The sequence below is a fragment of the Mustela nivalis genome, assembly GCF_964662115.1.
Source record: "Mustela nivalis genome assembly, chromosome: 2".
NCBI lineage: Eukaryota > Metazoa > Chordata > Mammalia > Carnivora > Mustelidae > Mustela > Mustela nivalis.
Window position 1 is genome coordinate 43,226,579 of NC_139021.1, and position 72,089 is coordinate 43,298,667.

Below are 72,089 nucleotides of genomic sequence, written 5' to 3' on the forward strand. Positions count from 1 at the left end.
GAACTGGGATGTGTCCTTGGCTGCCATGGAGAAAGGAAATGGCTTGGATATTTTAAAATGTATTCACTGGAACTCCTATTAAACTGATTAAACAGTTGCAGACATAGTAGGAAGCTAAACTTTTTTCAAAGTATCTCAGATTATCACCATACAACCTTAGCAGACCTATCTGCAGTTTTACGAAGAGTTACAGCTGCAGCTACACTGAATTTAACAAGGTGTCTCTTTCTAGGAACATCAGTCCCAGTAACTCGTCCTAATTGAAACCAGAATAGAGGGAGTGCTATTAACAATATGACTGAATGCCTCAGAAGTCAGACTGAAAAAGATACCAGAGCTTTGTACAGTGTCCAGATTCTGAAATTCCATTACCTCTCAGTTTCAGGAATACAAGAATATGGTATTACCCCTGCTCTGAAAAACCATCTAAAAATAATCTCCTTACATTCCAAACACAATGAGCTCTAACTATGGTATTGCCTCAAGGCATCTGAAGGTGTAGAGGGATTGAATCTTGTTGGTTGTTATAAATTCTTCCAGGCTGTTAGAGCAGATGTTTTTGTCTTACCACCTTTCACCTTCTCCACTCTTGCCTGGGTTTTAAACTTATGCAAACATAGTTTAAACTACTAGCTGTGTTTGCAGGATGGCAGTTCCGGTCATTTGCTGCATAAAGGGTGCCAAAGTGGGACTTAGGAAAAGCCTGTTATTTTGTGCAACACTTTCCCAGATGGATTCAATATGTAATAAATAAATGAGGACTACCTAGGCACAAAATTGGTATTTTGGCATAATCTTATCAAATTACTTGTTTTGTATGCCTTTTCTATACAGATCACGATTTCAGAATGGTTGGAGAAGAGAATGTGCAGCTTTATCACTCAGTAGGGTCTTGTAAATCTGTCACATATTATTGGACTAAAAACCTGTAATTCAATAGCTAAAGCAACCTAAGTAATATTTTTCCTATCCCCTTTCCTCCAGAAAAGTAAAAGGTGAAGAAATAAAGGGACACAGTGAAATGCATTTCTTTTTCCTCTCTTTTACCTGAATGTGGTAAGGTGCTCAAAACATTTCTATTTAGTAATATTTGAAATCTGTTTCTTTTAATCCAAACCAGCTGTTTTCTCTAAAGAGCAGCCTGGAAAAGAAATATTGTTTGGATAATCCTTTCCCAAGCCTGTACATTCTTGAGGTTAGAGCTGACTAAACCCATGAATGATTTACACTCCTGTTTATTCCAAGAGCTTTATAGTTTCCCATTAGTCTCCTCACCAGACCCCAAAGGGTTTCCTGAGCAGCAGCACACTCACTGAGCACACAGCTAATTTAATCACATTTGGAATAATGGACATTTTTTAGGACAGGAAAGTTTTCGATAGAACCTTCTTGGTTTTAGATAAAATTGGGGAGAGAAGCCCACAGTAGAACTTCCTATGCATTGCTTATTTCTCTATTACATTTAAATGCTCTGTACTTCAGAGGGGATCAAATCCCATAATTATAAATAATTAATGTTTCTTTAGAGCTAGAGCAATAGTAAATTGAGCCATCATTTGGGGATACAAACATACAGTAGCACCTAATAAAACATATGCATTAATATTATTACTAAATCAAAGCCAAAGTGAAATCTCCAGAGAATTCAGCCCTCAGCAAGATACATGATGTGAGTAGATGGATTAGAAGGGAGGGGAGATGGAATTTTTCTTGTATGGATGTCTCCATGAGACTCACTAATGCGAATCCCTCCAATTGCACAGCAAAATCAACATCTGTATGAGACTCCAAAATTTATTTAAATAAGTAGCATATTCCATATGAATTCTGTAGCCTATGATAATTTTGTATATGGAAAGTTGCAATATACTTCATATTCAACATGGATATGTTTCCCAGGGCAAGCTATTAAAATTAATCAAGCAGTCCATATTCTTGCTTGACAGAGGCCTTTTCTCAATATCTTGTGCCTGACCTGCACTTTTCATTCTGATGTACTGATTCATGTAAGGAAAGAAGAACAACAAAGCCATGACCATAACTTCTAGATCTCAAAAATATGTATGTACTGAAGAGCAAATGACTAGCATCTTTTCTGGTTAAATCAAATGCTGGACAGCTAGAGTTATAAAAAAGGTAATAAAGTTTTTATAACAAGCAATAAATACAGATCTCTGTTAGGACTGATTGAAGAAGACAATTCTTCCTCGTCTATATTTAGTTTATTTCTGGCTCCCCTGTCTCCTCCCTGCAATTACATGCAGGAGATGGTTTGTGTTATATTCAGTATTGTTGAGGGCAATTCTGTCAGAGGCTCACTGCTACGGGAGAAATCACTGGGTGAAGCTTTATATTGTAGAGGGGGTTGGAAGGAGATTTTAAAGCTTTTATGAGTAGTTGTTAAACCTTCCACTTATTTAATAAACTGCAGTAAGTATATAACTGTAGGTAAAGTGTCTAACAGATGCTTTTCCAGAGCCTAAGGGTTCATTCAGTCATCTATCTATCCTTTTATCCATCAACTATCCATCCACCCATCTATCCATCCATCCATTCATCCATCTTTCCATCCATGCATACAAAATTCTTAGTTTGTATGATGCATACTTAGGCCTAGGAAATTCCATTAAAGGCAATAGGAATTGAGGAAGATAGGATTTTTTTTTCTGGTTATCCCTGTACTTTAAGTGTATACTAACTTTATTTCTCACTATTGGCAGCAGCAAAATGGTCCATCTGCATGTCCACTTTCCATCTTTGTTCCCATCCTAAAAGATATTATCTCCTGAAAGTCTGGGCACAGATCTGCATAGATTCCACCCTGAAGCAAGGGAATCAGGGTAAACTACAGTCAGGTGTCCTTTCTGCTCTAGAAAAGCAAGCCCTGTTTAGATCCACACACTCAATGATTTTTCTCACTCAGAGCAGAGCATGTTTTGACACTAGGCTGAGGCTCTAGGAGATGCTTGCAGAAAACTCCTCTAGAGTTCTATTAAATAACATAAAAACATAAAATATCCTTTTGAAAAAATTGAGACGCTATTTCCTGTAATAAATAAATTGAGAAATTACTTTAAAATTCATAAATTTTAGTATAACACTAGAAGGATGAGGTCACGTATTTTTAATATGCTGATATGTTTAATCTTAAAAATAGTTTCTTGCCCAAAGAGACGCAATTTGTTTTCCAATTTTGTTGTTTTGATACAGAAATCACGTATGTCTTATTTGGGGATTTCTTGATTTCAAAGATAAATACACTGAAACAATGTTGTAAAAAAAATTGAAAGTATACTGTAAATAATACGATGGAATTATATAGACTCCAAAAGATGGATTTTTTTTCCAAGATTTTATTTACTTTTATTGGACAGAGAGAGAGACCACAAGTAGGCAGAGAGGTAGGCAGAGAGAGAGGGGGAAGCAGGCTCCTCCCCGCTGAACAGAGAGCCAGATGCGGGGCTCGATCCCAGGACCCTGAGATCATGACCTGGGCCGAAGGCAGAGGCTTAACCCACTGAGCCACCCAGGAGCCCCCAGAAGATGGATTTTGACTCAGTCTGTAGAAAGTAATCAGCAACTAGGCTAGTTCTCTTACTCCATTTTTTCCCTTCTAGTGTCCACAGTGTCTTATATCTTTTTGAATGTGTGCTTTTACTTTCTCTTTCTACCTAGACTGGATGTCTCTCCTTTGCCATGTGCTTAGAACACAAAGAACAATACGGTCCTGTTTCTTGTCCTCTTAGCTCTAACACATCTCATCAACTGACTAGTGTCTCCCTATGCCAGTTTCAAATTCCTAGTCAAGACATTCTGATTGACCTAGTTTAGCCTGTTGATACTCCTGAATCAGATACTACCCCCATCTCTCATATTTACAGACAGTATTTTTCCTAGGTCATTATTACACACAGATTCATTTCTCACTAAAACACTCTCCAAAAAATAACTTTACAATACTACTTCTTTCTTTGAACTTATTTTCTTTATACACAATAATTTTATTTGTATGCAAATATTTCTCCTATCTGAGTTTATGCTAAGTAGTATGTTCTGAATGAAAAAGAAAGATTAAGTTTTTAAAATAACTAAAGTCTGCTGGATCAATGATAATACATTACTTTGAGCAAGTTTTTTTTTTCATTGCTGAAATGAAGCATTTTGTTATTATCTACCACCTCATCATTTTTCCCGTGAATATCTTTGGTGATGAATTATAACTTAACACATTCAAGTAAATGTGTTTTTATGTGAAGATTTTCTCTTCTGTTTTTATTAGCTTTAATAATTGACTTATTAATTAATTTTAAACTTTAGATCAAATAATTTTAAGCTTTCATATCATATCTGGTTCATTGAAACCACTCAAGCGGTCAAGGAAGAGTTTGAAGAAATAATTATTCCACTGCATACAGATTAGGTTCATAAATTATCTGATATCTCTCCTTTTATCCTATTACTGGGTTTAATAATTTCCTCTTTCCTTTTTTTCTCTTTTTTAACTCCAATTCAGTCTCCACACTCCAGCCAGAGTCATTTAAAAAAAATATTTGCTTATGGCGTTCTCTCTCTCTCTCAAAAAAAAAAAAAAAATCACTAAAGGAAATTGAGTTCCTTTAGTCTAGCCATGTTCTAAAAGTAGTATTTGTATTAATAGTAGAGCCTTATTTTATAATTTCTTAAACATTTTTTGCTTATATGAGGAAACCCAATATCATTTTTAGCCCAGCACCAAGACTCATAAAGACTATTCCCAAACTAATCTTCTAAACTTCTCTTTCATTGTTTTTATTTCTCAGCTTTATAATACAGCCAGATTATTTTTTCTTGACATTTTATGTTGACTTTATATTTTGTCTGATGTGGCCTTTCTTCTAACCTGACCCACCCAGTGAACACTCTGCCTGCCCACTTCCTTTCTCTGTTGCCACCCCTTTATCTGTCAGAGCCTAGCTAAGACGTCAATTCTTTGAGAAGCTTTCTTGATTGCCTCAGGTAGAATTATTCATCTCCCAATTAAAGCAATAGTAAAATTGAGTATCATAATTACTTGGTTATATGCCATAATTATTTGGTAATAGACCCCCCAAAAATTGCAATCTACCTTGAGGGCAGTGACTTGGTTGGAAGCATTTAGTACAGGGTGCACATGTGCTCGTGTTAATACAAATGTGTGCATAAATGCATAAATGAAGAATGAATGAATGAATGACTCTATTACAAATCACTTAGTGTGTTTCATTGAATTACCTGGATTTTTTGAAGCATTCTGCTTTCTAATGGGTAAAACAGTTACTATTTTATTCTTACTGTTATTCCTATAATATGGCCCTTGATGTAATGATATTTTACTCATAAAATTATTAGACTAAGCTTTAGGATAAGCTTTCCAATTCCTTTGACAGCTTCTCATTTAATTGTTTGGTTTGTTGTTCTACTTCCTTTGCCATAATTGAAAGGAAATTGAGTTCCTTTAGTCTAGCCATGTTCTAAAAGTAGTATTTGTATTAATAGTAGAGCCTTATTTTATAATTTCTTAAACATTTCTGATTCTAAACAATTCAGAAGTAGTTTCCTTTTTTAAATGGGTATATGATTCCAAAAACTAAGAATCCTCAGATTTATTTTAATGTTTAATCCTTAGGTGATTTCTTAGTTGTTTAAATGATAGAATCCAATGTACCACATTATCAAAATTATCATAAAAAATTTGTCCACGAGAATTTGTTTCACGTGTCTTTATTTTAGTCCATTCTTAAATAACTTTGGGTGATGCAAACTGGTGGCCTTTGCAAAGCTTTGAGTCACAACATAGCTCAGTAATAGTGTCAGTCATGAAGTCAATTAGATAGCTATGCGATGTGTACAGGTCATCATGATGACCCAGTGACCTAATTAGTTCGTTTGTTTCAGCAAGTGACTATTGTTTCAGATGGTGTTATTTCAAAATATCATTGTTAACAGATCCACAATATTTCTGCTTAGAGTCAAAAATAATTATGGAACATTTCTAATTCTATATATATTTCACCAACTTTCAGCTCCTTTTTATTCAGCTTTAGTTTTTATAGGAATCTGCTAATCCTGACTAATTGAACTTTTAAAATATTCAAGGAATTGTTCACATCACCTCTTCCTGCCATTACTGAATTTCTGTGCCAGAATTTTAATGACAAAAATTATGCACCATTTCCCATTCTGGAGAGTGTAAGCAAAGATGGCTGGTTATAGGAGGTCAATCCTGATATCAGATACTTCACAAGTTACTTGAGAAAATGGAACAGCACCAAGTAACCATGATATCCTTATAAGGGAGAATTTTTAAATGGCCCATGAAGCCACAGAGAAAGAAAAAAGTTCTAGTTCTGAGAAATAAGGTAGTCTTCATGGTACCAAAAAGAACTATTTTTATTAAATATCTACCAAGTGGCTGTCATGAAGAGAACATTCTACATAAATCAGTGTATTTATTCCTCAAATCCTATGAAGTAAGAGTTAATCAGAAAAGTTATGCAATCCATTCCAGATCACAAAATGTATAAGACAGAACTGGATTTGAATTCATACCCATAGGATTTGCAAACCTCCAGTGTCACGGAGGACAGACCTCAGAGAAGGGGCACTATTTCATTTGGCAGAGGTAGCAGTTGGGGAGGTGTAATTCTGACACATTCATATGTATTCCTAATTATCTGGAGGCTTTACTCTTTGACTTCTTGGAGGCAGAATGGCATAGAAACTGGGAGCATGAAGTTTGGGGTTATATCGTGTGAGCTCAAACTGTGGTTTTAATATAATAAATATTCAAATATATTTGAATTCAAGGCACCTTACATGTTTGGAGTCTCAGGTTCTACTTAGATAAAATAGCAACAGAGTTGTGTTGAGGATTAAATGAAATGTTTGTAAAATGGTATTTGCTCAACAAGTAGTTATTATTAGTAGTATTGTTATTAATTTCAGGGAACAGGCTACATTTTAAATATAGTGATCAGAGCTGCATGGCCATGAAAACATGGTTAAACCTTGATTTCCTGGGACCTATTTTTCATCAATGACCTATGTATTCAAAATACACATAATTTATTGAAGTCTAGTATAATTTATATTTATAATTCACTTGCAAGAAACTGTTGTCTCATTGATTTCTCTTCTCTCCTAAATATACAAAACAGAAAAATAAAATGAGGGAAGCCTAGAAAACTGGCTTAGTTCCATGTCATTTGAGATGTCTGACTACACGTCAGCTGATCACAAGTTTACATGAAACCTTGGAGATGGCCACAGAGTATGGGTTTTTTCCCCCTCCAACTTTATCGACAAGAACTGACAAATATAATTGTATGTATTTAAAGTGCACAACTTGATGGTTTAATATACATATACGTATACATTGTGGAATGATTAGCAAAATCAAGTGAACACATTTATTACCTCACATTAATCAACTCTTTTTGCATGTGTGTGGGAAGAACTCTTAAGAGCTACTCTCACAGTTTTCAAGTATTATTAACTATGGTTCTGTATACTGAATCCCAAGAACTTATTTTTCTTATAATTGAAAGTTTGTACCCTTTGACCTACATTTCCCATTCTCCCCTCTTCCGAGCTCCTGGCAACCACCATTTTATTCTCTATATCTAGAAACTGGCTTTCTTAAAAGAGATTACACATATAAGTGATACCATGCAGTAAGTATTTGTCTTTCTTGTTATGGCTTTTTTCACTTAGCATAATGCCTTGCAGTTTCATACACACTGTTGCAAATGGCAGAATTTTCTTATTTTTTTTAAAGGCTGAATAGTATTCCAGTGTGTGTGTGTGTGTGTGTGTGTGTGTGTGTGTGTGTGTGGTATATTTTATTTATTTAGGTTGTTTCCACATCTGGCTACTGAGAATAATGTTGCACTGAACACAGATCATGTTTTCAAAGGGCTTAAGCAGATAGGCTCTCAGTGATAAAACAAGAAAAAAAGACAAAAATCTACATGTGACATATTTGCATCTATATGCCTACATTTTTTAAGTTTTTAAAAGATTTTATTTATTTTTTTGACAGAGAGAGAGAGAGAGTGATTACAAGTAGGCAGAGACGCAGGCAGAGGGAGAAGGAGAAACAGGTGCCCTGCTGAGCAGAAAGCTTGATGTGGCGTTTGATCCTAGGACCCTGAGATCATGACCTGAGCTGAAGGCAGAGGCTTAACCCTGAGCCACCCAGGCACCCCTATATGCCTGTATTTATATGCTGAGATGCATATGATTCAAAAGATCAAAATGTGGTAAAAGAGTTTTCCACAGAAAAGACACTTGAATTAAATCAAATGTATATATGTTTTGGTGCACTTTATTATTATTATTTTTGGTGCAGTTAAATTACCAAATTATTTTGTTACATCAACTGCAATTTTTCCTCTCCCCCCTTTTTTTGCCTGTGAAATTTCCATACAAAGCATTTGACCCAATGTCATAGTTTATATACTCATAATATTCTAAGGTAATGCCAAGGAACCTGAATAGTTCAATCCACTCAAGCATATACCTCTCTGTGGATGCATGGTACATGTGCGTGTGTGTGTGTGTGTGTGTGTGTGTGTGTGTGTGTACATATATACATGCTCAGAACCTTATCAAATGGACTCTTTGGACTTTGGGGGCTTCTAATCATGTTTCTGAGACAATTCGAACTGAGGCTGCCCTTCCAGGCATTTGCCTTAATTACCCCCTCCCTGTATAAATCACAGCTTTCTGCCTGTCATTGTTCAAGGCCCTGCTGTGAATCCAAACCAGGTGACTATGTGGATATGTTGGAAGGCAAAGTGACAGAACACACCTGAGCTTCCATTTTGCCCGGGGCAGTGATTATTAATGTGAGAAATCCGGAGTGATGTGAAGTGGCCAGAGTTTCAGCAGAATTTATTGCTTACAGCTTTGGAGTCCCCTGGCCTTTACCAGCTGTTCCACACCTGGATGTGGAGAACAGAAACATCCCTCTTCAATTTATCTTTCCTGGACTTGTTGCTTATGGGACTCAGATGCCAGGTGACAGGGCTGGGAAGCAGCAGTGAAAGTCTCCACCTGCCCAGTCCTGAATTCCCCAAAGAGCCCTTGTTCTGACTCTGGTACAGACACCAGCTTTTAACAGTGTGTAAGCTCTAAGTCTGGGGGGAGAGTGAACGTATATAAAAATTCTTCTTCTTCTTCTTCTTCTTTTTTTTTCCTTAGTGTATGATCTTTAGTCTAATCTGGGACAAATTGATTAAGTGACCTAGAGACTGAAGTCTCCTGAAGGGTTCAAGGACTCTGATTCCATGGACATGAGTACAGCAAGCAGTTCTTTTCTGAAGGCCTTTTGTTGGATTTCTTCAATTCTGGAGGAGTTTCCTAAGCCCTGAAATGCTGTGAGCTGCATGAAGGTAACGACTATTGTATTCTCTGAATTATTCTACTGGCTGGCACACATTAGGCACTAAGAAACAGTTGTTCACTGAATGAATGCATTAATGAATGAATGAACAGAATAACACGTTTTTGAGATCTAAGTGACACTATAGTTCAGGGGCTTTGTTCAAAGGCTTTGGAGGGAACACTCTTGGAGTCTTAGTTTCTTCATCCATAAATGAGGATGATAATAGTAACTGCACCATATGACTGTTTTGAGGATTAGATAACAATGCAGGTATAGTAGGGTAGATTTCATCCTCTCCATACCTGAGGCCTGACATTTACCTAGGCTAAAACAAATCAGGTAAGTGAGTGACTCCTTTTCCATAATAGGATGCAGGAGATACGCTGGTTGGAGGTTAACCTTGACCACATTAAAGATCACATTTTCTTTTCTGTAATAAACCAGTGACCAGCCTATATTGAGAGGTCTTCCCTCTCTTTTCTTCCACTCACAAGATCTGGAGTCTTATTCAGAGGGAAGTTCACAGAAATGAAGGACCACAGTGTTTTGAGTTCCCAAAACAATCCCTTTTAAAAGCACTTCAAGAAGTGAATACGTGGTTAAGATTCTTCCCTCATTTGGTTTTAAGACTGTGACCTAACTTTTTCTTTTGAAGAATTAAAATTTAAAGGACAATCATCCAGTTTCTTTATAATGTAAAACTAATGCAATGTTAGAAATAAGGAAGATTTGGCTTTTTGAGATGTAATTTTAAAGAATTGGAAGACTGCCCTGATGGCCGGCTGCTCTTGCAAAAATTTGGACTTTGCCCAGGTAGTCCTACAAAGGAAAGAGCCCGTGACAGCCAAGATAGGACACACACTCCAGTCACTGTTCTTGCTGTTATACTTGCTGGTACCTGCTGAAGAATTTTGTTTCTCCTTCCCCAGAGGAAATGGATGCAGCACTTCTCAGACTGGGATAATGTTCACTCACCTCCTCCTGTTATCACTGGTCTTTCTGAAAACCTGTCCTCTTCCTTCAATCCTCTTCTTTCCTACCTACTGAGACGAGAGAAAGTGGTAAATAGCATTTGGGCTACCATTTGTTTTATCCTTGTTTATGGGTTGTGTTCTCTGAGGAAAGAACCGTGTGCTTAGAATACAACGATTTCCCAATTCTACTACTAAGAACTAGGAAGGGAGTCTTCCACCAGAGTATTATAAAGAATGGTAACTTGTACAGGAGGCTGAATCTAAGAAAATTTGATACCCATTGGCATGCAGAGAGAGGAAGGAGAGGGAAATGTAGTCAAGTAGTCCAAGAAACCCTGAATAAGAAGAAAGAGATGGTCCAAGGCACAGATTCTGTATGGAGATAGAAAAAGTATAAGGACCCTTCTGGAATTTTTTTTTTTTTTTAAAGATTTTATTTGCCAGAGAGAGAGAGAAAGCGAGTATACACAAGTAGGCAGAGAGGCAGGCAAAGGCAGTGAGAGAAGCAGGTTCCCTGCCAAGCAAGGAGCCCAATGCGGGACTCGATCCCATGACCCCGGGACCATGACCCGAGCCGAAGACAGTGGCTTAACCCACTCAGCCACCCAGGCGTCCCCCCCTTCTGGAATTTTTATGCCACTATCTCCCCCATACCATTGAAATAGGCCACACAAATTCTTGCAAAATGTAACATTTCTTCCTTCTTTCTTCTCTGTCCATTCTCTTTGTTCTCTCTCTCAAAATTTGCACACACTAAGACACACACACTCAAAACACAACCATACACAAAATGTATATAATCAATAGTGATTTTTTCAACAGGCTTCGACTTTGAAGCCTCAGGCAGTGCACTTTGCTAGTGCTAACAGCCTCAACTTGCTTCCTGGCTAAACAAGGGGACGTTTGATACAAGCCAAGTTCACTATGGAGCAACTTTCTGGACATCTCAGCCAGCTGGAAAGCTTTTTGTCCTCATAATTGATTTTAAGCACCATTGCTTCTTACTGGCAACACAATTACTCCCTGCTGAAACATGTGAAAAGAAAATCATACACCTAATCAGTTGTATTCGGGGCACTGCTTCTCCTCACCTCAACTGTGACTTTGTAGCCTGGAGAGGGATCATGGAAGAGGTTGGGGGAGGTGACCTGGAGTCTTCCCCATATACTCAATTGTCCACATTGTTTTTTTAATCTAGCAAAATGATGACTTAGACATAGCATCAATAATATATTTCTAAAGATTTAGTTTCTGTGACATTAAAATGGCACATTTTGTTGCTGCTTTACCATGGAGATGTAGAGACTTGATTAAAATTAGCTTCTCTTATAGATAAGGTATAAAGTTATCTGTCTCCCTTCCACTACTGAAATCAGTATTTAAAACTCAGTATGTCTTTTCATTTTTAGCATTACCATTTTGCATTTAACAGCTCCTGGTGATACAATGATTTTTCCTGAAGCAAGATGGAAATCTGGAAGAATACAGACAGGTCTTTTGAATACCTCAAATTCCACAGAAAAAGCTGTAAGTTCTCCCACGGTGAATAGGTTTACCTTTATCATTCTGTTCTTTTCCTTCCCTTTAGATAATGATGAGATTAGAGACAGATAATTAATTAATCAACCACATCTGAAAACATTTTCTGATTCAAATTAAAACAAGGGTAAAATTATTCCTATATTTTATGAATTCACTGAATTAGTAATGAAATAGGCTTAATTTAGACTTATGCAAACTGCTTTCCCACAGAATGTCTATTTCAGCACTCCGCAAGCTTCTTGGTGATGAAAAGCATGATTTAAGAAAAGATCCATCTTCTGGGGGCAATGGGCGTGGTCTTTGAACTGAACTGGACCTTAAGTATGTCAAAACTTAATCTCAGTGTGCTTTAATAAGATCAATCAAAATGATAGAACTCACTATCCAAACAAAATTGATCTCTGATTAAAAGACATTTTCTCTTGTTCTCATCTTAAAAATAACTGAAATTTGGGGCACCTGGGTGGCTCAGTGGGTTAAACCGCTGCCTTCGGCTCAGGTCATGATCTCAGGGTCCTGGGATCAAGTCCCACGTCGGGCTCTCTGCTCAGTAGGGAGCCTGCTTCCCTCTCTCCCTCTCTATGCCTGCCTCTCTGTCTACTGTGATCTCTCTCTGTCAAATAAATAAACAAAATCTTTAAAAAAAAAACCTGAAATTTTACAGTCACTCAAAGTAAAACCAAATGTGCTATATTTTCCTTTCTGGAATCCAAAGGTCAAGATAGATCCATGGCAATGGACATCATCTCAAATGGCTTATAAGCAAAAAAGCTACCGAGTTTATTGAGAAAATATTAGACTATGAGCAAGAAGACCAGATTCTGCACTTCATGATTAGATTCCTTTCTGGTGTGATGATAGAAACCCCTCCTCCACCAACTGTATGGGGTAAGAAGTCCAACGAAGACTTTGTCCATGTCTATCTTTCCTCACCTTGGTATTCTATCCTTTAGACCTACCATTGTGCCTGTACAGAGTATATGCTCAATGAATGTTTACTAAGAGATGAAATAAATCAAAGTAGAGAGTCACACAAAGATCAAGTTTCCTTTCCCCCACCTTTACTTCTAAGATTTCAGGCTGAAATAATTTCTTCTTGTCTGAAGTCATACTCAGTTTCAGTTCCCTGTTGCTTTGCTCCAGCTCACTTTCTTGTAAAGATAACATTTCTCCTTTCTTCACTGTGAAGCAAAATGCTAGTTATCCCCCATGATTTGACTCAAGTTTCAATACTTCCATGAAGTCTCACCTCTCAACTCTATTAGTAAACTCTGCTTTCTTTCATTATAAATTTTGTTGCACTTTCAGTTAGGGGAACATGTGATTTAACTGTATTTTAATTTTTTCTTGCCCAACTAAATTGGAAGGTGCTACTTATCCTTATCACCATATACAGCACAGAGACGATGGTAGGACATATTTTAAGTGCTTGAATAACAAACACTTATAAAACTGCTGATTAGTCTTTGGTATATCTTACAAAACATTGTTCATTCATTAATTCTTACAATATACTTATTTAGTCTTTTAGAATACAAATATACTAAAGGCTTTGACTTGGTTCTTGTTGTATCTTCAGGATCTAGAAAAATCTTTGTCACATTAATAGGTGCTCACTAATTAAATATTGATCAAATTAACTATTAAGAGCTCCAATATGGGTCCAGTTCCTATAGAGTTTGCTGCTCAGTGGGGAATACAGACAAGTAAGTGTGTACTTAAAGTATGATATGTAGAGTATGACCATGAAGGAAGTAGAAGATCTATGGAAGCTTCAGAATGACCTCTGTAGAAAGGGAGAGAGGCATCAGGGAAGGCCGAAAGTAGGACCACTGTCCTGACATCTGAACTAACACAAAGAATTACACAAAGAGGAAAGATGATAGGAAAAATATTCTTATTTTTCTTATTTTAAAATATTTTCTTATATAAAATTTTCTTGTATAAAAATAGAGAGTAGCTCTAATTTTAATGTTGGGTAATCAAATTTTAATAAAAAATATTCTGGACAGAAAAGACAGAATGTGAACATGCAACAGATCGTGGTGCATTTGAGGAACTAAAAGTAGTTCGCCATGGCTGAAATACAGAATGAGTTGAAGGGGAGTTATAAAAAGAATGAGAAACAAGGGGACCAAGTTATGAAGGGGTTCATGACATTTATTAGTAAGTTCAGACTTTATCTTAAGGGCAATAGGAAAGATTGGATGATTTTGAACACTGGAAATAGTGGCTGTCATTCCCCTTTCCAGAAATAGAGATACAGTAATTCTCTTTAGTTTTCTATGGAAATGGATTATGATTCTGACATTTTGTATAACTGAATTTCCATATTAAAATTTAAATTTTTTCTATATACTGTGCTGATTTTTAAAAAAAATTACTTCTTTATATCAAATGCTACAACTTGTTTATTAAGGACTATTTTATTATTGAAGAGGTTTTTAAAAAAATATCTTAGTTTTTCTGTACAACATATCCTACTCTATTTTGGTCTCAGTTGGGACTAACCAAGGCATTCTACAAAAGGTATCCAACTTCCTTGTACCTATCTTACTTCTAGCCTCTCTTTCCAGTGGATCCTTCCCACTAAGATCTAAGTTTTCCATAAATTTTATTTTTGCTTTTAAATCTTTCCCATCTCTTTCTCTCATTACTTAGCTCTTGAATATCACCTTCTTATGAATTTTACATATTCTCAACAAGTTCCTCTCTGTGATAACAAAAATAAGGATGACATCCACCATGACCACCATGAGTGATTCTTTTATGGTCTTTACTAAATTAAAAAAAAAAAAAAAAGAGTTGGGTCAAACACATTTCTAAAATAACTCAAGAAGCTGAAAACAGAAGAAATATTCATCACAACTAACCTGGGGGGCAGGGTGGCTCAGTTGGTTAAGCATATGACTCTTGATTTTGGCTCAAGTTGTGATCTCTGGGTCATGAGATCAAGTGGCTCTCCCACCCTCAGCCCCATCAGGCTCTACACTGATCATGGAGCCTGCTTAAGATTCTCTTTCTCCCTTTGCCCCTCCCCCCATCTCCCTCTCTTAAAAAAAAAAAAAAGACTAACTTCTTACCAGGTTTATTTTACCTTTTAAAATATGTCTAGCTGCTTTGCAATAGAATGTGCAGTAATGAGGTTCTCTATTCTCATATGCCAACCTACCTGAATCTTCATACTTCTTTTCAGTACCATTGGTCAGTTCAGATAGCTCCATCTTTCTAACTATAAGTGAACATTGACTCCAACTTCAAAGAGCCAACCCAATAGTGTTTCAGAATTATCTCTAGGAATTCTTGGCCACACCATAGGACTTTGGACTCCCAGCTAATGGGTGAGTGCTCACACGTCAATAAATTCTTCCCTATCCAGCTTTATATTATACAACTCAGGCTAATGATCTCCAGATGCACTCCTGTGTGTATTCCCCAGGTTCCTACTAACACATATTAATAGGTCCTATCATTCCTTCAGTATATAAGCTATTTACTCCCATAATCTGAATTGTTTTTGTTTGCTTTTGTTTTGCTTTTGCCATTTGGTGGAAATTCTGATTATAAGTCTGGAGGTAATGATGGGTAGTGGAAGTGATTTGTAAGAAGGATAAACATCCTGATGTGAGGCATCTGTATATGGAGAGGTTTATCTGGCAGGATCTCCTCAAGGCAAGGGGGAAAAGACTTCCTTTTTTTCTAGGGAAATCTAGGGTTTTATGATTTTAAGGTTCATTGATTCAAATGCCTTTATCTTAGGTCTCAGGATTCCGTTCTTTTCCCATCATGGCACTGGTTAGCAGACATTTTGTGATTGTGCACTCATTCTCCTTTGTAGCTCACAATTAGATTCTGGGATGGCTTTTCAGCAAAATTATTTCTGCAGCTGCAGAAAGTAGGTGTCTTCTTAAATAATGGTGTAGAGTCCCTCTGGCTTCAGAGAGCTTTGAATTAATAGTTTGTTGACCTGAGTATGTCACGTTCTTTTTATTTGTTTTTTAGATTTGTTTATTTATTTTAGAAATTCGGAGGGGCAGAGGGAGAGAGAGAGTCTCAAGTAGGCTCTGCACTGAGCACAGAGCCCCATGCAGGTCTCCATCTCATGACCCTGAGATCATGACCTGAGCCAAAACCAAGAGTCAGACACTTAACTGACTGTGCCATGCAAGCACCCTGTGAGAATGTCATTTTCTTATTTAAGTTTTCAAAGCCAACTAACAAAAATCAGCCACTCCAAAATCTTTTTAGTTACCACAGTTCCCATATGATCAAGTGACCTAGCTATTGAATAACCTGACACTGACCCGCAACTGATCTCAATCCACCTTGGTGCGGGTCTTGGTACTTGAGACACTAAGTGTTCCATCCCATCCTGCCACTCACCACAGGGAAGATGTTCTTCATTTTTGCCTGATAGTGCATGACCCAGGCCCTAAATCTCATGCTGAGACTGCTTTTAAGGACCATTCCTGGTACCGATAATCTTAGTCTAAGTTCCCACTGAAAATACTTAAGTGAAGGGTTTTTATGCTATGAAACTTTGAGTATCTTATGAAGAGATACATGTGTAACTGTTGAGTTGGGGAAAGGAATAGGTAATAGCAGTACACAATTGTGCATGAAGTGTCTGCTAATAAAAGCAAAGCAACTGTCTACATATTGCCACTTAATCTGTCTCTGATAAAGAATCATGTGATGTGGCTCTTCCAAATAGATTTACAGAGCAAGAGTCAAACTGGCGAGTTTTCAGCCAGAATATGGTCAAGTGACCCAGATCTTACAAGGTGCTGTATGTATCCACATGGTAGGGTATAGATTTAACTGTTAGAATTGGGACTGGGTACTGAGCATTTATGATGTGGACATAGAAATGAAATGGCAGAATTCTTTCATTTTCATAACCTTACAGAAAAATCCTTAAGTTTTGGACCTTTCATTATTTTCTGATTTAATATTGGTAATGGTTTCTAATATGGTATGACCAAATTACAACAACAAATTAATAAAGCATGAAGTGAAGACTCTGTTACTAGAGGTGTTTAATGTTTGTCTTTATGCTGCCTGTAAGTATGTGTGTGTGTGTGTGTATATGTATGAATTAAATATATATAAAAGAATATATATTTATATATGGATGAATTAAAGGAAGATTTATATATATAAAGCTATATATATATTATATTTAGGGTTATTATGTATATTTATACATTTATATATATACATAAATTTAAGCTCACAGGTATTCACATATATGAATACATATATTCATATATATATATTTCAGATACACATATAGGCATATAAAGCTTCCTTTATTTTTTTAAAAGATTATTTATTTATTTGACAGAGAGTGATCACAAGTACGCAGAGAGGCAAGCAGAGAGGAGGGGAAGCAGGCTCCCTGCTGAGCAAAGAGCCTGAAGCTAGGCTCAATCCCAGGACTCTGGGATTATGAGGTGAGCTGAGGGCAGAGGGTTAACCCACTGAACCACCCAGGTGCCCCTATAAAACCTCTTTTAATTCGTTCAATGGATATGATACTAGTTACATGAGATGATACACATGCCTTTCTCATAGTTCATCCCATCAATTTCCTTTTCAAAAAGAGCAATACTCTTCCTCTTACAAAACATTAGAATCATTCATTTCATTTTCTGGACATTCCATTTATTGCTGTATTCTTTCTTGAAAAAATTAAAGTTGGTTTTAATAGTTCAATATTCTACATGGGGAACACTGGCAATTCCACTGCTGTCTTCAAAAAAAAATAAGTTATCATTTTATCAAGAAATTAATGAGAATTAAAATTGAATTTGTTCACATTTCTATTAAAAAGGAATAGTTTTGAGTTCAGTTGTGTGAACTCAGTATAGATGGCCCAGTTCTTAGTTCTTAGGACTTGCATATAGACCTTTGAAGGAAAGTAAGGTTGATAAAGATGGTTTCATGTATCACCTAACAAAATGAAATAAGTAAAAAGTGAATTGTATTTACTCTGTATTTTCTGTGTTTTCACATGTATCTTAATGATTTGATATTACTTTTGGATAAACTAAATATAATTCTCCTAATAAGTCCCTCCCCCCCGCCTTGGGTTAATAACATAATTTACTTGTCATGAACCAGAAGTAGCCTCAACACAGTCCTACTATTAAATTACTATCAGAATGTATGACTTAAGCTAAAGTGTTCCAAGACTCAAATCATCATTTTGGGCAGATGTCCTACATTTAACTGGCTATGTCAAACAATTCTAAACTGCAGGTCAGCCCATGTTGTTACTTATGGGTTCATTTTACAACTGATTTATCCCAGAGGGTTTACCGTGAAGTTACTTTGCTGAATATATCTCCTGGGCACATAACTGGGATTTCCTTTTGGCTGGAGTATGCAAGTGGTGATAATTATTTTGCACATTTCTAGGTAATTTTCATAGATATACTCCAAATATTAAAATGTGAGACCTCTGTGGCCCATTCCCTATTCAGGTTTTGAAAGAAACCCAGAACTCTTTTTAGAAAGAAAACTTGCCATTTTCTGTAGATACTACTCTGGTGCATCTTGATCTGGTATTTAGTTAGATGCAAATTCTGGTTCAAATCCCGAATTAAAATTACCTATTACTAAAATACACAAAACTAGTATTATGTGGAAAGTGAACAATTTTTATTTTCAGTTTATCATTAGAGAATATAATCTCAAATTTTGTGGTACTCTTCTCTCATGAGAAAAAAAAATGTAAAATTCATGTAATAACCCTGAATGTTATCATGTTCAGAGTTGGCTATCTCTAGATGTTAGAATTACAAGTTACGGTGTTTATTTATGAGTTCTTTTGGGCTATGCTGTTTTCCTACTTGAGGTGTATCCCTTACTTAATCCCCCCATACTCACAAATAAAGAGGCCTTGATTTTTCTTTTTTCTTGCTCCCTGGTAACCATAATGTTGATATGACTTGGAACCTCCCCAGTTGAAGTGGGGATTTAAATCTTGAAGAGATCCAGTGCCTAAGGGACTGTTGGATTTCATTCCGTAACTTATGGTACAGGAGGTTGTGCTATCTTCTCTCTTGCGATTCAAAGTCTGTGTGAGCCAACAGTATCAGCATCACTTGGAAACTTCTTAGCACTGAAGACTCTGACCTCTCACCAGCCCTTGAATTAGAACATAGCATGAGAAACCCTACCTCACTGGTGTCCTGCAGTGGGGTAGCACCATCTAGCCAGGCTATTTTAGCCACAAATAGTACTGTTTCCCCTTTCCAAGCTCTCTGGATCAACCCTTGTTCCTGCCCATTTTTAGCCTGGTCATGTTGATTCTGTGAGTTCTTGATATTCTTCCAGTGTTTTTTTTTTTTTTTTTTTTTTAGCTTAAGATAGAGTCGGTTTTTATTACTTAAAATTGAAAAAGTCCTAGCTGATGCAAAGATTATTTTAATTTTCTTTTAAAAGTATCTCCAACATTTCTAAGTTTTCTTCAATAGCCATGTACTGCTTTTATAATGAGGAAAACAAACAAGTTATTTAAAAATGTACTCCTGCTTGAAGCCAGACAGCTGTGAATTTAGACCACATTGCTTTGGTCTTTCGTATTTAGAGACTTTTTTTTTTTTTAAGATAACTGTATTGTGTTTTATTGCTGTGCCCTCTGCCTACAGTGAGAGATAAATCAGAAGCATCCATGTCACATACCATTGTTTTTGAAAGGATGTTTTTGAGGATATTGTTCACGAATCTTATAGTATCTCCTTTCTGGGGACCCACTGAAACATTTCTCTTATGCCTCAATGCATAATTTAAACAACTCCTGAGAACTAATGTCGAACACTCAAATCCTGTAAATTAATTCATAGTCTGTGAATAAAATTGTAAATTCTGAAAACCAAAGATTCTTTCAAATATCTGAGTCACTAGAATTACCTGGATTGTTTGGTTAAATAGATATACAAAGCACTAAGTCAATATCCAAGAGAAGAACCAGGTTTGAAATTCTGGCTGTACTTTAGCCTTACCTGGGAAGCTCTTCCTGGGCCCCTACCACTTCAATTATATCACAATCACTGAGAATGGAATTTTGTAAAAGTGAAGCAAAATAAAATAAATAAAAAGTACTATGCAATCTTAACATATGGTCAAGCGTTAAAAGCATTCTTTTGGCTGAATTTGTAGCCCACTCAATTTTCTTGGCCTTACCATATGCATTTCAAAATTAAGTTTATCCCTGGGCTTCATTTTACTATCCTGCCACTTTTTCATTTTGTTCTGATTTTTATATCTTGTTCCTATTTCATCATAGAAAGTGGATGAATGAATGAATGTAGTGAACAGCCAAAACCAATTATCAAGTTCTATCACATACACCAGAACATAAGGGGACGAAAACAACCACTTTTCCCAAGAAATTTCTCTCTCTGACAACTCTCTAGCCGTCCCGTATTAATTGCAAAGGACTGAAGCAAACTGGCAAGAAACAGAGACAGAAGCCTAAACAAAGCTTTGCCTGTTATCTGATTTAGGCACCCAGGGTACGGTCTGGGGGCTGTGGAATGTGAAAGGGGAAAGCAAGGGTAGACTTGGGGGATGGAGAGCATCCTTTCATGGATGTGACCAGCTGTTCCTCCCTGTGGGGAAGATTGACACTCAGTGCTGCCACCTGATGTCCCCCAGGATGCTCTATAATATATTAACACTTGAGACACATGTTCAGGCCAAGAGCATACTCAAGAAGCTTGAAGTACTTCTATGTCCATTCCCAACCTACAAATGCTCTTGGACTTTTTCATGATGGCTCATTGCCAACTTCTGCAATGTCCATTATGGTGATAATAGCTACTCTCCCAGAGCACAATTTATTCCTTGACTGAATTCTACCAACAAATCCCTACCCTACACTGTTTAAGGTGTTTTCAGAATTCACATTATTCAGCTCTAGCATCTCTGAACATGTCTCTGGGTCACGACCCAATTCTAGAAGGCAATAGTTAAACCATTGACCTCTGGTTCCACCTATCAGCATTTTAGCTTTCAAACCTGTAGCCACATGTAATAAATCAATAATAATAATAGCTAACATTTACTGAGTACTTATCCTTGGCAAGCATTTCCCATGTATTAACTCATTTGATAATTACAAAACTACAAGGAGGGGTGGGGTAGGTGCTATTACCTTTTCTTTTCTTTTTTTAAAAATTTTTATTTAGATTTTAGTTCGTTAACATATGGTGCACTACTGGTTTCAGGAATAGAATTCAGTGACATCACTTGCATACAATACCCAGTGCTCATCACAAGTGCCCTCTTTAATACATTTACTTTTCAGAAGAGAAATGGAGACATAGAGAGGCTAAGTAAATTGCTCAAGGTTGCATCACAGTGCTAAAATTTCTGGGAGTGGAGCCCCAGAGTCACTTAAACACTTTGCCGTGATCATGTCACTGCTACATATTGTACAGATGACAGCATGGGTTTATTTAACTCATCACCTGGGGATTTTCTTATTGCTTACTCTACTCCTTCCACTGGAATTCACCCTCGCATTATAACTATGGCTTTCACTCATACCCTTATTCAAACCACCTCATCCCTCTCTAGCAGAAGGCCAGCAAGATCCTGGGAGAGCTACTGGCTATTCAAGGAGTTCTTAAAAGCTCCCTTTAGCATGCCAAAGAGCAGTATAAAGCATACAACGACAGGCACCAGGTCTCAGGAGAGAAAATCTGACAGTGAGATACCATCTGTTTCTACTCCTATCTATACAGACCATCTGCTCTTGCTCAAAATACTGCACGGATGCTACTTAGGGTCATTTAAGGTCAGAAGAATCATCAACCTTTCAACCGTGTCTATCCATGCACCCACCTTGTCTTCTACCACTGCTCGCCATGCCTGGCTCACCAAAGTCCCACACTTCACTGCTCAGGCCTGCATCCATCCTTGACAGCTAGATGGGGACTGAGAATATGTGGTGGGGGAAATAGTGGATTGCCATTAGTATAAAGGCTGACTCCAGAGCAGGTAATACTGAAAATATGATGCTGAAATTTTAGTCAAGGAATCCTTAATCCCAGAACACAACATGGGATTAAAACTTTGAATCCCTGGTCCTATCTTGCCTAGGAAGAAGACCTTAGGGGGACCAGGAGAAGTTATGTCTCTCCTACCCCTGGCCAAATAAACCTGACCCCCACACATCATACTTTTGCTAACCCACAAATATGACTCAGAATTTAGCTAAAAGTCATAGCAATTACCAGGAGCTCCCCTTCCCACATGTCCCTTCCTTTTCATCTGTTCCCAGCCTGTTTTCATTCATTACCTCCCAGCTGCATGCTGATGGATCTGCACCCCAATTCCAGGCACTGCTTCTGGCTGTACCAGGATGTGGGGCTGAACCCAGGTGGTTCTTCAGAAGCATGTGCTGAGACAGAGTCTACTAGAGATTAGTACCTATGAAAGGAAGGGCGGGGGGCGCCTAGGTGGCTCAGTCGTTAAGTGTCTGCCTTCAGCTCAGGTCATGATCCCGGGGTCCTGGGATTGAGCTCCCTGCTCAGTGGGAAGCCTGCTTCTCCCTCTCCCGCTCCTCTGCTGTGTTCCCTCTCTTGCTGTATCCCTCTCTGTCAAATAAATAAAATCTTTAAAAAAAAAAAAAAAAAAAAAAGAAAGAAAGAAAGGAAGGGGGAGAAATAGGAGTAGGCTGAAGGAGAAACCGAACCTCATGCAGGTCAGCAAAGCTTCCACCAACTCAGAATTTGGTGGGACTATTGCCTATCAGGACTGTCTCTTATTGGGCCCAAATGGCAGGAATTACCCTTGACTTGTCCAGTTTGCAAATGTGTACTTCCCCTAAGAAGGCTGTGACATTTCAATGAGGCAGCTCTCAATTGTTGAGGCAGCCCTTAAAGGAGCTGATGATTGGAGGAAGTGCGCTGACTGCCTTGTCTGTGGGCATTTCAGTGTTTGCCACAATTGCCCTTCCTGATGCTCCTCCTAATGGAGGGGTCATCAAGTTCTTGGTGTGGGAGTCTCACTCAGCCTGTGTCTCCAGTCCCATCTCACACAGTGGCCAGGGAAGACCCTATGTTCCAGTGCCTGGCCTGGAAAATCCTACAACTGGGCAGAAGAGCGATTGAAAACTTGATGAGAATAATGCTTTCATATGAAGGTCTATTCTGCTTTTAGAGATTCATCTCTCTGAGCTATTAGAAAAGACTTCTGGGATTGGTTGTAGTTTCCTAGGCTTTCTCATTTCTCTTATCTTCGCTTAAGGTTTTCTTCATACCTACTTCCTTGAAAAATGCTGGGCTTTTCCCCTTTCTAAAGCCTTCCTTTAGTTCTCTTTCTTTAGATGGACCCTCTTTTTAGTTCTGAGATGACTCATTTTTCAAAACTGGTTCAATACATCTCAAAACTTTTCCACCAAAGAATTCCTGACTTCAGAGAAGGAGAATGTGCACTCCTGGTGGTCCCAGAAGCATAGCTCAGAACTGCTTTCTCTAGGCATGGAGTTTCTTTGAAGTCTCTGTATTTTACCTTAAAAATTCATGTAAATTTTGCATTCACCTCTATAAACTATATGTGCTAGTTTTAATATTAAAATAATATTTTAAATTACTTATAGTAATAAATGTATTCAGGAATAGGTACCAATTTATGCATGGTTTCATACTTTCTGAAATATCCTTGCATATATCAACTTTAAATTCATCAAGCTAGGAGGTCATACTTCTGTAGCATAGTATAAATCTCTCATAGAATCTTAGAATAAGAATTTAGAATACATTTTTAAGATAAACTTATATGCACTGAATTGCATTTTTACAATACTCTCTATTTTGGTGTGTATTCAAACTGAAATTATAAATGAAAAAGATCAACATACTTCTCAGGGAAGAGAGAAATTTTCCCATGAAATCAGAAATTAGGTGCTCAATTTTATTAAATATGAATAAATAATCTTGCTAGATTATACTGTATAACCTGGTAACATAATTTCAACACAATTCATTGAAAGCATTTATGTAAGGAAATGCACACAGTATATTTTAGGTTTACAGCACTTTGATGATCTGACTTAAGAAAATAATTTATAGATCCAATCTCTGTAGAAATATCTAAAATATCAAGACTTCAGAGTCTGGAAAAACAAATAAAAAGCATATCATTAGTCCATTTTCCATTATATTTTTCCAATAAGTACATTCTTATAAGAATCAAGCAGGGGACTCTTGGGTAGCTCAGTGTGTTAAGCCTCTGCCTTCAACTCAGTTCATCATCTCAGGGTCCTGGGATTGAGCCCCACATCAGGCTCTCTGCTCAGCTGGAAGCTGGCTTCCTGCCCCCCCACCCCCCCACCCCCGTCTCTCTCTGCCTGCCTCTCTGCCTACTTGTGCTGTCTGTCTGTCAAATAAGTAAATTTTAAAAAAATCTTTTAAAAAAGGAATCAAGCAGCATTCATTCAACAACTGCTTAGTACTGTTGAGTATCCGCTGTATGTCAGGTTCTTTGGGAAGTGCTGGGAAAGAGTGAGGAACAAGGCATTCTTCCAGGCTATTTTGCAGAAGGGGGATGGGTGGGAATATAGCTGAGAGTTTAAAGTGGTAACCCTTGGAAAGAATCTACAGTTCAGATATTCTGAGATTGACAGAAGGCAGATCTACGTACTTTTTTTTTAAAAGATTTTATTTATTTATTTATTTGAGAGAAAGCAGAGAGCGAGAGGGAGAGTGAGAGGGAGAAGCAGACTCACTGTTGAGCAGAAAGCCCAACACAAGACTCAATCCCCAAACCCTGATATCATGACCCAAGCCAAAGGCAGACACAACTATCTGAGCCACCTAGGCGCCCCAGATCCATATACTTTTAGCATTGCCCTTTTAGATAGCATGTTTAGGGAAGGTCTTTCCAAGATGGGATATTTAATCTAAGATCAAAGAGAGGAAAAGGAGCTAATTCCTATGAAGAACAAGGGGGGAAAACATCCAAGTATCAGAAACAGCATGTGTGAGTGTCCCCAGTGGGAAATTCCTCAGAATGAAGAACAGAAGACCAGAGTGACTGGGCCACAACGAATGAGAAAAGAGTGGTACATGATGGGGTAGAAATGAAATTAAGAAGATCTGACTTCATGTTAAGTGTAACAGGATACCACTTAAGGGTTTTAAGCAAAGGAAATTATGTAAGTCATATATTTTAAACTATCAATACTGTATCTTAATAGAGAATAGATTTGGGAGAGCAAAATGTAACCTGGGAGGGGACGCCTGGGTGGCTCAGTGGGTTAAAGCCTCTGCCTTTGGCTCTGGTTATGATCCCAGGGTCCTGGGATGGAGCCCCGCATCAGGCTCTCTGCCCAGTAGGGAACCTGCTTCCTCCTCTTCCTGCCTGCCTCTCTGCCTACTTGTGATCTCTATCTGTCAAATAAACAAACAAACAAAAAATCTTAAAAAAAAAATCTTTAAAAAATCTTTTAAAAAATCTTAAAAAAAAAAATCTTAAAGAAGAAGAAAAAAAAAACCTGGGAAACCCCATTTCAGAAACAGTTCCAAGAGAGGTTTGGTTATGACTCAGACCAGAGTAGAGAAAATAAGAATGACTTCAGGGTATATTTGGGAGTATAACTGTCACAATTTGAGATGAATGTGGGAAAGAAAGACTGGTTCTATTATCTTTTAGCTGGGAATCCTTTTAGATGGCACCAAATATTATGCTGGGAAAAACTTGGGGAAAATTTGATTGAGAGGAATCTTTCAAATTTTTTTTTAATCTGTTAAGTTTCTGATGGATGGGAAACTACCAAATAGAAGTACCAGGTAGAAAAGTGTATGCAGAGGATCAAAGAAAACCTGGCTTGAAGTTTTACCTTTGGGAATCAGAAGCATAAGCTGGTGCCTAAAGCAGTGGAATGAATGGGATCACCAGAGGGGTGGAGAAAGAGCAAGGAAGGGACCTGAGAAACTGCAATATTTAAGAGTTGAATAGAAAGGGAAGAAACAGTAAACAACACTTCCAAAGAGAACTGAAAGATAGCAGTAAATAAATAGAAGTTAATGTTAACACACACGAAAACAAAACAAAACAAAACAAAAACAGAGGGTCAACTATTTGAGCTGGAAGGGAATGACCAACACAACTGAGTCTGTCTGGGCGAGCTAATAAGGAGTAGCTAGAAAGTGTTTATTGAGTTTATCAACATGGAGTTCATTTGTACCTTGATAAGAGCAAATTCAGTGGAGGACACAGGCTTCAGCATATCAGGACTGCCTGATGAGTGCATGGGAAGGGAGGAAGCATGAGAGAACAAAGGCTGGAATGCGCAAGAGATACTGTGAAGGATGAAGGGCTCATCTGCCCGTTCAATATCCTTGTACATGTTGTTTAGCAGCAGGTGACAGAACTGGGCAAGGCAGAGTGACACCAGATTAGGGGGCGAATGTTTCTGCACATCTGAAGGATTACTAAAAGTAATCGAAATTATCAGCATATAGTCCCCACTTAGTTACATAACTATTCTCCTCCTCCTGAGGTTCGTGACCGTGGGCAAATTGTGAAACTTTCCCAATCCTGTTTTCTCATCTATAAAAGAGAAATTATAAAGAAATTTACCTTAATGTCTCATTGTGAAGACTTATGAGGTAGTATATGCAAAGTATTTTGGGAATGTCCAAAATTATGTTATCCCTATTAGTACTAGTGGTGGCATATACAATTAAAAATGAAATATTTAAGAGTATTTCACTGTTTAAATTAGAGCCAGCCACTGGCCAATTTAGCCCTGGCAAGGAAAGAATATTTGGGAGTGGTTCAAAGAAGTTAGTTTTCCCATTCTCCTTTCCCGTCAGCTCCCAGTAACTTCAAATCTACTTCTGGTTTCTATGAATTTGCCTATTACACTAGGTACAATTTTTAATTAGGTAAAAATAATTTTTGGAAACTTCTCCTCTTATTCTCCACCACTCATAAAATCCAAAATTCTGGAAGTGGATAGTGGTGGTAGTTGCACACCACTGTAAATGTACTTTCACTGAATCTTGCACTTAAAAATGATTAAAATGCAAAATTTATGTTATATATATTTTGCCACAATAAGATAATATTATCTAAAAAGAAAGATGTTAGTTTTAATCTCACTTCTGGCCAGGTGACCATAGGGAAGTCATTTCAGATTTATTTGAAATCACTTTACTCAACTACAAAATGGAATGAGACCAGCTATTTCTTTAAATGAGTCTCATTCAACCTCCAAATTCTGTGACTATAACATTCATAAAACTTAGAAAAGTATGAATGAAATAATAGTACAGAAAAGACTAGATATGATAGGAACATACCTTATTTTAAGTAAAAAACCAAGCATCTCCAATAATATTTTCATATAAAATATAAATACATGTATTTATATATTTGGCTTATTTACAAATCACACAAATAAAATTATGATTCATAATTTTTCCTGGGATTGAAGTTTATTCCATAGAGCTGATAATAATAGTTGCCACTAGGCATGTGTGGCTTTCTAAATTTAAATTAATTAAAATTGAATTGAGTAAAAATTTGGTTCTTCAGTTATACTAGTTATATTTCAGGTACTCAATAGCCACAGATGGCTAGTGGCAAAGATAGAACATTTACATTATTTCAGAAATTTCTGTTGGACAGTGCTCACAGAGTATTCCTATTCCCTATTGCTTATGTATTTCTGCACATTTTCCATGGGATATTTCTTTCCCTAGCTTCGCTTTTCAAATAGCATTAGCAAATGACCAAACCTGGAACAGATGCTGGAGTGTCCTCTGAGAAAACATGCCACCACTAAACTGTCATCTCCTAATATTTGTTTAATTTTTCTAAGGACACACACCTAAATAGTATTTTTTTAAGCTGAAGTATTCTATGACTATTCTTCCAGAAATGTTATTCTTTAATTTGAAGCAGTTTTTGCTATGACTTCCACTATTTATTTTCATTTAATTATACCAATAAAGGATACCATAAAATCATGAAGTCTTACAAGAGGAAGTTAGAAGTGGAAGAAGAACCATTGCTATGATTCTATACGCATTTGGAAATAGACTTCATAATCTCATTTGTTTTACGATGTGACAGAAGCCAGTCATGGCTTAATTAATTCAGGGTTGTTTTCATTTTGGTTGCATGGGACAGATCTGTTAATAGAAACAATGTATAAATAAAGAAGATCCACAAAAGGATGTTGAATATTGGTGGTGCTAAGGGGGAAGGCTGTCAAGAATAAGGTCTGCAAAAAATCATCTTTCCATGAGAGACAAAAACTGGCTGCAGACAGATGCTTATAAGACCCCAGCTCTTGTTGAAGAGGACAGCTTTATAAATAGATGCACAATAACAGCAGCCAGCTGTTCAAAATAATTGCCAGGCGATATTTGGTGATGACAACCTGAAGAAAGTCATCAATGCAATTATTTCACACCAGATCAGTCCAGCAGATCTGTTGAACCTTCCTGCCTGTACTGAGTGAGTGAAATACTCATTATTGTTGAAATGCCAATGTTGCTTGCTCATTTTTTTCTATAATAAACAATGATTTCAACAATTATATTGTTGTAGCATTATTAATAATTTAATCAAGGACAGTTAACTTAGTGGGTTAAAGTTTCAAACATGTGAGGCTGAGGTTCAATGCACTTATGCCTGTGGAGAGATGCTCTGTTCCGTCATAAAAGCTTATGTTCTTAATGCTAGTTAGGTATTTCAGAAAACATACCAGCTGGCTGTAAACCAGGACATGTTCCATTGTTAATGTCTTGATCATTTTATCATGCCATACATAGAAGAATCTCCCAAGTGTTCTATAAACTCGTTGGTTCCCTAAATACATTTATTTTATAACTACTAATACTCATTATCATTCATTGATTTCCTTTCATTACGTCTTGAATGCCTTGAATTTTTCTCTTCTCCCTTCCCCAATCCATTCTCTTCAAAGACCCGGTTAAGTTATATAGCTATCTGTTTTCTACAGCCCAACCATAGTTTCAAGAACTTTTCAGATCTTCACAGTCAGGGCTTCTGTGGTAAGATGTTGTATTATTTGATTAGCATATAGATAGCACTTTTCCTGAAATATTTGCAGTATAGTGTTTCATGTGATATTTAAACAACTCTCTAAAGTGGATCTGCTTTCTCCTGGAAAGCGATCAGATTTTCATGGCACAACATCATGGGCAAAGTATAAAGGTCATCTATTCAACAAATATTAATTCAGTGATAATTATATGTGTAGTAGAGATAAGTATGGGATTCCAGTCGGGAGTTTTGCTGGGTGAATAAAATATAATGGTCTTTCAAATTTTCTTTAAAAAAATGGGGTTTTAAAATTTATATTGATGTTGGGCCACCTGGATGGTTCAGTCAGTTAAGCATCTGACTCTTGGTTTTGGATCTGAGTCATGAGATAGAGCCCTGTATTGGGTTCTAGGCTCTATGTGGAGACTGACTGAAGATTCTCTCCCTCTGATCCTCTCCCCTCATGTGCTCTGTCTCTTTCTCTCACTCTTTTTCAAATAAACAAATAAATCTTGGGGCACCTGAGTGGCTTGGTTAAGCTCTGCCTCCAGCTCAGGTCATGATCCCAGTGTCCTAGGATCAAGCCCTGAATTGGGTTCTCTGTTCAGTAGGGAGTCTGCTTCCCCCTCTCTGTCTGCCCTTTCCCCTGCTTGTGCTTTCGCTCTTTCTCTCAAATAAATAAAATATTTAAAGATAAATAAATATGTAAATAAATAAATAAATCTTTAAAAATTTAAATTAATGTTAGAACAATTTATCTGTAGGCTTGACATATCTTGTTCTTAACCTCCTCTCTACCTCTAGATACTTTTTCCTGAATAAATGTTTTGATTTTGGGACATTGATTACATAAATAAATATTCCCTGAACACCCATAGTGTGCAAGAAATTGCTGGTGAAGGTAGAGTACAAAGAAGTGAAAATTTGTCTCTTCTGATATTAAATAAGGCCTGAAACACTGGAAAGATATACCATACTGATGGCTTAGAAGACAGGATATTTAATATGTCAATTATTCTCAATTTACCTATAGATTTAAACCAGTCCTAATCAAAACCCAGCAAGTTTTTTATAGAAATTGACCAGTTGATTCTAAAATTTGTATGGAAATGCAAATTACCTAGGGTATACCTATTCTAGATCCTTTGTATATATCTATCTACATATACATATTTCATACATACATAATTATTAAGTTATCTCTAGCATCAAAAGTATTAAGGTGAGACATAATTGCATTTTCAACTGTCAATAATATTTACTTATTCCTGCTATAGTTCATGAAACAATTAGGTATGTATTTTTCTTATCATCTCTACTCCTCAACCTCCACATTTTGTTATAAACTTATTACTTTTACATGGTCAAGATTTATAACATTTTCATTCTGCTCCATAACCATAAAGCCATAGTTGCTTAGTTTTAGTCCTGAATTTGGGATGTTTTAGTGTTCATCAATGATATTGTCACCATGGAGTCTCTTTAACTCAGCTTTTTATTTATTTTGATACATCACTTGGTTGACTGGATTTCATCCTGGAGTAATTTTTTTAGTAATGTTCATAAGTACAGGGGTGGCTGGGTGGCTCAGTGGGTTAAGTCTCTGCCTTTGGCTCAGGTCATGATCTCAGGGTCCTGGGATCCAGCCCTGCATTGGGCTTTCTGCTCAGTGGGGTGCCTGCTTCCTCCTTTCTCTCTCTCTCTCTGCTTACCTCTCTGCCTACTTGGGATCTCTGCCTGCCAAAAAAAGAAATAAAATTCTTTAAAAAAATGGTCATAAGTACAGCACTCTCTGAGTTTTTGTGTACTTGAGAACATTAATCTGTTGACTTTATATTTGAAGCAGCATGTTGGTCCTAAAATTCTTGATCACAATTTTGCTTACCTCTTTGTGCACATTGTTCACTATCTTCTGGCAATGAATTTGTAGGAATTTATGATTTCTTGTCCTGCTTGTATGTGATTTGCTTTTTCTTAATGTTTCTATTAACATATTTATGCATTTATTCTTGAAATTCAGAAATTTCTGTTTAATGCATTACCAGTATGCCTTTCAAGTTTTGGATTCAAATGTTTATTTTAGGAAAGTTTTTTCTATTATATTTATTTATAACATCTATTTTTTGCTTTTCCAGAAATGTGATTTCCTTTGTCACCTATACCTATCACATCTGTATCATATTTATCATGTCATATATCTATACCCGCAATCTCTATCATATTCACTTAAATTCTTTTTATTGTTTTAAAATTTTAATTCCATATTCTTATTTCCTTCTGTCTCTCCTTTAGGCATTTGTTTTTAAATCAGTACTGCTGGGTGCCTGGGTGGTTCAGTCATTAAGTGTCTGCCTTCAGCTCAGGACATGATCCCAGAGTCCTGGGATCAAGCCTTGCATCAGGCTCCCTGCTGGGTAGGAAGCCTGCTTCACCCACTCCCACTCCCCCTGTTTGTGTTCCCTCTCTTGCTCTGTTTCTCTCTGTCAAATAATAAAGAAAATCTTAAAAAAAAAATAAATCAGTGCTGCTGGTTTTTTTTAATTATTATTATTCTTTTTCTGATGTCTACCAGCTCTTCTTAATTCCTACTACTGATATTCTTTTCCTTTCTTTCTCCTTCTTTCCCTCTATCCTTTCTTCTTTCATTCTTTTTCTCTTTTTGCTTTTGAAGTTTTTGTTAGAAAAATTGTAACTGAAATTTCAAAAAACTGTTTTTATTTATACTGTAATTTCTCCTTATTGTTTCTTTTCTACTTAATACTTTTCTTTGAATTAATGTTCAACTCTGAATAGTTTCTTGCCAATGAAAGACAGAGATGGGTTAAATTGATTCAGCTTAGCTGGTTCCCAGAACTTAAATCAAGTTTGTGTACTTTAACACACTGTCTTTAAATTTTGTTATTACTTTATCCTGGATGCCTATCTTCATCAGTTTTTGCCAATCAGGAATTCAGAGTGACATAGTTCACTATAGACCTACAGTGAAGCTCCTTAAGTAGTGTGTTCTCTGAGTTTGTAACTTGGTTTTCACTATTCTGTCTCCTTTATTTTACTTCTAAGAGATACTTTCGACTGAGATGTTATAAAATCTATCATAAAATAGACATATTGTTATGATTTGTTCTTTAGTCCCACCTCTTCTAATACTCTGTCCTATCGAGTTGATCATTGCATGGATGTACTCCTCTTTCTCTGTGATCTACCTACAACTCTTCATTTCATTGCTTTAATCAAAGGTTTAATACATGACCTTCTAAGAATTTGGACTCTTATTTTTAAGAAATCTCTTCCTGTCTAAAATCTGGGAGAGTATATATCAACTTTCAATATTTTCTTTGGTCCAAGTTTTATAGTAGGTGGCAAATATTCCTTATACTTTGTAATGTCAGATTATGGATATGTTTTTATTTCATTGATGATAAAATTTTCTTCTTTCTCTCCCTTTTTTGTCTCCTTGCTTTCCTCCCATTGTTTTAAATGAAAAATTTTAAGAATGGAGAAAACATGTCATTCTTTAAAAATGGGAGGCTATATTTGAAATAGTACTTGTTGATATTCTTCTTTGTATTTACTCTTCCTTGAAGGTATTATACTAAAAAGATAAAAAGGAATCTATGAAAGTGCTACTTCATGTCTCATCCTTCTACTGGTATGGACATATTTTTAAATATTTAGCTCCTCAACTTTAACTTTTGGTTCCCATCCTATCTTACAGACTCAAGAAGTTCTCTTGCTGCAGGTAACAACTGATAATCTATTTCTTGACTTCTGTCTTATTAACTGATTTCCTCTCATCCCTTTGGTCATTGGTGACTGTTACTTAACCCTGGTATAAAACCAAATTGAGTGGTAAGAGCACGTTTCAAAATTTGGCTGAAACATCATCTCTTCCATGAAGTTTTCCTAACCCTTCTCTTTAACTCTTCAGGACGAATCAACCATTCCTTGCATTGTGGACCTTCTTTACCTCCTACATGCTTCATACCACACATAACCCTTGATACACAGAAATTTTTATACATCTTTCTCCCTCAACTGAAAGGACCTCTCAAAGACAAGAAAATACTGTACTCCAAAACCTGCCTAGGCTTACAAATAAGACAATACATTCTCATTAAGAATTTTTCATAAAGCTTTCACTCACATATAAAATTAAATGCTACAAATATTTGATAGAAGAACCAGACTATTATATCTGTAAAATCATAGCCCTAGCAATTCTTCTAAGAAATTAAACAGCTGTCTTCTGATGGTTTTAATAAATATTACCTTTATCATTTCAACCACCACCTCTGTCATCTCTTCTAGCTAACCTTGTATTAACTCTTTACATACTAGTAAAGCCTGTTCCATTATTTCTCCCTAATAAAACTTATAAATCCTGCTCTATTATTACTCCTTAAGGCACAGAGTGCTTTAGCAAAGTATCTAGATCAATTTTTAGGTATCTGGCTCTACAGCCTGAACTCCAAACCACTATATAATGTTGCCTTCTGAAAATTAAAATAATAGCAGGATACTTTACATTTTCCAAAGAATGTTCACATTTATTTCCACTATTTATTTGGTTGTTAAAATATGAATTTTGTTTTAAAGAGGCCAAACAAAGCAAAGTCTTCTTTCTTCCTTTTCTTTTCTTCTTTCTTCTCAATAATTTGTGAAACACCAACCATATACCAAGACCTGTGCGTACTTCTATGCACAATTATGACATTTATTCATGTGCTACTCACAATCACTTGAAGGAGTTGAGGTGAGGTAGACATCTCTGGAACAATGAACAGGGAGAGGCAGGAAGAGAAATTGGACATTTGAAATTGCCTACCATGTAATAGGATTGTTGCACATATCAATCTATTTAAACCTCATTGTAAGCCTATGAAATAAGTGTGATGACTTCCACTTAACAGGTATGGATACTGATGCTCAGAGAAGTTAAATAAATTCTCATTGTCATATAACTATTAAGCAGTAGATAATATTAAAATCTAGATTGGTTGAGTCCAAAAGTTGTGCTCTCTTCAATACATATTCAAGTTTCCTAGGGGATAGAAACATTTCTAAGATACACAGCATTTACTTGTCCTCCCATCTTTCCTTCCAAGAAAGAACTAAGGCAATAAATGACAGAGGAGACTGTATTTGCTTATAGATTTAGTGAAAGGCTTCTCCATGGAGTTAAACTGAGCTTTGAAGAACAAGTAGCTTTTCATTAGATAGAAGATCAGAACATAATATCCCAAGGAATTGGCACAGTATAATAAAAGGCATGGATTCAGGGCCCTGCGGGAAATGGTAAAGAGTCTGAGAAGGAGAACCATAAGCAATAAGGTTAGTAATAATTTAGGCCAGTAATAACTTAGGTCAGAGTATCCTGAAGGTTCATGGTAAAGAACATTATGAACAACTCTTTGTTAGCCAGGAGCCTTGGGAAAGAAGACTTGCTGAAAAATGTTTTTTACTGACTGCTCATAAGTGTCCAAGCACAACAAAACCTAATAATCAACATCACCTGGGATTTTTAAAAAAATGCCCAAAAAAGAAACCAAACAAGTTGTCAATTATTTTAACACTAGAGGAGAAAGAACTTTTAAGCACAGATGGAAATCATAGAATTAATAAATGTCCAATAAAATTTTGTTAATTTAAAGCTGTAGTATCAGCAGTTGCACAACAAACATGTTTTCATGAACTGGCAGTAAAATTAAAAACCTCTAGGAAAGCAACTTAGATCTACACTGTCATCAATAGTTGCTTCCAGCAAGATGGTGGAGAAGTAGCAGGCTGAGACTACATCAGGTAGCAGGAGATCAGCTAGACAGCTTATCAAGCCATTGTGAACACCTACAAATCCATAGGAGATTGAAGAGAAGAAGAGCAACAATTCCAGAAACAGAAAATCAACCACTTTCTGTAAGGTAGGACCAGCGGAGAAGTGAATCCAAAGCGATGGGAAGATATACTGCGGGGAGTGGGGCTGGCTCCTGGCAAGCGGTGGAACAACGGAGCACAAAATCAGGACTTTTAAAAGTCTGCTCCACTGAGGGACATCACTCCAGAGGCTAAACCAGGGTGAATCCCACACAGGGTCAGCGTGGCCCTAGGTCCCACAGGGTCACAGAAGGCTCAGGGGTGTCTGAGTGTAGCAGAGCTTGCAGGTATTAGAGCAGGAAAGTTGGCTACAGAGATAGAGCTGAGGAGTGAGCTCTCAGCTCGGGGTTACCGTGAGCCAGTCACAGGCTGGGTGAGCTCAGAGTGCAGCCAGAGGTCAGGGAGATGGGAGTAATTGAGTGCTTTTCTCTAACAGGGCACTGAGGACTGGGGCCCCAAGCTCTCGGCTCCACCTGGCCAGAGATTGGGAGGCTGCCATTATTATTCTAGTCCTCCGGAACTCTATGGAAAGCGTTCAGGGAACAAAAGCTCTTGAAATTGAACCCGAGCAGATTACTTATCTCGGCCCCTGGTAAGGGCGGTGCAATTCTGCTTTGGGCAAAGACACTTGAGAATCAACAGGCCCCTCCCCCAGAAGATCAACAAGAAATCCAGCCAAGACCAAGTTCACTTACCAAGAAGAGCAGTGGAATTCCAGAGGAGGAGAAAGCAAAGCACAGAACTCATGGCTTTCTCCCCATGGTTCCTTAGTCTTGCAGTTAATTTAATTTCTTTTCTTCTGCTAAATTTTTTTAACTTTCACCCTTTAATTTTTAAACGTTTTTTAACTAGTTTATCTTAACAATACCTTTCATTAAAAAAAATAATCTTTTTTGAACCTTCATTATTATAGTGATATTTTATCCTTCATTGTATTTAACTTTATTTTTTGTATAAACATAGAGTTTTTTCTTCTAAAAAATTTGGGGTATAACTTCTTCTAATAGATCAAAATATACCTTAAATCTAGCTCCGGGCTTGTTCTAGTCTCCAGCCTGAGCAAATTATCTCCACTTTCTTTTTCTTTATTCTGCCAACCAACTTACTTTATCAACTCCTTTTTTAGAAAATAAAAAAAAAATTTTTTCATCTTTATAGGCATATTCCATCCCTTCATTGGGTTTAGCCTTATATACATTTTTCATTCTTTAAAAATTTGGGAGGTAGTTTCTTCTAAGAGACCAAAATACTCCCAAAATTAAGTGGGTGACCCTGTTCTAGTCACCAGTCTAATATATATATATTTTTTTCTTTTATGTATTTTTTATTTAATTGTTTTCTTTTTTAAATTTTTTTTTCTGAACTTTTTTTAAATCCCCTTTCTTCCTCCCACAATTTGGGGTCTATTCTGATTTGGTTAAAGCACATTTTTCTAGTGTCTCTGCCACTCTTTTAGTATTTTATTTGCTCCTTCTTATACTCTTATCTGGACAAAATGACAAGGCGGAAAGACTCATCACAAAAAAAAAAGAACAAGAGGCAGTACCGAAGGCTAAGGACCTAATCAATTCAGACATTGGTAATATGTCAGATGTAGAGTTCAAAATGACAATTTTCAAGGTTCTAGCCAGGCTCAAAAAAGGCATGTAAGATATTAGAGAAATGCTCTCTGGAGATATAAAAGTCCTTTCTGGAGAAATAAAAGAACTAAAATATAACCAAGTTGAAATAAAAAAAGCTATTATTGAGGTGCAATAAAAAATCGAAGCTCTTACTGCTAGGATAAATAAGGCAGAAGAAAGAATTAGTGATATGGAAGACCAAATGACAGAGAATAAAGAAGCTGAGCAAAAGAGGGACAAACAGCTATAGGACCATGAGGGGAGAATTCGAGAGATAAGTGACACCATAAGACAAAACAACATTAGAATAATTGGGATTCCGGAAGAAGAAGAAAGAGAGAGGGGAGCAGAGGTATATTGGAGACAATTATTGGAAAGAATTTCCCTATTATGGCAAAGGGAACAAGCATCAAAATCCAGGAGGTTCAGAGAACCCCCCCTCAAAATCAACAAGAATAGGTCCACACCCCGTCACCTAATAGTAAAATTTATAAGTCTTGGTGACAAAGAGAAAATCCTGAAAGCAGCCCGGGAAAAGCAGTCTGTAACATACAATGGTAAAAATATTAGATTGGCAGCAGACTTATCCACAAAGACCTGGCAGGCCAGAAAGAAATGGCATGATATATTCAGAGCACTAAATGAGAGAAACATGCAGCCAAGAATACTATATCCAACTAGACTATCACTGAAAATAGAAGGGGAGATAAAAAGCTTCCAGGACACACAAAAACTGAAAGAATTTGCAAACACCAAACCAGGTCTACAGGAAATATTGAAAGGGGTCCTCTAAGCAAAGAGAGACCCTAAAAGTAGTAGATCAGAAAGGAACAGAGACAATATACAGTAACAGTCACCTTATAGGCAATACAATGGCACTAAATTCATATCTCTCAATAGTTACCCTGAATGTTAATGCTCTAAATGCTGCAATCAAAAGACACAAGGTATCAGAATGGATAAAAACACAAAACCCATCAATATATTGCCTATAAGAAACTCATTTTAGACCCAAAGACACCTCCAGATTTAAAGTGAGGGGGTGGAAAACAATTTACCATGCTAGTGGACATCAGAAGAAAACAGGGGTGGCAATCCATATATAAGATCAATTAGATTTTAAGCTAAAGACTATAATAAGAGATGAGGAAGGACACTATATCATACTCAAAAAGTCTGTCCAACAAGAAGACCTAACAATTTTAAATATCTATGCCCCTAACGTGGGAGCAGCCAACTATATAAACCAATTAATAACAAAATCAAAGAAACACATCAACAATAATACAATAATAGTAGGGGACTTTAACACTCCTCTCACTGAAATGGACAGATCATCCAAGCAAAAGATCAACAAGGAAATAAAGGCCTTGAATAACACACTGGACCAGATGGACATCACAGATATATTCAGAACATTTTATCCCAAAGCAACAGACTACACATTCTTCTCTAGTGCACATGGAACATTCTTCAGAATAGATCACATCCTCGGTCCTAAATCAGGTCTCAGCCAGTATCAAAAGATTGGGATCATTCCCTGCATATTTTCAGACCACAATGCTCTGAAGTTAGAACTCAATCACAAGAGGAAATTTGGAAAGAACACACATACATGGAGAATAAACAGCATCCTTCTAAAGAATGAATAGGTCCACCAGGAAATTAAAGAAGAATTGAAAAAAATTCATGGAAACAAATGGTAATGCAACCACAATGGTTCAAAATCTGTGGGGCGCAGCAAAGGCAGTCCTGAGAGGAGTATATATATCGGTACAAGCCTTTCTGAAGAAACAAGAAAGATCTCAAATACATAACTTAATCCTACACCTAAAGGAGCTAGAGAAAGAACAACAAAGAAAGCCTAAACCCAGCAGGAGAGGAGAAATCATAAAGATCAGAGTAGAAATCAAAGAAATAGAAACCAAAAAAATGATAGAACAAATCAACAAAATTAGGAGATGGTTCTTTGAAAGAATTAATAAGATTGATAAACCCTGGCCAGACTTATCAAAAAGAAAAGAGAAAGAATCCAAATAAATAAAATCATGAATGAAAAAGGAGAGATCACAACCAACACCAAAAATATACAAACAATTATAAGAACATACTATGAGCAACTCTACACCAACAAATTTGACAATCTGGAAGAAATGGATGCATTCCTAGAAACATATAAACTACCACAACTGAACCAGGAAGAAATAGAAAACCTGAACAGACCCATAACCAGTAAGGAGATTGAAACAGTGGTCAAAAATCTCCAAACAAACAAAAGCCCAGGGCCAGACGGCTTCCTAGGGGAATTCTACCATACATTTAAAGAATAATTAATTCCTTTTCTCCTGAAACTGTTCCAAGAAATAGAAATGGAACACAGGCAGCAACCTCTTCGACCTCAGCCGTAGCAACATCTTCCTAGGAACATCACCAAAGGCAAAGGAAGCAAGGCCTCATTTTATGAGGCCAGCATCACCTTGATCCCAAAACCAGACAAGGATTCCCACCAAAAAAGAGAATTACAAACCAATATCCTTGATGAACACAGCTGTGAAAATTCTCACCAAAATACTAGCCAATAGGATTCAACAGTACATTAAAAGAATTATTCACCACGACCAAGTGGGATTTATTCCAGGGCTGCAAGGTTGGTTCAACATCCGCAAATCAGTCAATGTGATACAACACATTAATAAAAGAAAGAACAAGAACCATACGATACTCTCAAGAGATGCTGAAAAAGCAATTGACAAAGTACAGCATCCCTTCCTGATCTAAACCCTTCAAAGTGTAGGGATAGAGGACACATACCTCCATATTATCAAAGCCATCTATGAAAAACGCACCGCAAATATCATTCTCAATGGAGAAAAACTGAAAGCTTTTCTGCTAAGGTCAGGAACATGGCAGGGATGTCCATTATCACCACGCTATTCAATATAGTACTGGAAGTCCTAGCCTCAGCAATCAGACAACAGAAAGAAATTAAAGGCATCCAAATCGGCAAAGAAGAAGTCAAACTATCACTCTCTGCAGAAGATATGATACTATATGTGGAAAACCCAAAGGACTGCTCTCCATAACTGCTAGAACTTGTAGAGGAATTTATTAAAGTGTCAGGATATAAAATCAATGCACAGAAATCAGTTGCATTTCTCTACACCAACAACAAGATAGAAGAAAGAGAAATTAAGGAGTCAATCCAATTTACAATTGTGCCCCAAACTATAAGATACCTAGGAATAAACCTAACAAAGAGGCTAAGAATCTATACTCAGAAGACAATAAAGTACTCATGAAAGAAATTGAGGAATACACAAAGAAATGGAAAAATGTTCCATGCTCCTGGATTGGAAGAACAAATATTGTGAAAATGTCTATGCTACCTAAAGCAATCTACACATTTAATGCAATCCCTATCAAAATCCCATCCATTTTTTACAAAGAAATGGAACAAATAATCCTAAAATTTATATGGAACCAGAAAAGACCTCGAATAGCCAAAGGAATATTGAAAAAGAAAGCCAAAGTTGGTGGCATCACAATTCCAGACTTCAAGCCCTATTACAAAGCTGTCATCATCAATACAGCATGGTACTGACACAAAAACAGACACATAGATCCTTGGAACAGAATAGAGAGCCCAGAAATAGACCCTCAACTCTATGGTCAACTCATCTTTGACAAAGCAGGAAAGAATGTCCAATGGAAAAAAGACAGCCTCTTCAACAAATGGTGTTGGGAAAATTGGACAGCCACATGCAGAAAAATTAAATTGGACCATTTTTTTACACCACAAATGAAAATAGACTCAAAATGGATGAAGGACCTCAATGTGAGAAAGAAATCCATCAAAATCCTTGAGAAGAACACAGGCAGCAACCTCTTCGACCTCAGCCGCAGCAACATCTTCCTAGGAACATCACCAAAGGCAAGGGAAGCAAGGGCAAAAATGAACTATTGGGACTTTATCAAGATGAAAAGCTTTTGCACAGCAGAGGAAACAGTTAACAAAACCAAAAGACAACTGACAGAATGGGAGAAGATATTTGCAAACGACATATTAGATAAAGGGCTATTGTCCAAAATCTAGAAAGCACTTAGCAAACTCAACACCCAAACAACAAATAATCCAATCAAGAAATGGGCAGAGGACATGAACAGACATTTCTGCAAAGAAGACATCCAGATGGCCAACAGACACATGAAAAAGTGCTCCACATCCCTCAGCATCAGGGAAATAGAAATCAAAACCAACAATGAGATATCACCTCACACCAGTCAGAATGGCTAAAATTAACAAGTCAGGAAATGACAGATGCTGGTGAGGATATGGAGAAAGGGGAACCCTCCTACACTATTGGTGGGAATGCAAGCTGAGGCAACCACTTTGGAAAACAGCATGGAGGTTCCTCAAAAAGTTGAAAATAGAGCTATCCTATGACCCAGCAATTGCACTACTGGGTATTTACCCTAAAGATACAAATGTAGTAATCCAAAGGGGCATATTCACCCGAATGTTTATAGCAGCAATGTCTAGCCAAACTATGGAAAGAACCTAGATGTCCATCAACAGATGAATGGATAAAGAAGATGTGGAATATTTACACAATGAAATACTATGTAACCATCAAAAGAAATGAAATCTTGCCATTTGCGATGATGTGGTTGGAACTAGAGGGTATCATGCTTAGTGAAATAAGTCAAGCGGAGAAAGACAACTGTCATATGATCTCCCTGATATGAGGAAGTGGTGATGCAACATGGGGTTTAAGGGGACAGGAGAAGAATAAATGAAACAAGATGGGATTGGGAGGGAGACAAACCATAAGTGACTCTTAATCTCACAAAACAAACTGAGGGTTGCTGGGGGGAGGGAGGTCAGGAGAGGGGGGTGGGGTTATGGACATTGGGAAGGGTATGTGCTATGGTGAGTGCTGTGAAGTGTGTAAACCTGGCGATTCACAGACCTGTACCCCTGGGGATAAAAATACATTATATGTTTATTAAAAAATTAAAAATTAAAAAAAAAAGTTGCTTCCAACCCATTACTAATTAGCATGGTGTGAGAAATGTGTGGCCTTTAAGAAATCTGGTTTATGCCACTGTCTTTTCCAGGTTGAAATTCTTGTCATCAGTTGTTTTTCCTAACCCATACATAATAACACTGCTTTGGAAGCTGTATGGACATGTCTGGAATTGCCACAGTTTTCATTATTGACTTGTCATTGTTCTCTATGTGAATTTTCGAAGAGCTGAGGTAAGAATTTTATTTATTATATATGACAGTTATACATATATACATCTCTTTTGGTAAAATGTAGTACTGGGCTCGTTTGTTATTCATAGCAGTCTTGGCTGAGTGGGTACAAACTTTCTACTTCATGTTCATGGAATCCATAACTGTTCAAGGATGGGATTCAGGAGATAAATAAATGGCCTGAAATTGCATTGTACATTTTCTCAAGGAGTCCATAGTTTTCACTGGGTATTCAAGGGGGTCTTCACACCTTCCTTTCTCAATTTAAGAACCATTAGCATAGAGAAAAGACCGCCTGGGATTTATTTTTTCCTGTGTCAAACACAGTGGAAGGAGGACAGTAGCTAGCTGTACATCCTGAATGCCTTATATGAAAAATAATCTTTAACTTAATGATAAAACCTAGATGCTGTGAAAGGAACATAAGCTCAACTTAATATCTCTAAACCTCTTTCCCACTAAGTGTGGAATGGATATTCTTAAAACTCCCAAGAAACTACCTCTGGCAGAAGTGGTTACTGTTTCAGAGAAGATGACAAGTGACAAATGTGTTTTCCTGATATTCATTTAAAAATTGATGTGGGACAACACATATATGCGTATGAGAAAAAAGAAAAAGAAAGAAAGAAAGAACGAAAGGAAGGAAGGAAGAGAGAGAAAGAAAGAAAGAGGAAGGAAGAGAGGCAGGGAGGGAGGGAGGAAGGAAGAAAGGAATATATGTATATATATATACAGAAATGAGGTGGATACTATCTTATTTTAGAGGCAAGAAGAAAAAGTAGCACAGTTTTAATCTATTAATGTATTTCACAACAAACCATGGTGTTAGCTGACCAAAATATCACTATCCCTGAAAAACAAGCTGGCACACTTCCTATTTTGCATTGTCCTTATTAACATCTGTTTAGAGTTGTCTTGAGCTCTACTCTGAATTCCAGCTACATGAGCGATCCATTAACTTTATTTTGTTCTGGGAATGTCTAAATGTTTTTATTATAAATTCCTGCAGTTCACTTAACCTTTGTAGGATGCCAGTCCTCTTTGAAAGGCCTTTTTATGTGGAAGCCCCATTATGATAAACAGACTCAAATGTTATCAAGATTCTCTTGATACTATCCTATCTTTTGAATGACTGTGCATATATACAAGCTCTAAACTTATGAAATTGTCTAGAGTTATTTAAGTTTCTGACATTTATGACAAATTCTGGAAAGCTAACTATTGTGTTTGGTTTCAGAGAATGGGATGTTCAATGCACTGGTTAGATATTTTAGAATTCTATCTCACCTTGGTTCAGCATGTTAGATTTTTACAGTACTACTACTTACTGCTGATGTCAGCTACTAACAAATCAACATTAAGCGAACACTACTACTTCCTTTAAATATTAAATTTCAGTATTTTGGTAAATTAAAAACTTTCTTCTATTTTATGAATTTTGTAGCCTATTTTATACATACATCAGTATGATGTTTAATATGTTTTTGTAATTTGAGCTTTTTTATTTTTGGTGTTGCTAATGTTTTTCGACTTTTACTCTAAGCATTTGTACATATCATGGAGTATGGCCTGGGAGTTGTGTCAATTTTCTCTTTCTGTCTCTTTTGTGGGTTTATTTCTCACAGGCAAAATGAAACACAAAGCTTGGCTATGGCTTTGAGTATCGTTTTTTCAGGTAGTTAGACCAAATTTCTGAAATTAATGACTTTGCATTACCTTAAGCATGTTTCTAGATGCCTTACTGCAAATTATGGGCACAGTATTCTTTTTCTTCTGAACATAAAAACTTTGTAAATTTCCTTGCTAAAATGGTCCTGGGAAGAAAAGTAAGAGGGGATCCTTGGGGTGCCAGAAAACAAAGAAATGTTTCATTCCAGTACAGGTGTATGAAAAGGAAACAGAAACAGAAACAAAAGGGGATATGAAGGGATTTATTTTCTCCTGTCTCAAACACAGTGGAAGGAGGACAATAGCGAAATTTGGGATAATTTGTGCATGAATAAGAATTTTGACTTTCATAATTATAAATAATAAACCAAATAAAAATCCATGAGTATAAAATAAAAGAAAGAGGGAGGGAGCTCATTTGCTTCCATTGGAGATGATGATTGCAACAATCTCTAACTTTGAAAATTGGTAATAAAAAGGAAAGAATAAGTATTTATTTTGCCTTTTTCAGAGGAAATAGAGTTCATTCTGGTTGATGAGATGAAGTTTTCCTTTGTAGAAAAATTCCAGGAAATAATTCTAGCTAAAAGAAAGAAAAATCAACATTTTGTAACTCCCAGTACATTAATTAATTCAAGCAAGGATCATCAATGGATGCTAAAATCATTATGAGAAATGCAATCAAGGGAATAGATAATTCATACTCTGCCAAAGAGTCAGCTCACAGACTACTTGCCAATTGCAATAGGAAAAAAAAAAAAATGTACCTTTACATTGGAGACATCTGGTTTTCTCCACCTTAACCAAGTTTTCAAATGTGGGACAAACCAGCTCAATATAAACCAGCTGATATTATGTGCCCCTGATGTGAGGTGATTTGAGGTACACATCACCATCTATGAATCATTGTCTTAAACATATTTAAGGGGAATCTAATCAATACTGCAAACATAGTTTATAATTTATAAGAAAGAGAGAGAGACACAGGGAAGACAGGAGGGAAGGAGGGAGAGAGGAAAGGAGAAAGGGAGGAAGGAAGGGAAAATAAATGAGAGCACAAGAAAATATTCAGACAAATCCAGAGTGTAACAAATCCTATAAGAGAATAAGCCTGATTTGGTTGTGCATGGGCATAAAAAATAGGCAGCAGAACTATTGTAAATGTAAAAAAAAAAAAAAAAAACCCAAATGCAGTATTTATAACTTCATTGAGCCTGGATTTTTTCTTAAAGCCATAAAAAACATTTTAGGAACAACTGGGAAAAAATTTAACTATGGACAACTATTTAGATGACACTATGTAATTGTTACTTTCTTAGATATAATAATGGCATATTATGGCTATACATGAAAATGTACTCATTCTTAGGAGGTACATGCTGGAGCATCTTGATGTCTTTCACATAGTTCATTTTTAAAAAAAGAAATACTCACACATTTATAGCTACATTAAGCAAATGTGGCAAAAGTTAACAATTATTGAATTTAGATGTTGGGCATATGGATGTTCATTATTCATTTAAACATTTCAGAGTGTTTAAATGTATACTGAAATTTGGAAACAAAAAATAATATCATATGTGTTTTGTATGTGTGATTTTATTTATGTGTGTGTGTGTATATATATATGTATGTAATTTAATCTCTATAAATTCAATAAAAATTTTTTGTCTCTGAATTCTTTGTATGTTCACATGATGCTATATTTAGGGGGGTAGGTGGGCCCCCACATCAACTTGTGAAGTAATGTCAGCTCAGTTTGGATGTAAGTGTCCTCCCTTCCTCTAAAATCTGTAACGTATGCACAAAATTTATGTGGTGTCAGCAGAGTGATGGATGTTCCCAATACTATGAAGGAATTATAGACATATGTTGCAATCATAACTATATAGACTGCCATGAAATGAGAAAGAACAGGGCATGGCAGTGAAACCTGGGATGAAAGTAGAGATCAGAAATCTAAGAGCAGGGAAAACTTGTCAAAGTGTATATAAAGGGGATTAAGAGAATGGTGAGCATAAGGAGACAGGATGTATGGAAGCCATGTGGCATAAGAATGTGCCATATGGTGTTGGAAGGTGGCAAAGAAAGGGCAAGTGCCCTGAAGAGATGATGAAGGTAAAATCACATTGACGAGGACCAGACGGAGGTCAGCACAGCCTAAGTGGGTGGCATTCCTATCACAGTGATGGGAAGCCGAGAAACAATTCAAAGCTAGCAGGATAGTGAAAATAAAGGAATCAACTTGAGCTGGTGAGTGGGGGATTTTGAGGTCAGAAAAAGTCAAGTGATTTGAAGCCAAGTCAGCTTGGAAGAGTGAAAATAGTATGAGCTTTGGAATTGGGTAAATCTAATTTTATAATCGGACTCTGCTGTTTTCTACCTGTGTAACCTTCGGCAAATCACTTGGGGTCTCAATTTCCTCTCTTAAAACTCATATCAGAATTTTGAATAAAGACTGTAGGTGAGTCATGAGCTTTTAATTTTATCCATAGAATTAGTCAATCAGATATGATATGTTATGATATATACATTAATTTGTGTACATCATGATCACATAAATATAATAGTGATTTAGGAAGGATTTTATCTACTTGGAGTTTTAATATTATTATTAGCACTTTGTGACCAGGGTGAGGATGTAAAACAAAGGACTCTCACTGGCCGAAAATGCTTGAACTGACCTCATTCATCCTTCATATTGATTCAACAAATATTTATTGAGGACATGCTGCATTCATCAGGCATTATGCCAAGCTTGGACAGAATATCTGTCCTACAGGGACTTAGGAATTGGGTAAATCTAATTTTATAATCGGACTGAAGAAAACATGTTATTCTTCATTTATTTATATATTCTTTCAACAAACACGTCTCAAGAATTTTCTATATAATTCTATTGGGTACCTCCTGTGTATCACATTCCTAAAACTGTTCACACATACGCTTTTGTTCTTAGGTTTCTTTTTGATGGAACCTAGGCTAAGAAAGTGCTAAAAACTGTGCTGCATAGAAAATATGAAGATGAATAAATTCTGTTAATATTATTCAAAAAGCTCACAACCTAAAAAATAGGGAAGGACACACAAAAATGACAAATTGTCAAATGCATGATAAAATATGGTATTCCAGAATAGTTACAAATAAGGCTCAAAGAAAAGAGAAATCAAATAAACCATCTATTTTGCTAGTTGGGAAGAACAGTAGGGAAAAATATGTATATTTTTTTTGAGAGGAAGTAGAATACTTTCCTTTTCAAAATAACTCTTCACAAATACTTGCTATTTATAAAGTGAAAATATTTACAGAGGACAAGCTTGCCAGATATTATCCACTTTAATCAAGTGACAAAGTGAACATCACCTGGAAAAGAACAAATGGAAATCATATACCGTCTTTGGTGTAAAAGACGTAATCTGAATGTTATAGTGAAAAAATATAAGACAAATGAAAATGAAGAACATTTTACAAAATCACTGGCCTACAAACTGCATAAACATTAGTGTCATGGAAGTAAAGGGCAAACTGAGGAACCACTCTGGACTTAGAAGATAACTACTGAATGCAAGACATGGTTCTCAATTGGATTCCTTTCTTTCTTTCTTTCTTTCTTTCTTTCTTTCTTTCTTTCTTTCTTTCTTTCTTTCTTTCTTTCTTTTTCTTTTTCTTTTTCTTTTTTTAATATTTTATTTATTTACTTGAAAGGAAGAGACAGAGATAGCAAGAGAGAGCATGTACAGGGAGGAGAAGGAGAAGCAGACTCTCCACTGAACAGGGAGCCCCACACAGGACTCAGGATCACAACCTGAGCAGACACTTAACCAATTGTGCCACCCAGGTGCCCCTCAACTGGATATTACTGGGATGACCCATAAACCTTGAATTAGACCTAAGGAGTAGATGGTAGTAGTGTATCAGTATTAATTTTCTGTTTTCAATGGTTGTATTATTGGTTATGTAGAAAAATATTGTCATTGTTTGTAGGAAACATCCACTAAAGTATTATATTTGTTTGGTATGCCTGCCACAACAGCGTTATACAGACTAGATGGCTTAAACAACAGAAATGTATTATCTCACACCTTTGGAGGCTGAAAGTCCAAAATCAATGTGCCAGCAGGGAAGGTTCCTTCTGAGGGATGTGAGGAAAGGGTCTGTTCCAGGACTTAGCTTGATGGCCAATCTCCCTGGGTCTTCCCACAGTTTCATGTCTGTGTCCAAATTCACCCTGTGATAGGAAACATTTTCATGGGGAAAATGGCATTTAAAGAGATCTTAATGATTTGACAGACTCTCAAAGGATTGAGATAGTATATTAATTTCTCAAGGATGCTAAAGAAAATTACCCCAAAGTGGGTCATTTAAAACAACAGAAATTTGTTCTGTCATAGTTCAGGAGACAGAAGGCTGAAATCAAGGTGCCAGCAGGTTTGCTTCTTTCTGGAAGCTTTGAAGGAGAATCTGTGCATGTCTCCCAGCTTATGGTGATTGTTGGCAATCTTTGGTATTCCTTTGCTCACAGCCGTGTCACTCCAATCTCTGTCTCCATCTTCATGGGGAATTCTTCTCAGTGTAACTCTGGATTCCCTCATACCTTCTTGTAGGAATGCCAATCATTAGTTGTTTTTGTTTTTTTTTTAAAGATTTTATTTATTTATTTGACAGAGAGAGATCACAAGTAGCAGAGAGGCAGGCAGAGAGAGAGGAAGGGAAGCAGGCCCCCTGCTGAGCAGAGAGCCCGATGTGGGACTCGATCCCAGAACCCTGAGATCATGACCTGAGTCGAAGGCAGCAGCTTAACCCACTGAGCCACCCAGGCGCCCCCCAATCATTAGTTTTAAGGCCCACACTAAGTGCAGAATGATTTCATCTTGAGATTTCCCAATAAATTACATCTGCAGAAACCCTATTTTCACATAGGTCACATTCTGAGGTTTTTGAATGAACTTGAATTTTTTAGAGGATACTATTCAACTGGTACAAATGGGTACGGAGGTCTTCTAGGTAGAGAAAAAGCATGATCAAAGGCACTTTAGGGATGTGTTTACAGAGAAAAAAGTCATCTGGTCTATCTGGAAAGTGTACAAAATGTGAGAAAAGAGTGAGCGATATGGCCTAAGGGAACCCTTTTCTATCCTTCAATACTCAAAGCCAATGATGTTTTATGTGAACTCATCTGAATAATCCTTTTCTCATCCTCCAAATAAAATAATTACTTCTTTGATGTAGTCCCAATATATTTTATCCTTAGCTCTGTTATAGCACTCTCCACATTGTATTGTATTTCTATGTACACATATCTAATTTTACTAGATTGACTGAGGGTGCAAGTATGTTATTTGGCTTAGTATTCCCAAGGCCTACCATAGTGTCGAACACATAATAATCAATCTGTGAGTGCGTTGGTGGTATAGTGGTGAGCATAGCTGCCTTCCAATCTGTGAGTACTTGTAGAAAGGTAAAAGAAGAACCAAAGAGGGGCACCTGGGTGGCTCAGTGGGTTAAGCCGCTGCCTTCGGCCCAGGTCATGATATCAGGGTCCTGGGATCAAGTCCTGTATCGGGCTCTCTGCTCAGCAGGGAGCCTGCTTCCCTCTCCGTCTACTTGTGATCTCTCTCTGTCAAATAAATAAATAAAATCTTTAAAAAAAAAAAAAAAGAAGAAGAATCAATGAAACAAAAAAACAAAGGAGGGATGGGATGGATGGATGGATGGGTGGGTGGATGGATGGGTGGATGGATAGTTAGGTTTGCCTTAGCTGACAGAGGATCCCAAATCCCAGATTAAGGGTTCTGGGCTTTCTTCTATAGATAATGGGAAATCTATGCAGGTTTTTGAGGAGAATAATAAATTATAACTATGCTTTAAATGAAATATCAGATTATGATATTTAATATAAATTTTAAAAAAAGGAAAAGCTCAAAAGAAAAATGAAGTTCAGAGATAATTGTAACAGAACAAAAATACGAATTGAAAACCTGACATAACCCCTGTGCGTTAGTGATAGAAAGAAGAAAAGAATTTGAGGTAAAATGAACAAGCTTAGTGATTGGGCTATTTTTGTTTCATTAACATAAACTTTTGCATGTAAATGATTAATTCACTTTGGGATGTTTTAAAAGTTTAGATAGATCATTCCAGGATCCAGATTCTATCATTCAACTGACATTCAAGTGTAACTTTGAAAGGACCAAGTTTGAAGTTTGGTGTTGCAAGTCATTTAAAGAGGGGAAAGATTTTCAGCATGGCTGAGACTCTTTACGAAGAGGATTAAAAGGAAGAAGAGAAACAGGTTAAGAAAAGAAGTTTAAATGGTGTTGGTGTTTAGAAAAATTGAGAAGGAAGGAGAACATGTAAAAAAAATTATAGAAGCAGGGAATAAGTTCTATCTATCTGATAAGTATAATATACTCATTCTGGATTTCAATTGTTTTTTTAAAATATGGCCACCTTAAATTGTGAACAACAAACTCTCTGTAGATTGGTGCCCTACAAAATTTTTTTTTTCTTGTGACTGATAGACTCTGGGAAGGAAGTGCTGTTATGTCTCCTTTGACACTTTTTTTTTTTTTTAAGATTTTATTTATTTATTTGAGACAGAGATCCAAGTAGGCAGAGAGGCAGGCAGAGAGAAAGGGGGAAGCAGGCTCCCTGTTGAACAGAGAGCCCAATGTCGAGCTCAATCCCAGGACCCTGAGATCACGACTTGAGCTTAAGGCAGAAGCTTTAACCTACTGAGCCACCCAGGCACCCTTTGACACTTTTTAATTTTGATTTTGGAAAGAAAAGATTTCATTTGAATAAATGCTTTATGGCAGCCATTCAGGGCTAAATCACAGCAAAAAATGCAAAATTGTGGTACATTAAAGCTTCGTATCTAGAGTCTTTTCTACATTGGAATTTTCCTTCCTTATAAACTTCTCTACCTTACGTAGTTAAGGATCTCTCTTGATACTTAGCAAGTAAAGGAGACTGACCAGTACATTTATACAAGGGGACCACCAGATGTAGTTGGGAAATATGCAACATGTTTACCAGCACTTTCACATCTTGTGCCTATGGTGGACATCATTAATCAATCTCGGTCAACATTCTTGGAATCCAGCCCAATGTAGCTTTCCAAGTCATCAATACCAATTAACAAGGGGGTTGGTAGAAGTGATAATGGGCATCTGTAATCTTATTAAACAATCAAGGATTATACATAAAATAAAGAGAAAACATGAGCAGAGACATTAATCCAAAAGAAGAATGTGTTAATATTAGAATTTCAGGAATTATTTAAACATTTTCCTGACTGTTATCCCTCAAATCAAATGACACGGGTGAGTAATTATCTTTTGGTATAAGCTTTAAGGTGAGAGTAAAAGGGGAGATTATAAAAACAAACAAACAAACAAGGTCTTAGAGGGGAGAGGGATAGGGGGATGGATTAACCCTGTGAGAGGTTGTTAAGGAGGGCACGTATTACATGAAACACTGGGTGTTATATGCAAACAATGAATCATGGAGCACTACCTCAAAATCTAATGATGTCCTGTTTGGTGATTAACATAACATAATAAAAAATAATATCAGTTTGGTCAACAGTCATGTTTAAACATGAACCAAGAAAAACTGTCTTGGAGTAAAAGAATTTAAGAATACTGAGGTCAGAAAGACAAAAATCTTAAGGGAAAGATAGAGAAATCAGAGTGTAACTGAAAGATGTGAGACAGGTAGAGAAGAAGAATCTTTGGCTCTAGAGGGAAGCAGACATCAATATTTCTGAGGTGCATGAAAAATATTTGGCCATGTACTGATACTCAGCCCTTTGAAAATTCTTGGGTGATTCTAAGTTAAAGGAGCCTTTATTTTTTATAATATTTTTATTTATTTATTAGAGAGAGAGAGAGCACAAGTAGGGGTAGGGGCAGAGGGAGAGGGAAAGAGAGAATTTTGAGCAGACTCAATGCAAAGTGTAGAGCCCAATGTAGGGCTTGATCCAGGACCCTGAGATCATGACCTGAGCTGAAATTGAGAGTCAGATGTGTAAACAACTGAGTCATCCAGGCAACCTAAAGCAGCCTTAATTCTAAAGTGCACACAAAAAATATATTCATCCATCTGGCCACACATAGGAATGGAATTTGTTTTTTGTGTTTAAAAAAAATAAAAAAGTAAAACTCTTTCTTAATTGATTTTATTAAAGCTTTACTTTTAAGTAAATTATCTAAAGCTGATACTTTTTTTTTGGTGGGGGTGAATTCTACAAATTATAGTATTCCCATTAATTATAATCTGTTTTATCACATGTTGTTTTATCATACGCTGGTTCTTCTCAAATACTGAGCTCCCACAACTTGTCAGGCATGTGCTAGTATCCTCTCCCCTTCGCTAAAGCAAAAAATGGCCATTTGGTTTTTGATATGGGATCCATTTATATTGGGGAAGGGCAGGTAGGAAGGTTGAAAGTTCAACAACCTCCCAATATTTCTCAACATCCCTTTCATTTCCTATTGTAAAATGATCTAAAATTCAATTACTACTATCTTTTAACCCCTTTACCCAATGGGGAAAAAATATCTAAAAACTGTATCCTGATGTAATTCGAAAGAAAGATTCTTTCCCTTTTCTGACTGTGTTGTCAACCTACCACTACGACGTTCAAGCAAAACTCCAAAGGCACTCTGTGCTCCTAGACTTAATGGAAGAATTTAACAATTCAGTCTGCTGTCCTGGTGTTTTCTACTTGCTCAGGGCTGGTTGTCAGCAGCTCATTTGGCAACCCGGTAGGAGAGGTTAATTAGCAGGGAGAGTTGAAGAGTGCTACCCAGAGGGAGCAGGAGTTCTGTGCCCACTGGGAGCCTGGAAGACAAACAAAGAAGTTGGGAAGTATTTATTTTCTCTGTTGGGGAATCTTTTTCTCCACGGGACTTGAGTTCAAACAGGGGCCAGCACCTTGTTGCCTCCACATGAGAGACACAGAATCAAAGTGCCCTGAAAATGAATGATGGTTAGAATGGGGATCAGAGACTTGACTTGCAGTCAGGAAGCCGAAAAGGTTTTGTTGCTCTCCATAGTAAAAGGCTATTGATTGCTGCACGTGAGAGCTCACTGTTCCCTGAAGTTTAAGTTTATTCAGTCTTTTGCCCTTTGAGAGTCCCTTGCTGTTAAGAACTACTATGGAATTTAGCACTTGTTTAATATAAAATGAATTATTTGTGATCAGCCATGACTGTTCTTGTAGGCTATAAGTCTGCTGTCAAGGTGACAGTGAAGGACACTGTACATAACATAGATTTTGCTGAGTGGCCATCTTTGATGGAATCTCAGCACAGCACAACCTGGCATGCTGAACACTGTGTCCTACCTTCAAAAACTGATGGAATAGGTGCCTGAATAGTAGAACCTTTTAAAAAATTTTCCCACTACTATGCAAGAAAGTACCATGATTGTTTTAAGCTGGAAAAATAGAAACAGCAGTACTCGGAAACTAATGTCTTCTAAACAGATAGTAGCAATTAGGTTTGCAATCATTAACCAATGTATTAGTGTGATGTCAGAGAGAAGAGTTAATTATGCCTGTGTTTACCTAGTTCTTTTTTTAAGATTTTATGTATTTATTTGACTGACAGTGATCATAAGTAAGCAGAGAGGCAGGCAGAGAGAGAGGGGGGCGGTTAGCAGGGTCCCTGCTGAGCAGAGAACCCAATTCGGAGTGAATCCCAGGACCCTAAGATCATGACCTGAGCTGAAGGCAGAGGCTTTACCCAGTGAGCCACACAGGCACCCTGTTTACCTAGTTCTTGTCTCTACGATCTCTTTAGTAAGAGTCTGGACATTCATAGCATAACCAGTAAGGGACACAGAGGCTGTTTGTGGTTTATTCTCTGTTTTTTACTTTATAGGATAGTAATTTTCTGAAATAATATGTTTTTTTTTTTCACATTATAAATAAAAGTAATACCTAGTGATAAATACCATTAATATCTTTTAAAGACTTTATTTATTTGAACAGTTTCAGATTTACAACCAAACTGGGAGGGAGGTACAGAGATCTCCCAATACTCTCTACTGCCACACATGTATGGCCACCCCCATTACCGACATCACTCACCAGAGTCATCCTTTTTTTTTTTTTAATATCAGGGATGAACCTACATTGACCCATCATTATCACCCAAAGTCCATAATTTACCTTTAGGATTCATTCTTTTTGTGGTACATCCAATAGGTTTGGACAAATGTATAATGACATATATCCATCCTTATAATATTATACAGAATATTTTTACTTCTCTAAAGATCTTCTGGAAACCACCTGAAAACCCCCTGGAATCACCCCTGGAAACCACCAGGCTTTTTATGGTCTCCATGGTTTTGCCTTTTCCAGGATGTCATATAGTTGGAATTATACAGTATTTAGTCTTCTTAGATTGGTTTTGTTCAATAGTAATACCTATGCATTTAAGGTCCCTCCATGTCTTTTCCTAACTTGATAGCTCATTTCTTAACAATGAATAATATTCCATTGTCTGGATCTGCCACAATTCATTTTTGTATTCATCTACTGATGGACATCATGGTTGTTTCCAAGCTTTGTCAGGTGTGAATAAAGCTGTTATAAACATACATGTGCATGTTTTTGTGTGGACATGTTTTCAACTCCTTTGGGATGCACACACACACACACGTGTACATATTTGTATGTACACGTGTGTGTGTATGTGTATATATATAAAAATACATTGTTGCTATTATTATTTTGAACAAACTGTTATTTGTTACATCAATTAGCAATATGAAAAATTATTTCCTACTTTCACTTATTCCTTCTTTGATGATCTTTCTGTTTTTATGTAGATCCCAGTCTCTGATATTAATCATTTTCTTTCTCTCTAGAGAACTTCATTCAACATTTCTTACAAGGCAGGTCTACGGGCAACAAATTCTTTCAATTTTCATTTGTCTGAGAGACTTTATTTCTCCTTAATTTTTGAAGGAAAATTCCACAGGGCACAGAATTATTGGTTGGTGAAGTCTTTTCCCCACACCTTAAATATTTTATTCCACTCCTTTCCTGCTTGCTTGGTTTCTGAAGTGAAGTCAGATATAATTTTTATTTTTGTTTCTCTATAGGTGAAATGACTTTTTCATCTAGATTCTTTTAGGATTTTTTATCTTTACCTTTGATTTTCTGTTTTTTGTCAGTGATATGCTGAAGTGTAGTTTGGCAGGCGTTATTCCTATTTGGTGTTTTCTGAGGTTCCTGGATGTATGTTTTAGGTCTGATATTAATTTGGGGGAAATTCTAAGTCATTAGTGTCTCAAATATTTCTTCTGTTCCTTTCTTTCTGTTTTCTCCTTCCTGTATTCCTATCATGGGTATGTAACACGTTTTATAGTTGTCTTGTGGCATTTGAATATTTTGTTCTGCTTTATTTAGACTTTGTTCTCTGCTTTTCTGTTTTCAGAGAGTCTATTGTTATATCTTCTATCTCAAATTCTTTCCTCAGATGTAACTAATCTACCAATAAACCCCTCAAGGGCATTCTTCATTTGTATTAGCTTTTATTTATAGCCTTTCTTTTTGGTTCTTCAAAAAACTTTCTTTCTCTGCTTACATTGTTTTGTGTACTATCTATTTATCCATTAGAGTCTTCAGCATATATACCATTGTTGATTAAAATTCCCATAATAATAATAATAATAATATCCAATATCTAATAATAATAATAATCCCCAAATTCCTGCCATGTTGGGTGCTGATGCTTGCTTTGTGCCTTCAAATTGTCTTCTTTACACTTCACTATGCCTTGTAATTGTTTTCTGATAGCCAGACATGATGTATTGGGTAAAAAGAACTACCAAAAACCATCCTTTAGTAATATGGTGGTGAGATGTGGAAGTGGGGGTGGGAGGACATTCTATAGTCCAATGATTAGGTCTCAGTCTTGGAGTGATCCTGTGCCTCTGGTTTGTGAACTTCATAAGGGCTTCTCAGTTTTTTCTCCACCTTTAGATGGGACAGGTTTGGCTAGAACGGGTTGGAGTTGGGTGTTTCCCTTTCTAAGGTCAATTATAGGCTTCGACAATAATCCAGGCAGCTTAAGCTCTGGTTAACTGGTTTCCACTGAGGGTATACCTTATCCAGAAGAACAGGGTGCTCTGGTATATTCCAAATGGTTCCTCCCCACTCATTCCCCAACTGGTAGCCTAAAGGGATTTTTCTCTGATACGATATGATATGGAAACCTGTTCAAGTTCCTGGAGGTAACTGAACAATACTGAGGGCCCCAGCTCCACCCCATGACCCTCTTTCTCTGGAGTTTTAACTCTCAATGTGGTCCACACTAAACTTCCAGTAATTCATCTATCATAGTCCAGTTCTCTAGCCCCACTCTGGTTCCCATGGCAGTTTCCATTCGTGAGTCTCTGCTCTGCCCAGCTATTACTCCCCGAATTTTTCTGTTGGTCTCCAATCTTGGAAGAACATTTTGCCCTCTATCCTCCCCTTTTAAGGATTGAAGAAGGGTTGCTGATTTTTCAGGCTTTTTAGCTTTTTCCTTGTTAGGACAATGCAGTGATGTCCATGAGCATTCATACACAGAGCAAGACTGAGCTACTTTTTGAAAACCTGGAAAGTTTGGCATCATTAATATTTTGACAATATATTTCCTTTACCTATTTTTCTTAGTTTTTGTGTTCATTTTACCAGATTGAAGTAAATGCTTTTATTCTATCAGTCTATTTATAATTTAAAAGAAGTTAAGCCTGTTCTATAATCAAAATGAATTAGGCTTTCATCCTGTGTGAGATGAGAAATTTTATTCCCAAAACTCTCCTTACATCCACTAATTCTCTATTTTTTTATTTATAGAATACAGGATTTAGACAAGATCATGATTACAAAACTAATGATTTGGTGCAATCTATTATTTTTTCTAAAATAATATCTGATAGTCACATTAAGCTTTAATACCATTTTAGAAATAATTATTTAGACTTAACTGTTTATCCAGTTCCACTGTTCATTTTTAATCTCATATAATAACTTTCTCATTTTTAAAAATTTTTTATTTTTTTCTTCTGTTAGTCAGCTGGAAAATATCTTCAATTAACTGTTTCAGGAGATGTATGTGGGTGGTATACTTTCTGAGTCCTTGCGTGTCTGAGAATGTCTTTCTGCTGCCTTATTATAGAAACCACTGGGGACAGAATTCTTGTATCAAACCTGCTCTGCTCAGAGCTCTATGGATGACTATTACCCTGAGCAATGCTCCAGGGAAAACTAAGAACAGCCTGTTTTTGGTGTTTAACAGTAACTCTAATTTTTTTCTCTGTCAGTACTTGTAGCATATTTTTTTATTCTTGAAAAATAAATCAGCATATGCCAAGGCTCTTTTTGGTTCCATGAAACCTTTTCTTAGGTTTAGATCTGTGACTGAATCTTTTTTTTTCATCTCAGCAAAGTTTTCTTCTACCTTTTCCTTGACTATTACTCAGTATCATACGATCTGTTATTTCTCTATGAGGTTATTAGTTTGCACAGATTGAATCTCCTGAATCTGTATTTTGGGTTTTATAGTTTTCATCACTTTCCCTGCCTGCAAATTTTGGAAAGACTTTTTTAAAAGATTCTATGTATTCATTTGACAGAGAGAGAGAGCACAAGCTGGGGGAGCAGCAGGCCGAGGGAGAGGGAGAAGCAGGCTCTCCACCAAGCAAGAAGCCCCATGTAGAACTCAATTCCAGGACCCCAGGATCATCACCCGAGCTGAAGGCAGACACTTAACCAACTGAGCCACCCAGGGACCCCTGGAAATACTTTTTAAGTTCATCTCTTCTGCCTCACTAATTTGATTTTCTTCAGTATTAATTCTGCTATTGACTGACCTCATCATGAAATTCAGTCGTAATTCAAAATGGACTTCAGTGTTTTAGTTTAGTTTTGTCTTGCTTATTTCCATTTTTATAGGAGGAGGTCCATGGTTACCCAGTATTGACTCATTGAAAAATAGGAGTTAGGAGACTGTTCCAACTACTAGTTCACACGACTGCTAGAAACCTTAATATCTAGGTGAAGGCAAATTATATTTACTGTGAAATCACAGTAACTGTTTGGAGAACCTGCAATCTTGGCTAGAAAGGGAAGGAGTTGAGACAAGAAACAGCTTTAGCAGGGCAGACACATTGCTCCTTTGTTCTTTTCTATTCTAACATGGCCACCAGCTCAGGAGCAAACAAACTGAAGTAGTGTCCCATCCTCTGTCCTTCTTAGGTCTTATTAGGGTCCCATTGGTTGCCTGATTTTGCCAAATAAAAACATAGCATGACCAGGCAAGTTTGACTTTCAGTGAAACAATGGGGTTTTATTAATTAATTAATTTATTTATTTGCATATGTCATAAATATTGTGTAAAGTATACTTATACTAAATAAATAAATAAAATTAAAAAATAATAATAATAAATAAATAAAATTTGTTCTTTACCTAACAGTCACATTTAACTGTGCATCTTGCATTTTATCTGGCAAACCTATCCATCAGCCACAGTTCACTTTTGCCCTTTTTGAAAAAGGAGGTGTTAGAAGAGGGCCCTTCCAGGACTCCTTCTAAATCCTAAAATGCTGTTCTTTCAGAAGATTGCATGATACTTCCCTCCAGGTCTTCTCACTCAGGCCCTATGTGAATTCTACCTGGTAGAAACCCCTCGATATTTCATATCAATGTCAGATGTATATAACATATTATAGGTTCCAGAACTGAACTGTTGCAAGTTTTCCACTGCTTTTATACTGCAGTGGTAACTTCTGTAGGATTCTGGAGCAAGAGGTTTGTGAGGGGAGCAGAAGATCTGATGAATAAAGGGGAAGTTAAATGCCTGTGCTCACACTGTCACTGTACTAAAAAGTTTTGTCATGTCTAATTCAACTTTCCAGAGCTCCCGTGCCTAGTCGTGAAGTGCCGCATTAAAAAATGGTTGTTAAATCGAATTGGACAAAATGAGTTATGTGGTTGGGTAAATGGGGCCATCTTAGGCTGTAACCAATTTAATAGACTGAGAAGAATAGCTTTTCCCATACTATCCCCTTAGAGATTTATTTTCCCATCCCCTCACTCTATTCTCTGTTTACTACCTTACCACTTGAGCTCATTTACCCCTCTGGGAAGTTAATAAACCAAAAGAAGATAAATGCCCTATGTGAAACTGCCTATCAATAGAAAGTAATCATACTAACATTTATTGAATATTTAATATAGACCAGGCACCAGGCTAGATGTTATATATACATTAGTCCATTTAGTCCTCTCTACAGTCAATGGAATACATATTAACCCAAGTGAGGAAACACATACCTAGGGACATTAGCAGACTTGTCACACAGTGAGGCCACACACTGAGGTTTGAGGGTATTATCATTATTTTATTTATCTATCTATTTATTTATTTATTTATTCATTTTTACTCTGCTGTATCATTTCAGGTCTTTATTCTCAAATGCCTCTTATAAAAGCAGTTGGATTTTGTTTGGCCGGCTCATCAATTATTTTGTCCTTTAATTTATCCGAGAGAAATAACTGAGCTTGGGGATTAGTATATGCTGCTGATTTCCATTAGCTGAATCATTATGCATACCGCCCCTGCAACCATGTGCAGATAGCCATCAAAGCAACTTTCTCTTTCCTGTACTTGCTAACGTTTTGTTCCCATTTGCAGAGGTTCTTTTACCCAACCAGTAATTCACAAAGCATCAAATGGTAACTTTATGACCTCAAAAAAAGTAGTGAAATGTAGAATTCAGAAGGAAATATAGAGCTAGAGTATGGCAAGAAGCCAGTTCCCAAAGCATAGTGGATCAAAGGAAAATCCCTAGTACCTGCTCACGGCTGGAAAGATCATAATTGTGTCGCTTATTTACTTTATGCTCTGGTGGTTCATGTTAATTACAGAAGATCTCCTGCAATTTCCCACTAGGTGTATCAATGGCTCACAATGTCTCTAGTTATTTCTACTGGAGAGAAATGACTTTCCAATGCAGTCACTGTGTGCACCGTATATTATTATTGTCACTTTAGTTTGTAATAAGACAGAGTATTTAATTCACACCTCCACAGTGAATTCCAGTGTAACCTGCTTGCTATAAAAATTTCTAACCATAACTTCTGCTCATTATTAAAATGAAAGGTCATGAGTAGTATTACCTAAAACCAATAAATGCTATGTAAACATCCTCATATAATTTCACCAAACCATTTCACTTTTGATATTTTTCCCTGGGCCATCTCCTATTTGGAATCTCAGCCTCATATGGACAAATTGTGATTGCTTTGTGAAGAAGACAAAGTTTCAAAGACAGTACGAAAATGAAAAACAAAAATTACTAATTGAGTGCTTACTACATACTTAATGCTTTCCAAGTGTTATTTGATGCCTGAATGGAACTAAGAATCATGTTCCATTGCTCCCTTTTACCCAGTCCAGGAATGGATGATCAGAGAACCTCTATTATTTGCTAAAGTTAATGTAGCATATAGATTACCTAACTCAAAGTTAATATACCTCTGAAGTTCTAAACTTTTCTACTTTAACCACAACCTCAGTTTCATTTAACCACAAAATTTTGTTTTCAAAAGTAAACTGCTAGTTTCCTAATGTGACTGTTTAGTGTCTTGCATTCATATTAATCATTCTTAATCTTAATTTAAAATATTTATTGGATTAGCTGACTTGACATGGATACACTTGTAAACATAAAGGAACCACTTTCTGCAATTTATTGTTTGCATAGCAAGGCAAAAATCAGGCAGAAATTTATCTAACCAGTGCAATTTGTTACACTTCTTATAAATGCTAAGTTACTTGGACTCAAACTTGGGTTAACGGTAATTTTTGTTTCTCAATTTAGATCAACAATCAACCACATAGAAATGAAAATACCCAAGGAAAGAAAAACCATGAGAAGTGTAAATAAAGGACAATGGAAAAGCTCAAATTATTTTTCAGTTCTATATTTGTGGCCAGAATTATTTCCCAGGTGACCAAAATAAGAAAAGGATTCAAGGTTCATCATGTTTTCCTTGAAACAGGAAGACCACAAGAGACTGAGATGAGCAGATGTCCGTTCCTAAAACTCAAACGATCCCTCTCAGAAATTAGACTCCTTTTCTTCAGTGGGAGGTGGAAAGCAGTTAGCCAAACCTTGAAGTTGATGTCACAGAAATGCTACATATAAATATAAATTTGGAGAGACATTCAAAGCAAAGCATGTGCAATTTTAGCAGAAATTACTAAACTGTAAACCAAGGTGAGACAAGTCTGTAAACTCAACAGTTTTGTTTTCTAATCCATATTTCATGTTTTTCTTTGGTTTTATACATACAATATATAGTTTTTATACAGAGAATGGGATTCTAAACCAACAGACATAAAATATTTATAATTTAAGTCGAAAGCAGTATGAATTAGTCAATAATAACACAACAGTCTCTTTCACCTAAGGAAGCCTTGAACACTCAAATAAAAATAGCAGCTCATATTTATTAAGCACTTAAAATGAATGGGGCCTGGCCCAGTGCGAAATGCCTTGCGTGCCTTTCAGGGCACTCCTACTGTGGGCTAGCTGCCATTTCAGGATTAATGGGGAGACAATGTTCTCTTTTAAAGCAGCTAAGTGAGAAAGCCACCCAGCCCAGCCAGGCCGGAGAGCTCCTCCCTGTGTGTGGAGTGGCACGGTATCAACACTCACTGGGGCAACTCTACGCTTATACAACTGGGCTTAATAATAGTAAATTGTCCAGTTCCAAAAGTGGGTGTCTTAACGGGTCAGAGACAATGTATGAAACAGAGCAAAAGCAGAACTTAGATTCTGATTCACAATTAGAGATTCTGTTCATGTGTTGATGTGTCTATTCACTCATTCACATGTTCAGTAGGTATCTGGTGAGCATCTTCTACCTACCAAATGGAGGTGATGAGGATAGAGCGATAAAGATGCCACAATTTCTATTCCCAAGGAACTCCCAGGCAAGTTAGTGGAAAAGGCAAACACCTTACCAACGAGTCCCAGGAACATGCAGATGCAAAAATGTACAGGGTATGAGGTAAGAAGGAGTTCAAAATGGCAGAGTATGTCGAAGGAAGGCAGAGCTGGGTAGGTAGACAAGGAAGCAAATATTATTTCACAAATGAATCAGCATCCAGAAAGCACTTGGACATGAACCAGCATGATATAGTTTGATGTCTCTAAATAATTTGGGTGAAGAGGGCAGCATGGGCTGAATGTGACATGATTTCCTACAGGAACAATCTCAGCTCTTTAATCAAACAGCCTCATGTTTTATCCTACTGGATAGACTGATCTAGTCTAAACCATACTTTCATATTAATATAATGCCTGACTCTTTAAAAGGCCTGAGACCAAAATATCTGTTTTTTTGTTTTGTTTTGTTTGTTTTGTATAAATGATTCCACAAACATTAGGTGCAAAGGATACTGGTCTGAGGAACACAGCAGGTGCTAAGCCCCAAGATGGAAGTCTTTAAGACAGGCATGCTGCTGCCTGCCCCCACATTGTAGAGTCATAATAACTTTTCCCAGTATTTCTAGAACTATCATAGTCTTTACATCTGGCATTATGCATAGGAAAGTATAAATTAGAGGGGGGAAATGAAGCTCTAAGACAGGGCATTTCAAAACGTAGTACCTAAGCCACTTATCTCAATATCATCAGCTTTCTCATCTATAAAATGGAGACATTAAGAATACCTACTTTCTATACCTCATAGGTATGTTTTGAATATCAAATGAGATAATAGATATAAGAACACTCTCATTGTAAAGGGCTCTATTTAGCAAGGATAAGTGTTTTACAGTAGAAGAAAGTGGTTGTGGGCAAAAATTGTGTGTTTCCCTCTCCAAATAGAAAAAGTCCTTCTTAGAGGGTTGGAATATATGAAAGGATAGCTAGATACTACAGGTTAAATGACATATAGCAGAGGATTCTCAACAGCATTATCATTTTCATCTGAAGGTAAAGTAAAAATAAGAATCCCTTTGCCTCAAGGTCATCCCTTGATACTGGGAATATACCTGACTGGAGAAAAAGAACATGTGGCCTTTGATTGACACAGTTTTGTGAGCACTGGAGAGATACCTGAGCCCGAAGGCACACTGAGTTCTGGGAAAGCTTGAGTGTCCTGTCTGCTCAGCCCAGGCCCGTCTTTCTATGAGAAAGAGTTGAAACAATTTTCTCCCAAATGCGTGCATTAGAATTGTGAGAGTATTGTTATTAAACATGCAGAGTTCCAGGCCCAATCTGCACATATTACAAACAGCTAGATGGCCTTGAGCAGTTACTGAACTTTTCTTCTTGACTATACTCATCCAAAAAATGGAGATAGCCATAGTATCTGTATAGAGATTGGTTTAAGAATTAAATGGATTTCTTGGGACGCCTGGGTGGCTCAGTGGGTTAAGCCGCTGCTTTCGGCTCAGGTCATGATCTCAGGGTACTGGGATCGAGTCCCACATCGGGCTCTCTGCTCAGCAGGGAGCCTGCTTCCTCCTCTCTCTCTCTGCCTACTTGTAATCTCTGTCTGTCAAATAAATAAATAAAATCTTTAAAAAAAAGAATTAAATGGATTTCTTCTTCTTTGTCTTCTTCAGGTTATGATTATTTGTATAGAGTTCCTTCTAAGCTATTAAAATTTTAAAAATGGACTTTAAAAATCTTATTATCCTTTATTTTATTTACATTTTGAAGAGTAGAGACTTTCCTATTCCATCATTTGCTTCCATGCAACATGGAGACTATTGGTTTGTCTTTGTCTGCATAGGATTTTAAATCTTAAATGCAAATCACGGGACCATCTTTAAAAGCTGTTTTAAGATAATTCATAGTCAAGTTGTGGTTCCCTTCTCCCTGCCACACCTCAGATGCGTGCTGTATCTCTCTGGATAATCACAGGTCAGGCTCTGCAATCTGACCTGTGCAGGGCTAGAATGTTTCCCTGAGAAGTAAGAGGTAATTTGACCTAATTTGGCTTGAGCCTCTCATGAGCTGAGATGAGATTACCAATTGAGTACAATTATGGAGGGTGATGTGGTGCTTCTGACCTACAGTCAGCTGGAGATTCAAGTTAGATCATCTCACCTATGAAATTTCCCCGAAGTCGTCCAGATGATGACTTTAAATGCTAATTACTACATGTAGTCAAGGCTCTGATAAAATTGAGAGCATTTTGATTTATGATGGATATTAAGTAAAAGCAAGAACAAAACCCAGTAGGTTTAAAGGGTTTAAACATGCTCAGAAGGTTTCGGCACAAAAAGAAAACGGCAAAGTCCTTCCCTTTCAATTGTTTCTATTTCGACTCAGACACATTTTCTCCTTATTGTTGCCAATGATGCTATGGTATAAATTGACCTAATTCTGTCTCAATCTGCAGCCTTTTATTTTTTTATTTAGAAAAAAATCCATCTTCTTTGAGAGGCAGAGGCAGAGGCACGGCTCGCTCCTATATAGGAACTTTGAGTATCTAGGGAAGTCCAATGTGAGCAATGTAGAATTTGGGAGGCAGGACCAGTCTCAGGATAGCGCTTCGTGGATCTATCTAGCTGAAAACACGTGAAAGAGGATCCAGGGGTAGAAACCGAGAGTTTCCAGCCTTAGATTCACCCTATCCCCAAATCTGACCCTTTAGATCATGTATTCAAGTATAAGAGATGTGGCATGTCCCTGTGACGTGAACTTGCACACAGCTTTCTGGCCAAACTGAAATCAATGAAAGCTCTGAACTTTATTTGTCCTGTAAATATGGTCAATAACTTAACTGTTCTAAATTCCAGCTTTTCCAAAAGTGGTAGTTAAAGCATTAATTTCTCATACAATTTTTATAAGTACTGAGTTAAACATCTTGCACGAAGTGAGTGCATGATGTGTGCAAAGAAAACCATTCTTCTTTTAATATGATTCAGGAGACCAGGATTTGAGTTTGGTTTTGCCATTTTATACTCTTGAGCAATAACTGTTCAACCTCTAGGTCTCATTTTCCTGTCTTCAAAATGGGATGGGAAAGCTACATTAGTGTTTTCCTTTGTCTTTCATTCATTCATTCTTTCTTTTTTTAGAGCGAGAGTGCAAGCAGGGATAAATGGGGGAAGAATGGTAGGGGTGTAGAGAGGCAGAGAAAGGAAAGAGAGATTCCCTAAGTAGACTCCACACTCAGAGCTCCACTCAGTCCCATGTGGGGACTCAATTTCATACCCAGATATCACAACGTTCATGAGCTGAGCCGAAATCAAGAGTTGCTTGACTGACTGAGCCACCCAGGAGCCCAGCATTAGGGTTTTTCTATTTTAAGGAACCGTCACACACTACAAAACTGTTCAGGGGGTGTGACTCTGGTTTTCTTTCAAAATATATTTTAAAAACTATAATAAAGAAATATACATACACACACACATATATATATATATTTATATTTATATTTATATATATAAAATACTTCCGTGTTGTACCACATTGATGGAAACTAATAATGTGTAGATGGTTCACTCTGAACTTATAAAACTGATTTATCTAGTGACCATCTTAAATAGTGGGGGTCCCCATCAGGTTGCATTTGAAGTAGGGATCCATTGTCCTACTAAAACATTATGAATGTCTCAGAGTTCATGCACTCTGAGGATCCACGTGGTCTATGACTCTAAATGATTGGTTTTCTGAAATTCAATGGAATAAAAACAAATACAACTATTCTTTAGCATTCCTTTGATGTGCTAGGTGTCTTGGTGTACAGAGAGACTTTCAAAAGCTGGTATCTTCAGCATCTCTCCCAGTTGTAAAACAAATGCTCCACTAGATTGCTTTGGCTGGCTGTTTGGCTGTTTAGTCATACAGAATATATGAGATACGGTAATTAATGAAGCAACACCTTCACAATGAGAAATTGGAAAAAAGATGATTTTTCCTGCCTTATTAAAAATGAATAATAGTAGGGGCACCTGGGTGACCCAGGTGGTTGAAAAGCCAACTCTTGGTTTCTGCTCAGGTCATGACCTCAAGGTAGTGGATCAAGTTCGGCTGAGCAAGGAGCCTGCTTTGGATTCTCTCCTCTCTTCCCCTCGCCCATTGCCCCTCCCCCCCACTCACACATGTGTGTGCTCTCTCTCAAATAAAATAAGTAAAATCTTTTAAAAAAAATGAATGATAATAGTATGAGGACCCAGTTTCAATCCCCAGCACCTCCACCAACAAAATAAATAAATCATCATCATCATCATCTGGTGATGACAGCCTCATTACTGTTCTATGGAAACTGTAGTCTGAGCTTCAGAGCAGGAATTACTTTTTAAAATACTCTGGCCCAGGCTTTCTGGGTGATAGCGATTATTGTCATGTTCCATGTGCACACGAGGGACAAAGGGTTTGCATGACTGCAAACTCTGTTTCAGAAACATTTACTTATATCCAGCCAGTTGCTTAACTAGTACAAAAGGAAAACAGGATTGCCATTCTTAGTTTTTGTTTTTGTTTTTATTTTTGTTTTTTAGTGGAAATTCTTTAAGAATGAAGTTAGTCTTCCTCCTAGGGACTATTTTCATAAATCAATCTGTGGTTGAGTCCCTATGGAAAAAATATTTCATCTATGAACTTTTTTCTACACTTTTTTGTTTGAAGACAAATGTGATTGATTTTATAAGACCAATTGTTTGATCAGATTAGTTTATTGGATTAGTCTTCTAAGATCACTGTGATTTATTTGTTTTCCATGAAGTGTTTATGCAAGTATTTTATTGTTGCTTATCCTTATCCTTGTACAATTTTGGAAGGATGAAGAAAGCATGGTAGCATACAAGTCAACATTTAATTATGGCCTTAGGTGAAGGCATTATAATTTACATGAGAAAGACACCCTTGATTCTTAAAGTTAATAGTCACATCATGGACCATGGACTTTTTAAAGTAGTGGAGGCTAAATGAGAAACAAGGTGAATTGTATTATGTACTGGCCTGTTCAACAAACTGAAATGCATGAGGGGGTATTGAGTTCTCCAATTTAAAAGTAAGATACATTTTTTTTCCCTTGCTTGCGTTTTACATTCAAGCCAGCAAAATCCTCCACTGACCTAAAGGGTAATAAATCCATTAAAACTTCTTGTTCAAAGGTCAAGGAAATCAAATTTAGTTTCAGTCAGACACTCATTAATAGTAAGCTAGTTGCAGTGTATATTGTGAAGGAATTGTCCATGCTGCATTTAGAAGGTAAAGACTAAGAATTTTAATTTTTTTATTTCTCTAGGAAGAAAGCTCCCTTCCAAGGTTCAGGGTTGAGGATCCATTGGGTACAAATACAGGGACTACTTGCTCTAAGCATTAGCTTCAAAGAGTAGGTCTATCTTGTTCCCTGCTCTATCTTCTCTGCCTTATGCAGACCCAATCCTCATAACCATAACTGCTTGTGGGGTGATTGGAGAGAGGACGCTGAGCTGAGTGGCATGACAGCAGAGGGGCAAAGACTGCATTTGGGAAAAGAGCTGTGTGGACATTCTGACACTACCAGTACCAGCTCTTTGAATTTAAGTAAATGACTTGGCTTTTCTAAGTTCATGTTACTTATTTGTAAAATGAGGATGATGATGCCTATTTCTGAAGACTGCTAAGGATGAAACAAGAAAGCCACAATAAAGAGGATAGCCAGTGCCTGGCACATGGTGGATGCTCAACCAATGCTAGCTCTCATCATTTCCAGAATGTTCTCCAGGTAATGAAGCTGCCATAATTTATCATGTTTTCTGGTTTTCTAGTACCTTTTTGCATTTTAAAATTATACTGAGCTAGTCACACTGTTTCAGGCCAAACAGAATTCTCTCCTCTCATTTTTAGGGTCTGCTGATGATGCCTGTCTAATACGATAATATGATAATAATGTGTAGTTAAATACAAGGTACTCCTCATTCCACAAGCTTTCAAGTTTCCCTAAAATGTGAGGATCCTTTTAACATCATGCATTCAATCAAGAAATGTTTCCAAAGATAAAACAAATATACTATATATCAAAATACGTAAATAAACCTACAAATCTAGAACATTCTTATGAAGGCCCAGGGTTAACATAAGCATGTAACTTAAGACTGAACAGCTGTGTTGGGGTGCCTGGGTGGCTCAGTATTTAAGTGTCTGCCTTCAGCTCAGGTCATGATCCTGGGATCGAGTCCCACATCGGGCTCGCTGCTCCACAGGAAGCCTGCTTCTCCCTCTCCCATTCCCTCTGCTGTGTTCTCTCTCTCACTGTGTCTCTGTCTGTCAAATAAATAAACAAAATCTTAAAAAAAAATTGAACGGTTGTGGAGACAATACTAGGTGTTCTCTGCTTCTGGGGATATGGTGAAATCTGGGATAGAAGAGGGAAAGAATGAAGGGTTGGTACATTCCAGAGAAAAATAAAGTAGAATAATGGATTCAGCCAAAGATGCTACAGGATACTGCCATTCTCTCTCCAGGTTCTTCTACATGAGACCTTGTCAGGAAGTTTCTTCTAGGAGATACATGAGATTCTAAGAGCCCCAGCTGTTGAGATGTCCAACTGTGAACAGAGCAACTCAGAATCTCCAACTTGTGCTCCATAGGCCAGGCATGACCAAATGATGAAAACAACATTATTCTAAAGATAAATAACTTCCTTGAGGTAACCCTTCTGTGTCATTTTGCCTAGGACCATCTTGGTGTTAGGCCTGCAAGTCCCATGTCCCTGGACAGCCATAACTTTTAAGTCACGGCCCTCCACACATTTCTGCCTTGATCTGTCTTTCAACATGACCACAGAATACGAGCCTACCCCTTTCCAACCATGCTTGCCCTTGTACTGATACCTTCACATGCACACAGATGGATTGGGGCAAATAAATACAGACAGGCCTGCACATTTGTGGTGAAAATTTTGATTGCATAACAGAAGGAAGAGATTTACTTGGAACTTTAGAAATACAGACAATCGCAGATAGGGGAATGGTCTGACCTGGACCTCATTCTCTACTCATAGGAAGTACACTTTAGGAACATTGGGGAACCAAAGCTGGATATTTTTGTATATGTGCATGTGCATACGACACTTGATCTGAAATGTATTTTTACATCATTGGTACACGATAAAGATATCATATTACAAATGTGGTATTTAAAGTACATTACTGCAAAAGCTTTATAATGTAATGTTCTTTTTTTTATTAAATTAAATTTATTTATTTTCAGCATAACAGTATTCATTATTTTTTCACCACACCCAGTGCTCCATACAATCCGTGCCCTCTATAATACCCACCACCTGGTACCCCAACCTCCCACCCCCCCGCCACTTCAAACCCCTCAGATTGTCTTTCAGAGTCCATAGTCTCTCATCATTCACCTCCCCTTCCACTTTCCCCCAACTCCCTTCTCCTCTCTAACTCCCCATGTCCTCCATGTTATTTATTATGCTCCACAAATAAGTGAAACCATATGATAATTGACTCTCTCTGCTTGACTTATTTCACTCAACATAATCTCTTCCCGTCCCGTCCGTGTTGCTACAAAAGTTGGGTATTCATCCTTTCTGATGGAGGTATAATACTCCATATGGACTACATCTTCCTTATCCATTTGTCCATTGAAGGGCATCTTGGCTCTTCCCATAGTTTGGCGACCATGGCCATTGCTGCTATAAACATTGGGGTACAGATGGCCCTTCTTTTCACTATATCTGTATCTTTGGGGTAAATACCCAGGAGTGCAATTGCAGGGTCATAGGGAAGCTCTATTTTTAATTTCTTGAGGAATCTCCACACTGTTCTCCAAAGAGGCTGCACCAACCTGAATTCCCACCAACAGTGTAAGAGGGTTCCCCTTTCTCCACATCCCCTCCAACACATGTTGTTTCCTGTCTTGTTAATTTTGGCCATTCTAAGTGGTGTAAGGCGATATCTCAATGTGGTTTTAATTTGAATCTCCCTGAGGGCTAGTGATGATGAACATTTTTTCATGTGTCTGATAACCATTTGTATGTCTTCATTGGAGAAGTCTCTGTTCATATCTTCTGCCCATTTTTTTATATGATTGCCTGTTTTGTGTGTGTTGAGTTTGAGGAGTTCATTATAGATCCTGGATATCAACCTTTTGTCTGTACTGTCATTTGCAAATATCTTCTCCCATCCGTGGGTTGCCTCTTTGTTTTTTTGACTGTTTCCTGGAACCCTAGCCACATTTTCTGACTAAACATGTTGCTTATTGCCACTTAAATGATTTAGTGGCAACGCCTTTGTCCTCTTGGATGAAATCTGTATACAATTTCCTGGAAAAGAGGATAGAATTAGCATGGAGATGGATCTTTGATCAAAAAAACATCTGGAGAAACTGGTGAGTAAACAAGCAAGGCTATTCTCAGATGTGGTGTCAAGGAACTAATGACTTGGATTTTTTAGTTGCCGCAATGATCAGACCCTATCCTGTGAAGGGGTTTAGGTGACTTTAACAAAGTGGACCTAGTTTTAGTTTCACACCATTCTTGTCCGAAGATTGTCTTTATTCTCATATGTTTACAATTTTATTATTTGTAAAACCACTCAAGAATGTTAACAGACTCTCATTACCAGAACCACATTTTGGAGATGTGATTTAACATGTAGCACTGGGTTGAATAAATTTGATGATAAGGTAGCCAAGAATTATTCACTCAATCAATTATGCCTAAATTGTGTGCAGTATGAAGCTCCAAATTACACACAATGCGTACCAATCACTTCCAGTAAGCTTACTACAAAATATAAATATTAATGATTTTGGTGGAAGGTTACCCACTTTCATATCGTGGGACCCTCTTGAAGAATATACAAATTTATATATGTCATGCTCTTTAGTGGTGTTGTCTTTCTCAAAGAGGAGGATTTATACAGGATGACAGGGCTCTGGGACTTTTCTGACTCAAATGCCAGTGGTGTAAAACTCCCCTTTGGAAAGAAAATGTTAGCTACCATGCAATATTCATTTTGCACTTTCCAAAATGCTGGAAAATCTGTGCAACATACGAGCAGCACAGGAAGTAGCGGGAGGCAAATTTCACGAAGCAACAAGACCACACATGAAATAGACTATGACATAATCATTCACTTGTTTATTCATTTCACAAGTGTATATAAAGCATCTATTACATGCTTGGCACCGTACAACACACTGGATGATCAGAAAATATTTTTTCCCTAAACAGCTTGTGTCTTAACAGAAGAGATGGAATTTTTTAATGATAAATGATTTTAAAAAGACATAGATTAGTGTCTATGAGATTTCAGATATTAAAGAGGAATTTTTCCTTCCTCTTTCCCAACCTCCCACCCTCTCTCCTTCCCTCTCTTCTTTTTCTCCTTCCTTTCTTTTTCATGTTCAGTGTTTGGGGGAAGGTTTATTAGAAAGAGTTTCAGCTCTGTGATGGTAAGACAATGATATATATATATATATATATATATATATATATATATATTAAGACATTCTGAATAAAACAGATATACAATGAAAATAAGTCTCAAATTTCCTTCCCTAAAGCTCCTCTCTTTGGCAGATTTTTGTGTAGCCCATCAGATATTGAATGCATGGACAAACATTTAAACGCATTCCTTCTTTTTCTTTTTATATACATAAAACTACCTTATATATGTGGTTTTGTCTTTGCTTTTTAAAAAGTTAATATATTTTACAACTTTAAGTATATTTAATTAATACAATTTTAGTACAGGGAAATTAGTCTTTTCACCATATGTGCTACAAATATTTTCCCATTTGTCATCTGTCTTTTGACTTTGTTTAGATATTTTTACCATGCAAAATTTAAAATATTTTACTTGGTTGAACTTATCAATTTTTAAAATGATTTTTTTATCTTTTTGGTCCTCTTTGTAAAGCTTTCTCAAATCAGGGGTGAAAAAAATAGATCCTCCCATGTGCTCTTCAAATGCTTTTATAGTTTCACTTTTTTTCCCCCAAGTTAAACTCTCCTCCAACTAGAATTAATTTTGAGGTAAGACTTCTATTTAATCCAGTGGTTTAGCCACTGGACTCAATATCAGTTATATAATAACTGATCTCTCTTTTTTCTACTGATATGAAGTGCCAAGAATGGTAGTTTGGGATTTTCAGAGAAGGACAGGACAAAACATTAAGCAAAGGGAATAATATGACACAAGGAAATCTGCATCAGTCTTCTGAACCCTGAGTCTACATCCATAGATCTCATCATTTTCAAGAGAAAACATCTCTGAAAATAGAGACCACTACTACCACTCTGGCCACTATCACAATGAGTCTGTCCTCCTTATCTTCCAGACATAGGTAAACATTTTTCAGGCATGATCACACTCAATTCTCCCTTCAGCTAGGTAAGGTAACTGTCTCCAATATCAGGGTAAGGAACCCAAGGAAGTGAAAGGTTAGGTAACATTCCCAGGAGACTCCTGGGTGGCTCAGTCAGTTAGGTGGTTGCCTCCGGATCAGATCATGATCCTGGGGTCCTGGGATCGAGTCCCCCATTGAACTCCTTGCTCAGCGGGGAGCGTGATCTCCTTTTGCCTGCCACTCCCTCAGCTTGTGTGTTCTCTCTCTCTCTCTGACAAATAAAATAAATAAAATCTTTAAAAAAAAAAAAAAGAGGAACTTTCTCAAGACCAAATATCCAGTAGATACTGTAACATGCACCT